The sequence below is a fragment of the Pipra filicauda genome, unplaced genomic scaffold (assembly GCF_003945595.2).
Source record: "Pipra filicauda isolate LSUMZ 115617 unplaced genomic scaffold, ASM394559v2 scaffold81_size6448238_pilon, whole genome shotgun sequence".
In the NCBI taxonomy this organism is placed as follows: domain Eukaryota; kingdom Metazoa; phylum Chordata; class Aves; order Passeriformes; family Pipridae; genus Pipra; species Pipra filicauda.
In genome coordinates this window covers 5145645-5217733 of record NW_024104998.1, presented here as the reverse complement: position 1 = coordinate 5217733, position 72089 = coordinate 5145645, and the positions used below count along the sequence as shown (strand labels likewise).

General features: G+C 39.1%; 2 protein-coding genes across 9 annotated transcripts; one reads left to right on the top strand and one right to left on the bottom strand.

Moving 5' to 3' along the window:
- The first annotated feature begins 13929 nt into the window (after window positions 1–13929).
- On the top strand, window positions 13930–36606 carry RGS20 (regulator of G protein signaling 20). Of its 5 annotated transcripts, none has more exons than XM_027728135.2 (5): window positions 13930–14035; window positions 27449–27597; window positions 31587–31673; window positions 32499–32733; window positions 33950–36606. In XM_027728135.2, exons 2-5 carry the CDS (start codon window positions 27452–27454, stop codon window positions 34136–34138), a joined length of 657 nt encoding a protein of 218 aa, XP_027583936.1. In that variant the 5' UTR covers window positions 13930–14035; window positions 27449–27451; the 3' UTR covers window positions 34139–36606. The 5 variants fall into 5 exon arrangements, with proteins under 5 accessions (XP_027583936.1, XP_027583935.1, XP_027583934.1 ...); XM_027728134.2 differs by lacking the exon at window positions 13930–14035 and adding an exon at window positions 14113–14520; XM_027728133.2 differs by lacking the exon at window positions 13930–14035 and adding an exon at window positions 14604–15409 and having other exon boundaries at window positions 33950–35325.
- Window positions 36607–40624: 4018 nt separating this feature from the next.
- TCEA1 (transcription elongation factor A1) lies at window positions 40625–69619 on the bottom strand. Of its 4 annotated transcripts, none has more exons than XM_039390442.1 (10): window positions 69593–69619; window positions 61962–62024; window positions 56941–57046; window positions 49024–49111; window positions 47836–47984; window positions 45967–46023; window positions 44985–45139; window positions 42988–43134; window positions 42000–42071; window positions 40625–40943 (listed from the first exon to the last, which is right to left on the bottom strand). In XM_039390442.1, the coding sequence occupies exons 1-10, from the start codon at window positions 69602–69604 to the stop codon at window positions 40935–40937; spliced, it is 858 nt and encodes a 285-aa protein (XP_039246376.1). In that variant the 5' UTR covers window positions 69605–69619; the 3' UTR covers window positions 40625–40934. The 4 variants fall into 4 exon arrangements, with proteins under 4 accessions (XP_039246376.1, XP_027583931.1, XP_027583933.1 ...); XM_027728130.2 differs by lacking the exon at window positions 69593–69619 and adding an exon at window positions 66922–67034; XM_027728129.2 differs by lacking the exons at window positions 40625–40943; window positions 69593–69619 and adding an exon at window positions 66922–67037 and having other exon boundaries at window positions 40975–42071.
- Window positions 69620–72089: the final 2470 nt, after the last annotated feature.

The following is a 72089-nucleotide window of genomic DNA, read 5'->3' as shown; positions in this document are numbered from 1 at the left end:
GTGAGTGGGCAAGTGCAGGTGGACAGCAGTGTCAGAGCTCTGAGGGCACTCATAAATGTTAATGGCCCTGACCAGCCTCAGCTGGGGCCTCCACCCTCACCGGTGGACCCAGCAGCTCTATTTAAGTTTAGCCCTGAGGGCCTGTTCCCTTGAGCTGTTCTGAAGTGATCGTCTCCAGTCAAGTGACAGCCATGTAGTGGAGCCACCTGGATGACCCCTTAACCCCCACCCTGGGCTGACTTTCTGGCTTGACCTTGGCTGTTTCCTGTCAGTGTGGGCTTGCCTGGTGGTTGATCTGAGGAGCTGACTTCCACCTTGCTATGATACTGTCTTATGGTCTGGATGTTTCTTGGATTTTCCCTGTGTCTGTGCAGTTTACCTTGCTCAAGTACTGTGGTGTGGGATGTGGGATCCCCTTGCTTCCAGCTCACCTACTCTGAGGGAGCAGCCCTGTTCTTGCTGGGGATTCAAGCAGAGTCCTTTCCAGCTCCTGTGGACATTTGCCTCATTTGTAAAGGCATGGAGAAGGGAGGTGAAGAAAAGCATAGTGGTAAGTGAGAAGGAGTGTGCCAAGGAGAGGTAGAGAGCAAGTATTAAGCCTCCTTAAACAATAACCTGTAGGCTGAGACATAGTGATATCCTGGTTATACCAGCATGGTCTTTCTTCTTGCCAAGTCCAATTCTGTGTGGGAGGCCAGGCAGAAATGGAAATGGCCACGAGCATGCTGTCTGAAGGAGCAGCCCAAGGGAAGTATGGCATCCTTTTTCCTTCACCTAGCTAATCTCAGGTCTGCAGGAAGAACCCTTTGGGTCTGGAGATGTCAAACATTATTCTGTGAACTGTTTGTAATGTGGAAGTCACTCATGACCATGCACAGCTTGGTCACATGATTTCTTTGATAAAAGAGGAATCCATTCACAAACAACTCCAGAAAGCTCAAAAATCATAAAAGATGTTATTTTCAAAGCCAGACATGCTAGTTGAATGATTGCACTGCCTTGCCAAGTATTCCAGTACCCTCAGGTAGCGAGTGCTGTCAGTCATTAATTGCTGTTACTCTTGACAGTCCCTCTGAAGTCAGATATTGTCTTTCTCTTTTACGGGAGTAGGGAACAATTCTGATATTAGTAATATATAATTATATTATTATAATATAGATATTATATAAATATACTCGCCCTCTTTAGGTAATATAATCCCTACTAGGTACATATTTATGTCAGGATTGAAGCTTATTTTTCATACTTAGTCACGATAACATTTGTATGTCTGAAAGCTTGTGATTGTGTCATAGGGTGTTATGAACAAACCAAGCAGTAACTTATACCAAGAGCACATTCCTTCTGTTCTTTTGAGCAGGTGTTGTGCATAAATAGCTGAAACATAGTTCGACAGTCACATTTTATCTAGTTCTTATGTTTGAGATGGGCAGGGGATGCAAACTGTATGGGTATGGATTGAATCACTTGGCAGCTAGCATTCTTTGTCTATGCCAAAAATAGTTATTCTTACATAGCAGATGTAAAATTTGACATGTTTGATGCTCTGTTTTATGCAAGAGCAATGCTTTAAAGGGAGACAGAATTCTGGGAAAGAAATTAGGAGTGTTACAGAGCATTTAGGACCACCAAATTATGAGCAACTATTGACAGCTTCTTTGGTGATACAGTATACTTTTTGGTAAAGAGTGGGGTTTTTGCTAAATAGGTATAGATTAAGATAAAATAAAATCATATGCACTTAGTTTTAAAGGTAAGCAAAATTTTTTCTAGGACAAGCTGGAGAACATTCTCTCTCTGTGCTCTTCTGTGGTGGTTAATTTTTATTTCTTGACATGTATCCTTTATAACAAGGATATGTCCTGTCCCTGAAATGTTTTCACTAGTTAAGAAAGGGCTACTCCTGCACATTTTTACAGACTGTATAAATCCTTTTGAGACCTGCAGTGTTATCTTGGTTTCAGATGGGATAAAGTTAATTTTCTTCCTAGTAGGTGGTGCAGAGCTGTGTTTTGGATTCACTATGAGACTAACATTATTAACATACTGAAGTTTTAGTTGTTGCTAAGCAGCACTTGCCCTGAGTCAAGGACTTTTGAGTTTTCCACACTGTCACTGAGCAGGTCCACAAGAAACTGGCAAGGAGCAGAGCCAGGACAGCTGACCTGAATGTGACAAAAAGATATTCCATATCATAGGGTGTCATGCTCAGTATGTAAACTGAGGACAGTTGGCCAGGAGAGGCTGATTCAGCTCTATGGTGATGCTGGGAACAGTGGAGGAGCACAATGTGCTGTGAATGGGACACCCTCCAGCAGGCTTAGCCTTGAAAGACATGCAGCTAAACCAGACACTGGTTTAGCTAATGTCAGTAGATAGGACTCATTTTCACCACTTGCTTGCTACCCCTGGGCAGCCTTGCAGAGACCTTTCATGTTGGGTTTGGAGTTTTCTTGTCATATTTCCTCTGAATATCCATAGTATACTAGTCTGCTCCGGGGAGCTCAAACCTTTAAATGTAACTCCTTTTAAAACTGTATGTTTTAATGTTTAGCATTATGCATGAAAGTAAGAACAGGTGAATGTGGCTTATGCAGGAATTATACTATCAGACAGAAAAAGTTGTGTGCTTTTTCGTGATGGGGTGGTGGAACAGTGGGACAGGTTGCCCAGAGAGGTTCCGAAGTCTCCATCTTCAGAGGTCTTCAAATATGAGGAACAGGAGGCAGGACCAAACAACATGAAGGAGCCCCAGCCGGTCTCAACTATTCCATGAAACAGAGAGCTCTTCAAAGTCTTTCTTTTTAAACTGTTCTGTAATTATATGTCATAATAATATTTTTAATTCATAAAAAATTTTGTTTTGCATCCAGAAAAACTGTTCAGAAAATAGCTGGCTGTACTGCTCAGCATTGTCTATGACCCAATAATAGCGTGTAGACAGCAATCAGAGAGCATTCTTTTGTAAAAGTTGTCAAAATAATAATGTACTACACATTAATGGGTGGATTACTTGCATATTAATGGTGTGCAAATTTTCTAGTCCTCAGAGATAATTTGTACTAATTTGCAATCATGTGGTTTTCCAATTTAGTGATTTACGTATTTTACTGTTGAATTAGCCCTAAGGCTTCCTTTTCAGGTGTGTACCTTTGAAACAGAAAAAATGCAGATTCCTGGGCTGATTAGGATGTTACTGTCAGAAAGAATTTAATGAATATGAAAATCAAAAGGCAAACTGTTTCTACACTAGTTCTGGAAATTTTTCAGTGAAACAATCCTATACTGACCTGAATTACAGAGATTGTTTTTTATAATATGCAATGACCTTCTTTAAGTGGAACAAAATGTCATACTAGTTAATAAATAGGCTATTCGGCCTAAGTCTAAATCAACTCATTTGAGATATTCATATTTACAAAGATATTAATTTTGGATACCCTTTCAGCAGCAAAAATTAACAGTTTAGATAAAGGACACTCCATCTTCTCTGGAAGATGATGGAGTCTTTCTTAAAAAGGCATCTAGTTTGGGTGTCTGGCAGTCAGAAGGAATTTACCTTTATTCCATAATATGTTTCTCCCAGCCAGAATGATGAAAGTAAATGATTTCCACTAAAATACAAAATTAAAATTATGTACCTTTTTGCATCACCAGCCCAACATAATACAGTTGGTATTGCTCTGACTTGTGGTTTTGCCTAGATGCCATGATATGTTAGAGACCACCTGAGCACGGAGTTCCCATTGCACTCTGCTTTATTTCCAATACACAGAATAAGTTGCAGGTGTCAGCAAGTCCACTCTAATTAGCAAATCCTTCCAATGACCAGGAAAATGATGTGGGGTGCACTATCATGATAATCAGAGGGCTGGAACAGCTCTCCTGTAAAGACAGGCTAAGAGAATGGAGGTTGTTCAGCCCTGAGAAGAGAAGGCTTCTGGGAGACCTTAGTCCAGAATTCCAGGGCCAACAAGAGAGCTGGAGAGGGACTTTTTGAAGGGCATGTAGTGATAGGACAAGGGGGAATGGCCTTAATCTGAAAGATGGTAGATTTAGATAAGATATGAGGGAGAAATTCTTTACTGTGTAGGTGGCGAGGCACTGGAACATGTTGCCCAGAGAAGCTGTGGATGCCCCATCCCTGGAAGTGTTTAAGGCCAGGCTGGATGGAGCTCTGAGCAACCTGGTCTAGTGTAAGGTGTCCCTGCCCATGGTAAAGTGGTTAGAAATAGATGATCTTCAAAGTCCCTTTGAACCTAAACAGTTCTGTGGACTATGATTATCAGAGGTGGTTCTGGGTGGGAGTTTGAAAGTATCATCTGACCTTTGCTGCTAGGATCAACTCAAATATCCTTACCTGCTGTTTAAATTCATTACTCCTTGCTGTATATGTAGTGAGCATGAAGATTAATTTTCTCCTTCTCCTTGCCAATTTGTGCACAATGCATGCTACCTGATATGCATTTTACATGAGTGGTGCAAAAACACAAGAATCATTAATTCCACATATGCTTTTTCACAGTAATTTATTTCCACAACCATTTCAAAGACTCTAAGGGAAAAGCAGTATTTCTTTCAAGCCTTTTAATGCTTACTCAGTCCTACATTTTGATGATCCCTTCTGTGCAATAACATTACTCTCATTTATTTGCATCATTTTCCTAAGTCAGTTTTATCCAATCGAAAGAAAGGTGCAAAAAAGGATCAGAATATCCTATCACAAATATCTTAATTTCAAAATCCACCTCCATGTTGCTAGGTGACAGCTAGGTGCATCCTTCTCAGAGCAGGTTGAACTCAAAGCCCTGCCAAGCCAGGAAATGCCAGGGAGAGACCCTCATGGCACAGAGGCCACGTGTGGGATGAAAACACCTTATTAATGTACAATATAAGTAACTGTATCTGTCTTCTTAAACTTTAAACTGAGGCAGGCAGAATGTTGTTTTTGCATTGCCACATCTAAAAGGTGGGCTGAAGGGTAAAACTTGGGAAATGGCAAGGATCTGTGAGCAGGTGAACTGATGAAGCCTGGCTCACAGCAGGTCTGTACCTGCTTATTGACTGTTCTGGGTGTCTGAGAAGGCTAGGCCTTTCCCACAGCCCCTCCCTATTCTAACACTGATTCCAATGGAACTTTCAGGAAATTAGATGTTGAGATCTTTAACTTAACAGATATTCATTCTACCACCAGATGTGGTTGGAAACAGGTCAGGAGGCTATTGCCCTCAATATTATACTTTTAGTGTCATTCTGAAAATAAATCCAAACTAAAATGCCATGTCAACTGTTAAAGGTATGAACAGGCTGCAATAAATCAGGAGCTGCCCAGTGGTGCCTGCCAAGCAACAGCTGATTGTCTTACAAAATGTCACATCATTTTTCCTGTTTCACTCTTGCAAGCACTTAAGTACTCTCTCAAGGAGGATGAAAATTATTTTCAGGAGTCTAGAGATATCAGTTCTATGTTGAGGAATTCATACAGAAAAAGGGGAAAGGCTCAACTTTGTTTTGTTATGCATCTGGTTCCAGTTGTGAACACAGCTTGATTTCAGGAAGTAGCAGTGATTTTTTTCTGTGACGTCTTGTGTGATTTATTTTAGGACTACATAAAGAAGGAAACAGTTCTTACTGTTCTGTCAACTTCACGGTTTCCTTTGAGGGTAATCAGGTTAAGAGCAAAAACAATGGGTCAGACTTAGACCAAAATAGGAAAAATTATTAGTTCTTGAACTGTATAACAATTGTCATTTATTATGAGAGGTAGGCAGATTATAATATTTTAAAGTGCTAATTTTCTTGCACTGCAGTGCTTGATTTTGTAAAATCTGTACTTTTCTCTTTTTATTACCAAACTAATTTGTTTAAACACAAGGATTCTTCCAAGACAGATGTCTTTGGGGAAGAGAATCTCCTTTTAGGGATTCCTTGCCCATCCTGGAGTTTAGTATCCCAAATAAGCTTTGGCACTCACACCCTTTGTGCTTTTTGGTGCTTGGAACTTGTGCACAGATTTGCACAGGTGCGCTGGAGGGGCAGCTGAGTTGCTCCTCTCTGACCCTTTGTCCTGTTTTTTTCATTTGCAAATTCTTGCTCCATTTACTGATTTACATTACCCCAAATTCTGTATGTCGATAGATGGGGCACCTATAACATTTATATTGAATATGGGTGTTTTTCAGTTTGCATCCAGGTCTTCTGGATGGTTTGGCACTGAATAGTTCTACAGTCAGAAGACTGACAAAGTGAGTCACAGCCCTTAAATGCCAAGGACACTTCTGAAAACTGGCTTTCTTAATGTTCACTGAAATGTTTGATTCTGAAAGGTAGTTGCTATTTTTATGACAGACTAGTCTTCCTCGCTGCACTGCATTTATTTATTTATGCAGATAAACGCACGTGCTTCATTTCAGTACAAGAATAGCATCTTCTTGAATGATTTACCTGGACAACAATGGCATGCTCAGACTATAAAATTGCTTCAGACTCATAAAATTGCCGTGATTTCTCAAGTATCACACTGGTTTCTAAATGGGCACACTCTAAACAAAAAAGGCTGGTTTCTTACCAGCCTTTCCAAATAATCAGAAGAAATAAGTTACAGGTGTTACAGGTCAGAGAAAAAGGTATAGGCTATTGAAGACAGGAGACTTGCAGTCTCACTTTGTCTTTTCTGTGTTTGGTGAGGTGGTATGTTTGAAATGAACTGCAGAAAGGATGTTGGAAGGGATGTTTTGTCTGTCCAGGAGGAGGACATGATCTTTCAAAGCAGTAGTGTAAGGGAGGGAAGCCACCACAAGTGTGGCCTGTCAGTGAGTTGTTTTGAACAGTGATGCATAAAAATGGGACATAAAAATAGGTATATTCAGAATTCTATGCATCCTGAGTGCTGTTCTCCCTCTCAGGACTATTCTAGAATCTGCAGCAAAGTGCAGTGCAGAGAAACATGATAGACAGCCTGGAGTGGCCAGAGGAAAAGCCCGGCCTGCAGAAAGGAGTGTCAATCTCTCTGTGCATCAAACAGGAGAAACACGATTTCACAGGAACACATCAAGTGCCTCCCCAAAAAGCTTAGTAAGTCTGAGCCTTTTTTTGTTTGTTTTTTTTTTGTCTACTTGAGATCCTCTCTGACTTTAAGTTGTAACTCAGTATTTGTGGTATCAAGGGAACTGATACCATTTGTAAATCTGCTCTTAAGCCTAAAGCAAACATGACATTCAGCCAGTAATTTGTGCTGTCTGCAATCACAGTCACTCTAATCCAGGCGGGTACTCCTACATGGGCAAGATCACACAGGGCATCTCTGAAAGAAATATTAGTGAGAAATTCTGCAACAAAGCCTCAGGCCTTTCCATTCACTTCCACAGGGATATCTACATGACAGGGATAAGAGTTCAGTACCGCTGATAAATCAGTACTCTGGCATAGATATCACCTGAAGTTTTCCCATTTCCAAAATATATTTACACCTTCTCCTCACTGTCATTCTTATTAAGTCAGTTCTTTTTCCTCTCATCATCATTCATATACCTTTTTAAGATGCTGGATAAATACTTCTGGTCACTAACTCAATCTAGTTTGCAATGAGACAAATACAGAGTTTGCTCTTCATGACAGCATCTATCAGCCTACAGTATTCTTGTTTCTGATACTGTCTTTTAACCTCATACTCTTTAGCAGTCTCTGATTGCCCGTTGTTTATTCTTTTGTTCTTCTTTTTCAGAGGAATTTTAGTACATTTCTCTTTTCATATTTTCCACCACGTCCTATAAGAGAGCTCTGTTTTCTCCCATCAGTCTTTTAACGTGGCTGCATAATTTTCTGAATGCGTCCATATTTTATAAGATCCAAAACCTGATGGAAGTTAATGGCAAAAATCACAGTGTCTTCCTCAGGAATCTTGTCAAGCTGGAATATTACTGTGCGGCCACAATGTGCAACCAGGCTTTCAGATTCACTTTGAACTACCCAGCTACTCTGAAATCTTGATCTGTTCAGGAGCACTGGTTCCAAATTGCCCTGTTAATCTTCTTTTCTGAACCAGCTCTAGAATGTAACTACTAACTCCTTTATAGACATAAAAAGTGCAGTCATGTCAGTTTTGATTTCTTCTTTAATTTAACTGTATTTATTACTTACCAAGCACGTGTGGTAAGGATCCTGCATAATAATCAGGTTATGCATGACCCACAGTATATCAGGAATATTTCGGCAGGTCAAGGTTAGATAGGTACCTCTTGAGTGACAGTGGTATTATGAAGATATTTTTCCTTTTCTAATTATGAAAAAAAAAAAAAAGAATATTTTTCTCTATTGTTCTTTTAATTTCCATTATGGATTGAGAAGAGAAGCCTTAATAGCAAAAGGAGGAATAGTGCTTTGGCAGTAATACTTAAATGTTGAGGTTTCCCATTCAAAATATAGGTGCACAGTGACACCTTCTGGAAGCTTGTAATGAGCGTTACCAAGCAGCTTCCTCCATCGTTTGAAAACTCACAGTTTTGTATGTAGAAGCTAATCTCGTTCTGGTCAACATTTTGCCCAGACATTTGGTACATGGTCTTTCATGTCGTCGGGACATACACTAATGGAAAGTTCTTGTGATGGAAGAGATGTTTCTTTTTTAATCAAGCCTAACCTATAAGTATTTTTAATGATTCCAAATAATTCGAAGGTTTCTGGGGGAAAAAAACCCCAAACACAAACCAAGAACAAAACAAAACAAAACCACACACACACACACACACACACACAAAACCACAGCCACACACCAAAACAAAACCAAAACAAACAAACAAACCCAAACCCAGACGATAGAATTAAAGATGTTAATCTCATGATTTTTAAAAAAATGTTGTTGGCATTATATTTTTATTTATTTATTGTAATTCATCAGGTAAGAGGGTCAGACAATATAGTAAAGCTTCAGTTTGCCAAACATGACAAATAAAATGAAAAACAGAGTTTCTTAATGCAGTCGCACTTCAGCAAATATTTCATTTTCTGTATGTGTCATATGGCGATTTCTAATTAGACCTTCTTTGCCCAAGCCACCGACTTCCTGGGTAGTCTGTCAATCTGCCAGAATCTCTGAGTCACCAAGATTTTAAGCACATGAGTTGCACCACAGAGCTCCATCCGAGGGCTCACAAACCCCACGGAGTCTGCACCCATCAGCTGGACTGGGGCCAGAAGGGGGAGTAGAACTGTCGCTGAGCTGACTCTGGCGCTCTGAAATCCAGCATTCAGTCCTATTACTAGAAATCATGTCCTTATTTCTTATATTTAATTCCATCTCAAATGTTACTTGTCTTTAAGTTTTCCTCTGCCTTAGAAGTAACAAATATGTGATATGTAGGAGTGGAAAAGAAACAGAATTGCGAGTGGACACGGTGCCCTGACTTTGGGCAGCTTTGGAGTAGAGACTGACTGATACAAATATTGAAGCTAAGAGTTTTGGCAGAACATACCTATGGGACTGGACAACTCTGAGAAAATACATTACCCTAGAAAATAACCTTATGGTGCTGAAATAACTATCAAAGCTCTAAGCAGAGCCACCAATTAAAAAACATTCTGCCTGCACAGAGATCTAAACCAAATCTAACTGCTGTGATAATTTTTGAGCATTAGTCCTAATGTAATGCAATCACAGGTTTTAGCATCTAGTCTTGAGGAAACTTAATCCTCCAGCAAAAAGCTAAGAGACACCCTGTGACATTATGAATGACATGGCATCGGGAAGAACTTCACAGTGGGACTTTCACACTTGGGCTTACACAAAATGAATTCTACTGGTGAACTAACACATTACCATTAATGTTGATGAAAAATTAAGTACTAAAAAGCATCCCTGCATGTAGGACAAGTTAGTTAATGGTCTGTGGGACCATGCTACTCTATAGTTGGTCTTACATGTTTGAAGACTTTGGTTTATTCTGCCTCCCATCAACACGTCTTCTATTTGAAAGCAATGACTAATAGATCCATGAAGGAAAGTTACTTACACCTGTAAGAAACTGATGTTGAAAAGATATAAATATTTAAAAGTTTAACAAAGTTGATTCCCCTAATATCACTGGTATTATGTTCACTTCAAAATATGGTTATTTAAATGTATCTTTTATTTTTCTTTTTACATTTTTAGCTTTTATTAAGGGATAAAAGAAAGAAAATATTAGAATACTGCTGATATATAAATAAAATTGAAGTTTAGCTAAAGTCCCTGGAAACTCATTCTCCTTCTGAAAATATCTCCTCTCCCACAAAAGCCTCTCAATCTTCAAAATAATTTGTAACAAGTGCACTTTCATGTCAAGAAAAAAGTCAAAAATGGCTTCTTACTCTCTGTTTGAATTGCTCCCTAATTCACTATGAATCAGCTCCATTCAACAGTCTAAAAACTCTCTATTTAACAATTTAAGTGAGCATGAAACACTGAAATAGCCTAGTACCCATAAGCTGCCATACAAATGTGTATGACCTCTCCTTGGGCAAGGAGCAGAAGTTCAGGTATGAGGCCCAGCAATCTGCCCTAACATGTTAGAGCCAAACAGGCCTGAAAAGAGCTAATATGTGCATTATGTCACCCATTGAAGAGTGACTGGAAGAATGTTGGAATACAATGTTATTAAAATATAGATACGTATTACCTTTCTTGTAACGTGTTCTTAACAATGAGAACAAATTTATTTTTTTTAAAAAAGGTGCCATACAAATTTTCAGTAAAAAATAAAATAAAATAAAATAAATAAAAACTATAACAGGTTTCTTCACTTCCACAGAGACAAAATTAGGAAGATATATTAACTGGACAAGTTGGCAGAAAGAGGGAGGCTGGAGTCTAAGAAGCATACAAAGGGACAATATAAAATATAAATAACAAGGACACCCTCAGATAAAAACATTCCTTTCTGACATAGAATTAAATAAAACTACTGCAGACCACTTCCTAAAAGTTTATCAATAGCTTATGTAGACTAATGTGAAATATTCAGAAAAGTCTAATAAGTGCTAGAGATGGGTTTTCTGATACCTGATATAATAGTAGATAATATCAATATTGAAATCGAATCCTGATTTATTATTTACCTAGTATGTTACACTCAAAGGTGCCAGTATATGGGATAATTTTATTAAATACACAGCTCATATGTAAACATCAATTTTCCATAATCTATTTTTTGGAACAGAAGAAAGAGCCAGGTCAAATACTCCCATGCCTAGCTAGATTGTCAAGGTGTTCACATTTTGCTTTCTTTCTGTCCTAGTGAAGTTGAATTAACCTGAACAAAGCAGAGCGGTCATGGAGACCAAGAGTAAGGTCACAGCCACGCACGTGCAAAGCAAGCTGCTCTCATGACTGAGGGAATTTTCTTTTGCACATGAGAAATGCATGTGCATTTCTAAATTCTTTTAGAGAGAGAGAGGGTTTCAATCTGTGTCTCTCAGCTCCCTCAACCTTAAACCCCATTTCATTGAAGTCCAAGCACTTGTTTATGCAGTTCTGTCTTATACAGCTGGACATCAGCATGCATCCATTATTCAGGGAGAAAGGAGAAGCTGACTATGTTACCAACCTTAGGACATTAAAGGACGATATCCCCGATAGGAATGATGTTTTGAGAAGGGCTGGACCTTGATTGAAGAAATGAAGCCCTGAACAAGAACAGGTAGAAAACACTTCGAGAAAGGACATTAGGCCTCCACACAACTTAGCTGTTTCAGGATTTAGGTGGCTGTGTAGATATGCAGTGATGCAGATGTACCTGCCTACAGAGCTAGACAGATTACCCTACAAACACCAATCACTGGAAGACAGTTAGCTTAGGTGGATTTGTTTATCTAACAAGATTTATACTAGGGAGCATAAGTACCACATTTTTATACAATACTATGCACCATCACTGTGTGTCATTAATTTTGGAGAAAAAAAAAAACAAAACCAAACTTCTTTAATTAGTTGTTATTTACAACCATAGAATGGTTGAGTTGGAAGAGACCTTAAAGATCATCTTATTCCAAACCCCCTACCATGGGCAGGGACAATAGGTCGTGACTTTCCTGAGAGAAATGCAAAGGACGATGGAGCAAGAACACACACAAAGAAGTTACACTATGCCAGTATTTTAAACATGAACTTGTTCAAGCATTCCTGCTAAGATTTAGAAAGCCACCTATGACCATAGACTAGAGAGGTCTTAGAGGAGGCACATTTACTCACCAGTCTGAATTAAATGACTGCCCTTCCTGGCAGAGAGACTAAGAGCTGAATTCAAAGACCAGTAGTGTTAACAGGTATTTTGAGCTTGGTCTTAGGCCACATGAACAACTGCCTTGGTACACGTACTGAGACTTTCCTCCCTTTTCTCTGACAGTGAGGCAGTATCATTTAATTCTAATTATCAAGCCTGTAATATCTCCATAGGTCCTCTCCGGGTCTTGGCAATTATGGTTCAGCACAGAAGTCTATTTAACATCCCAGTTGTGTGCTTTCTGCCATGACCAAAGGGGCAGAGATTTGCAGAACTCCTTGCCATTGGGATGGTGAAATACTGAAGTCGTGGGGCAGGAATAAACCTTTCTATCTTTCTATTCTCCTGGGAACATTATCCAGCTTCTACCCTAGTTCATCTCTCTAAACACATCTAGGGGAACTCTCTGCTGCTAAGCAACAGCAAACTCTCCTTCTGTGCAGGAATGGCAGCTTTCCCCGCTAGTCTCAGCTCTAACAAGCACCTTTCCCTGGCATCAAGGGCACCATAGCAGTGTTATCCCACTGAAGTAGCAGTGCCTTTGGCCTTCAAAGGCAGTGCCATCACTGTGGGAAGGACTTTTTTCACACTGTGCAGGCTTCAGTTCCTCCCTGTCTCTTTGATGTCTGGTTGTAGGCCAGAAATAGGGATGATGTTTTGGGAAGGGCTGGACCTTGATTGAAAAAATGAAGCCTTGAACAGGAGGAGGTAGAAATCACTGCTAGAAAAAAAGAGAGGCAGAGCCCACATGCTGGTGATTTCTGTCAGTTCCTACTCAGCTAGGGCTCGTGGTCTAGCAAGGCGGGTTCCGCTCCGCAGGACAGTGACACTCAGCAAAGAAGGGCAAGGTTACGCTGCCCTGCCGCCTGCAGAGCGGGGCGGGCTCGCTGAGCTGCCCGGCCACTGCGGGAGGTGGAGGGGAAGGGTCAGGACCCTGGACAGGGCCGGGCGGCCGTGGCTCTGCTCCGCTCCCATCCCCGCCACTTCGCCCGCCTGCCGCCGCCACAGCTCCGTCCGTCGTTTGCGGTTGGCTTTTTGGGTGGGGATTTTTTTTGGAGGTGCTCTTTTCGCGTAAATAGTAAGTGGCCGACATATTCCCCATGCTCCTCTGGCACTATGGCCAGCCCCCACCCCCAGATCACTGGCTGGGTAGGAGAGGTCTCCTCTAGCCCTCACCTAAAGGGCCGGCTCAGAAAAGTTAAAAACACAGAGCGTGCATGCAGGGCGTGCGGAGGTAGGCGGTGGAGGTTCAAGGCTGCTACCCCTCCACCCCTCGGATTAGCACCTCGGTGGACGGGCTCTGCTGGGCTGTGCAGGGTCCCTGCTTTTCCTTCCCCCCCCCCGGGTGATGCTCACTTTGTGTTTCTCTCTCTCTCTCTCTCTCTTCCCGCCCCGTCACCCCGCTCCCACACCTCCCCCGCACGCTGCAGACTCCGAGGCCTGCCAGGCCCCTCGTCCCGCTGTCAGCTCTGCTCTCCAGTCCCTTCCTGCGGCCGCAGCTCCCCGCCCGCCGGCCCTGCCCGCGCTTCGTCTCCGCGCCTCGTCGAGACGCGCCGGGGCCCCACTTCTGCCCCTCGTGCTTGGCGGCGCTGCTGGCCGGGCCCGGGGCCCGCTGCCCGCTCGCCGCGCTGCTGCGGGGCCGCTGGGCTGAGCCGCCGCCGGCCTCCGCCCCGGCCCCGCCGCCGCCGCCCAGCCGCCTCCCCTCGGAGAGCCGGAGATGCCCGGCGTGCCACGGAGCCGAGCCGCCGCAGCCCCGCGCTGCCCCCGAGCCTCCCGGCGCCGTGAGTACCGCTCCTGGGGCCGCATCTGCCCCTTCCTTCTCCTCCTCCTACTCCCCGCGCCAGGGAAGCCGCTGTCCGCCCACGTGTCCCAGCCGGCACTGGCGTGGGAGTCTCGGGGGCGCAGGGCGAGCTCCCGCGGCTCAGAGCCCCAGGCGCTACAGGCGAAGCTCGCTGCTCCCCATCTGCCATCCCCAGCGTTTCCCGGGTCCGCGGGCTCCAGCGAGGCGGCTCCCGTGGCCGCCGTGCACCGCACCCGGTGCGCGGGCGGGAAGCGACCAGCCCAGACGGCAACCGGGAGTCCCGCTCCGGGAACCGGGAACGCGCAGAGCGTTCACGCATCGAATCAGTCTGGGTTTCACGGGAAGACAGTGTCACTCTGCCCGTGGACGGCGGTGGCACTAGCCAGCCGCAGTCGTCCCGTTAACCCTTCTCCGGCAGACGGCATGTGGGACTGCCCGGGGAGTGGAGGCGGCGGATCGTTATCGGTGAGATAATCCCCAAAACGTGGCGGTGTTGGTAAGGGCGCCGCTGCCGAGAGGGCCGACCCGAAGGAGCGGGGTGAGCGCCGAGCCCAGCGGCCCCGGGCACTCCCCTTCCCCGGGGCCGCGCTGCGCGGCTGCCGCAGCCGGGTCACAGCTGCCCCGCTGGAACAGGAGAGCCAGCCCGGGAGAGCCCGGCGGCGGTGAGCTGTGAGCGGCTGGAAGGCAGGAGGCAGCAGGGGGATGGGAAGATATGTATCCCTGCAGTCACTTAAAATGCGACCGTGTTCCAACCCCGGGTTGATAAGCCCGGCTCTCCTGTAAGGCATCTGTATTGAAGCATCAGTACCAAGTCCCGAGGCGGCACCGCCGCCTCTCTAAACCCTTCCCACCCCTCCCCTCGGCGCGCACACACACACACACACACACACACGCACACACACACACAGACGCACACACACACAGACGCACACACACACACACACTCCATTCACACGCTCCCACGCCGGTCCCTCCGGCATTTCTCCAGGCGACGCCGGCCCCATGGCTCCCCCCGCGCCCTCCCCACTCCGCCGCCGCGGTGCGGGCGCTGCCGCGTTCAATCCCGTTGCAAACCGACCCTGAGCCGTAGCGGCCCCCGGTGTTCGTCTCGCCGGGGGCGGCCCGGCGCAGCCCACCCCGTCGGGCCGTGCCGGGGCGGGGAGCGCGGGTTGCCGGCCTCGCTCTCTCCGGCTGCGGTCGCGGCAGCGGAGCCCACCCCCGGCCGGCACCGGGAGAGTCCGCGGGGACCGGGCGCATGCGTGGGGCCGGCGAGCCGCCGATCCTGGCCGCCCATCCCGCCGGGACCGGAGGGGAAGCGGGCGAGGACGCCCGTAGGGGTCCCGTCGCCGACACAGTAAGTAGCGCTCGGTGCCGCCCGGCGGTGACCGGGCACTTTGGTCCCGCGGTCCGGGCAGCCGCGGGCTCATCGCCGGCAGCCACGACCCCCGCGCTGCAGCTGGGTCCGATCCGGGTGCAGCGGGACGGGACGGGACGGGACGGGACGGGCGGCGCTGCCGGCGGTGGCTCCAGCGGCCAGGGCGGGAGAGAGGCGGTGGCCGCACTCCTCGGGAGGAACCGGAGCGATCCGACGCAAAAGGCGCTTCTCCCATCTCTCAGAGGTCGGGAGCTGCAAGACAGGAGCGCCTGGCGCTCGGGCTCGCCCCGCCCCGTCCCGTCCCGTCCCGTCCCTCCCCACGGGCTCCCGGCGCGGCTCCCACCGCGTCCCCAGCGCAGAGCCCGGGTGGCACCCGGCTGACCGCGACTCCGGGAGCGGGGGCAGGACCCCTCCCCAGGGCAGGATCGCACCCCGTCACCTCCCTAGCCTCAGCGCAGGTAACACCTTGGCTCGGCCCCCGGCCATGCTTTCAGGGGCCCTTCTGCCTCTCCTCACGGGTGCGACCGAAGATAAGGCAGCATCCGTCCCCCTGCGCCCGCCGTGAAGGGAGTCCCGCAGTGCGTCCGATCTCGGGGCCCTGGGCTCCCCTGCGAAGTTGGAAAGATGAGCAGCAACAGGCGAGTGCTTCCATAGAGACTCTTCCAGTATTAGCCTGCCTCATAATGCATCCTCCTGGTAGAGAAAAAGCTCTTCCCGAGCTCTGTCATTAGGTAATATCAGTGGGCAAGAAAAAGCAGGTAATGAAAACTGGACACAAATGCAGAAAGCGAAAAATATTATCCTTGTATGTTCCAGTAAGAATTACAGTAATTTAATACTGATGAAATTTACTTGATGCAACTGTTCCATTATTTCATTTTTGCTGTTTTACATTTGCTGAAAAATGTAAAATCAAAACTTTTCATACTATACCATTGCTATGACGTAACAGTGAGGAGTCTCCTTGCACCTCTGTGCCCACTGAACAAACAGAACATCAGCACCAGATCCAGGGCTCTCCAGAGCTAAGTCCCAGTAATGCTAGTTACACCACTGCCGTACTATGGAACCGAGAACCAGTAACCACTGGTTCAACTAAATGGGCATCAGAATCAGTATCAACTTGGACCTCAGTCCTAGTTGTGGTCAGTTTAAAATTAGGAGCATCTTTCTAAACTCAAAGCATGTTCAGACAACTGAATGTAAAACTAGCACTATGTTTTATAAAACGCTTAAAGGTGAGAGAACAGTTAGTTTATTTCCCCTTTAATTTCTTATCTACCCTTCACATCAATTCTTACTTTGATATCTTTACTCTGGGTCCCAAACAGTTAATCATGGAAGCATCACCTCAGCTGTTACACACTTCTTTACCCCTTGGATAGAACAGTGGACATATCTCAGAGTGAGTAGTGATGTCTGATGGCTGAGCTTAAAGTACCAGAAAGGAGTTTTCAGAGTATAAGGTGCCTGTAGCTCTTGGAGTCACAAGTTGATGAACTTGAAACGTTTAAGCAACTACCAGTACTCAGTCACTTATGAAAGTTTATCTCATCTTTTTGTCACTCAGAAAAATGACAAAGGAGGCAGCAAGTCTTGGAAATACTCCAGAGATCTCCTGGCATAGAAGCAGCAGGGTTCTTAGCTAGATGTTCGTGACTCCCCACTTGCTGTTTGTAGGCATGTTTCAAAGCTTGTCAGAGCCAGGTGAAGCAAAGATGGCCATAAAGTGTCATGGCCAAAGTGAAGGTGTGCTAAGCCAAATTCTGATTTTACTTCAGCTTTAAATTGACTTTGGTAATACTCCTCCTGGTTGATACTGTGCTATTTGGCAGTACAGCTGAGCTCACAAGGCAGAGTGTCACTATGACTGTGCCTGCCCTGCCAGAGCAGCCAGATGCCAGCATAGTACAATCCGAAGTGAATCGCGACAATCGGAATCAATAGGAAACAGTATGTGAATCACCGTTTAATGCACTCCAGGGTGAGTCATCCCAATTCAAACCAGCTTTCAGACCAGTACAATGTCAGTCAGCTCCTCACACAGTTCAGTGTGAGTCAGATCTCAGCACCGAGTACAACACGAAATGAGTCACCAACTAATACAGCGCCATGTGCCTGCAGTACCCGGTGCGAGTTGTCAGAGCTTCTGTGTGATATGAGTCACTTCATAGTACAGTAAAATGGGCTTTTTGGAGACCATTCATAATTAAGCACAATGCAACCAAGCCCTCAGTAGGAGATGATGGGAGTGAGCAGAGTAATCTGCTACATGCAGCAATTTCACTGCGTAGTAGAAAGGTTTGTAAAATATTAGGATGAATGATTTTTTTTTTTTTTTAAAGCAAGATACATAAAAATAACCAGAAGCAGATACTTCCTCTGACATCAGAGCCAGCCAAATCAGGGTTGAAGCCATGCTAAAACTCCCAACACTGAAGAAGCCTGGGGGTTTTTTTGTTTGTTTTTGCTTCTGAGAGAGCTGATCAGGCAGTGTGACTGACATACATCCAATGAGGCTGACTCCAGCTGCCATAGAAGACAAGGAAAGGGATGCCAAGAGCCTGTGCTGTGCAGAGGAGGAGGACTTGACACTGATTTAACTTAACTGCAGTTTGCAATGACCTAGTTTGTGAAGGGACTCGGCCTGGGACAAAGTTATATCTATACTTATATTCATACTGCTCCACTGTCATAGCATCCGCATAATCAGCTGGACTGGAACAAGAGGTTGCTTTTTCTATGCAGCTGGTAAAGAATTCTCTCATGTCTTTCCCATATTACAGAAGAAATAATGACAGACAGTGACCCTGCTAACTACATGTTAGAATAATATTTTCAATGAAGTCTCTTGTGATAAAATCCAAAGGAAAGCAATTCTTTATCCAGAGGAGATACAGGGCATCCCTCTAAGGAAAAAAACCAAAACCAAAACCAAAACCAAAAAAAACCCTACCCCACAAAAATCTCACTGAAACCTCAAGTAACTAGGTTTCTTAACAAGAAAGTCAGATTTTACTCAGAGAACGACTTTAGTGCAGGAAGTTTTTTGCAGACAGTGGGCTGGTGTAGTGGCCAACTGGGCAGCACTGAATGCCAAAGAAAAAGGAGAAGAGGTCTCAGCTATTGGTAGAAAAGCGCCTCAGTTGGAGGTGACTAATCAAGGCACCATTACCTGTTACTATGTGGGTGTGATACACTTTCAGACATTCAGACATTCCCTTTGAAATGTAAAGTGATGTTTTAAGCTGGATAGATGAACTTGGCTCCTCTGAGCTGCTGCTTCTCTGGAAAAATAAATTAGGTGAAACAGGTAAAGGCACTCAATTTCTGGACATTTGACATAAAAGCATCCCAGAATTGTTAGTTAAACTCATAGAAGGATAACACTTTTGCAAGTTTATCCACTTAAGCGTTTGACAGACTGGGGCACAGCAATGACACAAAAAGCTAGTTTATTCCATGTGGTTGCCAGTCTCCTTTCTGCTAACCTCTGTCTTGTATTTACAAACTTTCAACCATCTCAGTCATCTCACCACAATGTGCCAAATCTCCAGTAATAGAAAATAACTTTCGAAGAGCTCTTGCTCTCAACTTACTAAGTGGGCAATTCGACAACTACGCCTAAAGCATGTGCACATGTGTGGGTGAGTTCATTAACATATATTAGAATTCTTCTCTATCTAAAATAGCACACTGCTTGATGCAGAAAGCCTGCTTGTCACATTTGTCAATGAAGAGGAAGCAGCATGAGCATCGAGTTTCCTGTTCATACTTCAGCTGACAATAAACTGCCACAGGCTTCAGTGGGAGTATGTTGCAGCCCCACATATATCTGAATTGTTAAAATATAGATTCAGAGATTTACTTGGAGCTTGGCCCCAGCTGCAAGTCTCTTATGACATTAGTAGATAAGGACAGAATCTCTTCTCTTCCAACTCACTGATTATCATTGCTGGGAGGATCCAAAGACAAAGCAGCAACTGTGAGAGTTACATAACCTTACCTAAAGCTCAGTGACACCAATAAGTGGTTTCCATTGCTTTAATGGAGTTTGGATCAGACCTGAAGTATTTACTGAAAAACAATTGCACTATATGATCCACATCTGTGCAGTCACTCCAAGTGGCTGTCAGCTAGCATTATAGCACAGGGCTTCTCAGGCTGTGGAGTTACTGTGAAAGCTTCATGTTGTGGCCATGCAAATCAGCCCTGAGGACAAGTTAAAAGCTTGCACACCTGCCTGATTGTAACATGTACAAGAAGGAAACATTATGTCTAAGTAATTATGTTTAAGTAATAGAATCTTTGCACTTTGAGCTGAGAAAATGTCATTGTGCTCTAGCAGAAAATGTGGATAAAAGTATAAAATTTTGACTACAATCTTCTGCTTATTCTTGTGTTTCTTGGTGGTTTTTTTTTGGTTTTTGGTTTTTTTTTTTTTTTAATTTATCTGAATTTTTTTTTTAAATTTGACATTTGTGGCTCAGATTTTAAATATTCCTTCTTTGGGAATGTTATGTTCTTGTAACCCACCTTTCTGCTGAGAGATTAGCAAATACTATAAATGTTACAACTAAGCCAGATATCATCTAAGGTCTTTTTAAACAGGGAAATAATTTTCACTCCTGACCTTTACACTCCTTTGTGTTTATAAGGTTACATACAGAAATGCTTCATAATCTGAATGTTAGATGGGCATGCTTTGGAATGGAAAAGGTATGACAGACATACTTATTTCACCACTTCAACACTACTCTTAAGGCATACAGTAGTTTTTCCACTATTGTCAAAAGTAGTGTTTCAGATGCTTTCTTAAATCCCTGGACTTTTTTGATTACTTATTAGCATTCAACAATATGAGCATCTACTTTTTTATATGATTAATAGATGCTACCTTGCTGGATAAGAAGCAAGAACATGTGCCATTAATTTTCCTCTATTTTTGTTTCATTGTTCTTTAGGGACAATTTTATAATGGACTAAATTTGTTATTATCATTGCATAGAGAAGGACATCTCTTTCCCTGGGAGATACAGAAACTCTGAACCTAGGCATCTGCATAGATGCTACATTAGATTGACTTGGAACAGTGAACCAACTGGAGGAAAGCTGATCAACGCAACTACTCCGTCCTCATTTAAGGGATTGACTTATTGGTGCTTTCCATGCAGAATGGGGACAGTTCTGTGGATTCCTCCAGGTAGGACCTGCTGTGCCTAGACAAGTTTCTTTATGTTTCAAGGTGCTGATTAACATCTAGGGTAGAGACTCCGAGGCTACAAAATCAGTCCAATTCTGCACAGATTGCAGGTAGTCAGAGGAGACTTGCAAGTAGCCAGTCACTTGTACGTAGTCAGAAGAAACGTCTTGCAGATGCAGAAATGACCATGTAGGACAGATCTGTGTACACAATTCAGGTAGGTAGAAGATGTTTTGTATGTAGCTCAGGATAATCGCTAGGGATGGACCATGTGTGTGCTGGAGCGGCCCCAAGGAGCATGAGACAGCTGGATGTAACTGCACAGTAACTCATGAGTCAGAGTCTCATCTGCTCCAGCCAACACCACCACTACGAGGACCTTTGCAACTGAAACTCCTCTTGCCAACTGGACACTGACTGACTGTCCTGTTCAAGGACTTGATTCCTCACAGTGATGCAATATTAGCAAAATCACACTCTATTGACCACCCAAGAATCATCAGATTTAGCCCTTCCCTATCTGTATGGACCAGAAAGTAATATTTTTTCTATTAAATTATGGCTACCCAAGCCCTCAGCAAGCAGACATGGTGTCTTTGAGAGTGCTGTCATTACTTTGGGCAGTCAAACTGATAATTGAACACAGAGATAACATTTCATGTTATACCCAGCTTTTGGCTAAAACTGTACCCAGGCTGGGTTCAAACAGAGCATGAGATGGTAGAGGTCGAAGTCCTTTGGTTAAAGGTATCTCACCTCATTCCATAAGGAGTCTAAAAGTACTTTTGGATTCCTTAGTAAACATGAATAAGATAGAGGTCTATCTCCAGTTTTCTAATCCTCTATGTTTTCTTCTCTAACCCATTTTCAAACAAGGCATGTAGCTGCTCCAGATGGTGGGGACAGAGAAGACAGATTCCAGGTCTCAAAGTGCAGGGAACATCCAGCACAGAGGGTTCTCATACAATTTGTTCATGCTCATAGCACCTTCTGAGAGGTCTGGAAATCTTAGAGGATAAAGGAGGTACAGGCTGTTTAGAGCAGTGAAATTTCCAGTTTGGTGTGAAGGAGATAACCTAGAGAGAGACAATATTTGATTGGCTTATTCTTTCTCAGTGAGGCAAATTTTAGGTTATGGACCTCTCTTGTAGCACAGCAACCTAGTAAGGGAGTTAAAGGTAATAGGCAATTAAACACAAACAAGAGACCAGGGGGCATCCAAGGTTTAGGAATGCCAAGTGTATTAGTGGACAAAATGTCACAAAATAGGTTGCTGAAACTGTCCATTCGGGCTCAGAGGTAAGTTCTGCTGCTAGACCTTCCTCACTTACCTTGAAGCAGCAATATAACCTTGCCTCAGTCCTAATGAGGGAAAGCACTAGAGCTCAGTGTGACTACTCAAGTGACTTAAAAAACCCCAGAAAACCAAAGAATCAAAACCCAAACAAAAGCAGAGCAGTGATTTGAGTTTGAACCTGAGGGGTGTTGATGTTCCTGAACTTGCAAGGATCTCAAGAACAGCATCTCATAGGTCTGTATGTCTAACTATTTAAATACATGTATTTAGGAATCTAAACATAATTAAACTACCTTAGAAGAAATAAAAATATCCACCCCTAAAATTTATTTTATAGTTGAAACAAGACTTCTCTTAAAGAATAAATGCAAAATTGTTCAAAGAGAGCAGAAACAAAGAACAATAGTTCATGCACGCTGATACACATCGACTCTCTGCATTCCCTTAGTAAGATAGAAAAAGTCACTTTCAGTGATTGTAACCAACTGTTTAAATGCATTCAGGAAGCAGAAGGAGGATTCTTTATTAAAAAAAAAAAATCTACAGATTTTGAAGAAAGGCATTTCAGATAATTCAGGACACCTCTGCTTACCACCATGTGGTGTTAAGTCCAACCCAAGATATGAAGTTGCTTTACCCTGCAGCATAAATACGAGTACCAGATCAGATCCTCAGCTGGTATCTGGTATAAATTCCCTTGTCTTCACTGACCATAGGGAAGTGATACGATTTTTCAGCAGCTGAAAAATGTCATTCTTCAGGCACATACATGAAATTAGCATTAATGCACACTATATGTAATTAGCATTAATACTTCAAAATCGAATAAATAAAAACTAGGATAGAATTTCCTCTCACCGCGACAAGATCTTGGCGTTCCAAAGAATACATCCTCTTTGTTGATGGACATACTTATATTTGATTGGCAAGAGAAAGGAAACAGAAAATACTTAATACTGGTCAATAAAAAAATCCATTTAAAACTAAATACCAATTGCATGGCAGGCAAACTGAAAACCTTAGAAAGAACATCACCTTGGTTTTTATCTCCAGAGTGTCAGCTGACCAAATAAGCAACTGTCCTGGGAGGCTGCTGTGACAACAAGTTATATTTACCAACTGCCACTTTCAAAGTGCACATCTGCTAATAAGGTGATAGAAGAATATTTGCACTCATGTTTACAAAAATGGACTCAGGTAATTATTTCTTTTCTAACTGCATTATAAAATTTCTCTAGAAGGAGAAATTTGTTCAATCACAGGTTGTTTCCCATTTCATTGCCATATTGACTAATAGTGTGGTCTTGTAGTGAAAGAAGTACAGCATTTTATGTATTCCTACAAATGATATTCACTGGAGTAACTGATAAATCTACTAGCCATTTGTTCTACAGCAAGCAATTGCTCTTGAACTCTAATTCAAGCAGTTTCCTGGCTAGGCTCATTACACAGCTATGGTGGTTTCACTGAGAAGTAGCAAAGTGTGATGGAAAACTTCCATGTCCCATAGGGACATTCTGGATATACTAGAAGTAGCAGAAAGACATGTATATACATTAAAAAAGGCTTTTCTGTTTGTGTCTCACTCATGGCTCTGTCATTAACTCACTGCATCTCAGACAACTTGCTTCATCTCTATGACCTTTTTCCATACACCTTCCAAGATCATTATACTTCCCTGTGTACAGTCATAATCTGATAGCCTTAATACTTTTTAAGGTACTTTCCTTTGAAAATGAATCCTTAAATGACTTACATAAACTCAGTGTCTGTGCCTTTGCCTCTATTCCAGGCAAGGAGCAGCTTATGTAAAAGCAAAAGCAGCAGACAGGGAGCTGTATCACCATGCACAGCTACAAAATTGCAGGGTTTGGGCTTCACTGGTTTACCTTTTCCTTTTTTTTCTTAAATTACATTTTTTTTCTTTTTTTTTCCTGAAAAGCAAAGAAATCTAGAAAGCCACTGTCATCATCATGGCTGGGCTTCGCGAACGAAGATTTGGGAAGGGCTCTACCCATGTTTGTTACAAGCGCGTTGGTGGCTAAAAAGGCCAATGCGAGATAGACATGTCTGGTTGCAAAAGGCACAGCAGAAAGACTCCTTAGGTGGTATATTCTGGAAGACACAATTCTTTCTGCATTGTCTTTTCTCCTCAAGGGTGATCTTGCGTGCTTTCTCAAAGGCATCAGCAGCGTTATAGATGGTGTGTCTCCAGGCCTCCCGATTTGAGGCCAGAGTAGACCAGTTATGGTGGTCAATATGGCCAAGGCTGAGATGTTGTTTCAGGCAGCCCTTGTATCTTCTCTTTGGGGCTCCTCTCTTGTGGCAGCCGGTGGCAAGTTCACCATAAAGCAGGATCTTAGGGAGGCGGTGATCTTTCATCCTTGAGACGTGTCCTGCCCATTGCAGCTGTGTTCTCATCAACATGGCCTCAATACTTGTGATTGCTGCTTGTTCTAGAACAGATGTATTGGTCACATAATCTGGCCAGTGAATATCCATAAATATAGATAAGAAAATCTGACATAACTTAGGCAAAGACTACGTCTTACTGTGCATTCGGGCCTCATGTCTGGCATTACAAAAGTGTACAATACAATTATACATTTGTAACAAGTCACGCTGCAAACATGAGGGTCAACTTTATTTTGTGATTCTGGTTAGAGGATGAAAAACCCCCCCACACTTGATGCAACATATCCGCTTCTCCCGCAGATTAATCACTCTTATGCGGCCAACGGAGCTGGTCCATGTACAAAGGTGTATATAGAGCAACATGCTTGATGACAGAGCCAGAGCTGCATTTGAAAAATAAAAAAGATAACAGCAGGGAAGAATGAAGTTTAAAAAACTGAGATGGATCACTTACTCCTTGCTTGTTCTGTGAACCTGAACCAGCTTGACATGGTTTTGTCCTAAGGGTCTTAATACTATTTGAGCCAAAGGAGTTTCTACAACTCTGTAATAACCTGCACCACTGCTCAGCTCTCTTGCCATTGAGATTAGGTTGTGCCCAGGCTAACTTATTATTTATCTCTGAATGAAACAGAGGGCAATAGAACATCATAAGCTTCTACTGATCAGAAGTTCAATACATTTCCCAGTTCCCCTTTCTAAATTAAGAACACAAACTCCCACAATTCTTCTGCACCAGTCATAGTTAGATGCTCTATGATTCAGAAGTGAAACAAAGCCATGATGCTGCTGGGCAGTTTTTGCCATGCAGCTACTTACATATTCTTCCATGTCATTAAAGATGTCAAAGAAAATTCTGAAGAACCACCTAAAATGGTAAAAATGGATCCAGAAAGATCTCTTGAATTAAGCCATGATGGAACAAGGCAGGGAGGAGGAGTGTATTCTTCCTATTTTCCCCATCTATACATTTATCTTTGGGAAAAAGCAGACAACAGGAACAAAATTTTCTACTCAGATCACTATTAGTTCAATTGACATATGAATTAGAGATATGAATGAGTGACCTACCTACATAAAACATCTCAAAAGTAAGAGTGTATGGATTAGGCTATATAAACAGCACATCTGAATCCAAGTTACATTTTTCTAATCAATAATAATTGTTTACTGTTCAAAACAGCTTGAAATAGTGTTAGATATATTATTCTTCCAATAATGCTTTATTATACTAACACTTTCTAATTGAAATTGTGAAAAGGCTCTATTTAAAAAAGTATAGGTATCTGGAAGGAAATTAATACTAAAGAGTTTCATTCTATTCCTGTGAATCTGAAACTCTGAAAGAAAGAAATTTGAATCTACAAATTCATTCTACATTTCACATTTACTCTTCCACATTTTGAAACAAGAAATGTTGGGGGGGTGGGAAGCTATGTTCTTTTTGTGATTTTCTATTTCTGGTCATTTAGGTATTGCTTGTCAGTTAGGTCTACAGAGTTTCAAAATGGTTTATAATTTCTATCTGTATATGGGTTAAAATTTCTATCTGTATTGTTGTTCTTGTATTTTATTCCTCCTGAAAAACAGGTGCATCTTCTGCTCACCATGTCATGTTTTTTTCTCTTGGGAGAGTAGGTGGTTCTCACAAATATAAAAACTGCTAAGCTCTATAAGACAGAAAGAAATTCAGCATTAAAAAAATCCAGTAGCCAAAGTGCAGCAAAATGTAATGCTGCACTCTGCTAAAATAACCTCCTTTCTTCTCCTGACACTTCTATCGAGTACATGACAATGTCTGTACATTTCCCCTCAAGTTACAACAACAGTATTTCCTAAACCTGGCTGAACATCTTAGAAAGGAAGGCAACTTTTAACCCCCCAGTATTCATTTCATTAGATTCAAGTCTGATACTAAATTATCAATTTAAAAAAGAACTCAAAATTGGTAGCAGCTAATTTTAATTCCCCTACAACCATTATGGCCTAAAAAGAAGGTTTAGCAACCTGAAACAAACCTACACACAAAAGGATCTCGTGACATAGGAGGATGACTAGTTATATTATGTATTCAAAAGTCAAATACAAATAAAATGAAGAAAGACATACTCATTTTTGTACAAGCTGGCATTTCATCTATAAAAGACATCTGTCACTTACATATGGCACAACCCTTAGCATAACAGGGAGAGCATTACTAAGAGCTGTAGAGCAAATATGAAGCTCAAAGATAGGTCAGAAAGGGACAGGGACTTTAAGGGAACTTCATTTCATCAACACCAATTCTCTGCATAATCTGCAAAATGCAGGCTCCAAAAAGGTTTCCTAGAACAGTGCAAAAAACCAAACAGTGCATCCATCATTGTTTCACACTGTCTTCAGTTGGGGGTCAACCAAAATACTGTAATTATTATCATCTATTTGTGTTTTCTCTTCATATTCACAGAAGCACTCGATTCCTTCTTGAGAAAAAAATGTTTTAAAAACTGTGGCAGTCAGACCTACAATGGACAAGTTAGCACTAGCACTTCCCCCTTTGCTACAGCAGCAACCAGCAGGTTTGAGACATCCTCAATACTCAACAAAGACCAGATTTTCAGGAGAGCTCAGGTGTCTCACTCAAGTATCATTAAGTTTGTGCATTGGCTAATCGAGTGTAAGAAAAAGAGATAAAAAAGAAATAAAAAAAGAGGCCCTAACTCCCTCTATTCTTTACCATTTTCTTTAGGATTGGCCTCGAAGTCAAAACCTCAGGAAATACTTTTCAACTCTTTGGCTTATATACCACTGTGCCAAGAGATCTTCAAGACCCCTCACTTGTATGTTTTTTTCTCTGCATCACCACTCCCTTCTCATTGTATTTCCACCCATGTGCAGAAATCATTAGCCCTTTGCCTTCCATCACAGCACCTAAATGAGTGAATCTTCCAGTGGATTCAACACTTAAGGGCTTCCATGGGGGAAAATCAGGTGTTTAGCTTTTCAGTTCCTTTGGAGCTGTGGCCTTCAGCACTTCCTGGTAAGACTTCTAAAGCAAACAAAAGGAAAAAAAAAAAGAAGAGAGAGAGATTTCTTACTTCCCCACTCTTTTGCTGTCTTGCAGCCCATGGGATCAGAGAGGACGGAGATGCGCAAACGGCAGATGTCTACGACCCAGGACACCCCAAGTGCTGCACAGGCTCAGCTCAGCACAGGAAATCGAGGGTCCAATGCCTGCTGCTTTTGTTGGTGCTGTTGCTGCAGCTGCTCATGGTAACCCCTCTCCTTAAAACCTCTGGGGAACAGAATTTCAGGGAAGGAACACATACCTAGTGTATGGGACAACATAAGCCAAACAAAACACCTGTGTAACTCTGCAAATCTGGGACTGGGAGAGATGACTGTGCACAACCTTCTACTTCAGTCTACTCTCTCTTTGCCCTGCCATCGAAATAACAGATTTTTTAAAAAATATTTGCACAGTATCTCTGTTGTAGTTTTGTTGTCAATACTGTGCAATGGAAGGTCTGTTTTGTGCAGGACTGGTTCTCCTCAGCATTGAGGTTCACCAAGGCTTCCACTAAAAACTGAAAGCAATACCAGAATGTATCGCAGCTTTAGCTTTAGATTTGGGACTCAACAAGCAGCACTGAGGGTGTTAAATGGAGTTAGTAGAAGGTGGAAGAATTTGTAGGTCAGAAAATGAATAACCAGGTGCCCAGCACTGTTCTTTTTCCCCTGAAGGCAACTGGATCTGTTGTCATTAATTAGTTCTGCCAACTCACGGCACCTGCAACTCATTTGAAGATAATCCTTGGGATCAGAGACTTAAACATTGTGGGTACTTGCTGAAGATCAGGAGTTAAGCAGAAATAATTCTGAAGAACTCCCATTACAGGGTGTTAAGGAAAAAAATCTATCAGGTAATCAAAGCAAAAAAGAAGATGGAATCACTTGATTCCTTAAATTAATGATGTGTTCACTTTCACTTTCTCACCAGCTCCTCTAGATCCAAGTGATTTCATTCAAAACTGCAGTAAATCTTCCCATACTCTATCTGTATCTGTTTAGTGGATGAGACCAGAACTTGCATTTAAATAAAGAAAAAGTCTTAAACAGCCATAGGAGTTCAACCAAAACACTGACAGCAAGCAGAGTGTGTCTTATAAACTCACTATCCACCACTCGACCACTTCAGAACAAGCAAACCTGGCACTGGGAAAAAGGGAAGAAGTCATAAACAGACTTAGAGCCCACACTAGGAATCTATTCCACCAATTTTTCAACAGCACCTTGTGGCAAATGCTTTGGAGAACACCATTAGAAGGCAAGGGAAGAGCAGGCTGATTGTTTCTTTGGTATTGGTACTCAGCTCAGTAGAAGCCAAGACACCCAAAATTCTGCCCTCCCTAATTCAAACAGAGAATATTTTGCAAGGATAAAAGGTTGCTTGGAGAGGTTTTTTGCAAAATGCCCAGTACTCTGGTTTTGATCCTAAAAAGCTTTTCAGCAGGTGCTTAGAGGTTAACTAAGGCAGAATTTAAAGAGCTATTAAGTACTGTGCCTGTGCTGGATCAGAGTTTGCTACCTTGCAGAATGACATCTATGTTAAAGCATCCCATACAAATTCCAGTGCCATCTCAACAGCTGTCCAGTGCAATTGCAAGTGGCTCAGTCCAGAGCTTCATTACACAAACATGTTTTTCCATAAAAGGAAAAAATAAGACACGTTTATCTAAGAGTACAAAAAATTTGCATTTTACCTTTCAAATTGTTGATAAAGTGCTTTTTTTTGACATTTTACCTGATATTTTCCAGAATGCTCATTTTCTGTGCATGTCACTATTCAAACAATTCAAAGAAAGCAATTTACTCAATAGGGTGTGTGAAAGTACCCAAATTTCATGATGCTTAAAACTCCTATTTGTGTTTCAGAATCATCTGGGAAACCAATAGGGCTCCGAAACAGAGCAGCTTGTTTTAGCTTTAAAATAATTCCTGATTTTTTTTTTGAGAACAATTGTTTTCTAGTAGCAAGAAATGCAAAACAAACCGTAATTAAGCTATTTATATTCCCTATTCATAGACCCTTTCCTCAAAATAGCCCATGCACTTGGAACAGAAAAATTATGAATAAGAATAAAAATAACAGTCTACATGAGTCATGCAGCTGAGCTGCTGAACATCCAATATTCAGCATACTCTTAATAGTAGATTTAGAATGAAGTTAAATGAGTTTCTCAGCTGGATGCTCAGAGCCTATGTTCATTCCTACAGCCAAAACTCAAGCCTCCAGGCTGTTACTCTTCCAGATCCTGAGAGGATGTAGTGTTGCACTAGTTTCTTTATTGTTTACATTTCTAGGGAAAAAAACCTGCCTGTAAGTAATTTTCTGAGACATGGTGTGTTCTCTTAGGGAAGCTTTTGTTATTTCTTTTGTCTTTTTCCCCTTTTGTGCATTATCCTATGAAGACTGTAATCTTTTCTATTGGATCTTGGTTCCCCTAAATCCAAAAATAGCTATGACAAGAATATCACTTCTTGTCTTTGTTTGAGGAGGAATACATAATACATCAGTTTATATATTCAAAAAAGGCCAATAAAAAGGGTAGTAAATGCTTCAGACCTATATAACCAAAAGAATAGAGAACTAGGTTTACTACTTACTTTTTTCTTTTTTTCTGGAAAGGTAAATTGAAATAGTTCATTGGTTTGAATGTATGGTTCAGATGTTGCTGAAAAAAACTGTTTGCAATATCTGCTCTCCAATAGGAAACCTTTCCTACCTCTTCAATGCATGGACTGCCCTGGCAAAGAAAAAGCAGGTCTCTGCAAATTATGGACTAAGAGTAGGCAAAGCAGGAGAAGGAGATACCTAGTAAACAGTAAGGCTACAAAGAAGATTTAGCCAAGAGTTTAGAAGGCAAAAAGGGCAGAAAAATCAACCGGTTTAACACAAAATCTTATTAGAGATAAATGAGACTCTTAAGGATTAAGGTAACAAAACTTAGAACATCAGCATGGATGAAAGGTAAGATACAAATGAAGAAATTAAGTTTGATATTTATCACATTATAACAACTGTGCTGCTTTATTTCAGCTGGAGAACCCATTTCATATAAATTACAGGGACCTTTTCTTCTTGACATATTTTAAGCAGCTTTACAGATTATATGAATGTGTGTATGCACATGCATTTCTCACTAAGTTATGAAGACCTAGATATACTGGAATGTAGTCTCCATTCCCTAAAACCAAAATGTATTTTCTCAAATCCAGTTTCAAATGAAAAAGAATCATTTACAACTACAAAAGAAATTTTTACAAACTCGAGCCATCTAAGCCAACATTTGATGAAAGCAGCACGATTTGACAGCTATCCTTCCGTGGGACAGCGCTAGTGATTGCAGCAAACTTTATTTTTTTTGGTAATGCTACAAACAAATGCTTCCAGTCAGACATATTCAAAACAATATTCAGCAATGATAGATCCACTCTGTGCTCCAGGCCTCATTCACATTTTGAAGCATATACTAGAACTTTCTTAAAGCTGCAATCAATTACCACACAATCTGGCTATATCTACATCTTAACTCTGAAAGATGCTTACCTTTCCAACATCACATATGGAAGTCTCTAGCTTACTTAAAACTTATATCCAGCTTCTGAATTCTGGCTTTCTTGTAACATGGTATTTCCACTCCAAACCAGAGTCTTGGCCCTCATTGTGCCCTATGGATATAAAAAAAATAGCCAAGGAGGAAAAAAACCCCTAACTAAACAAATTCAAAACCACCTACCTTGGAATCTAACTCACATAAAACCAGTGCATCAAGTCTAACCTAAGTAAAAACAGTGCACTGAGCATATAGAGTATAATAAGCATCAACGGAGAATAGATTTGATATATAATAAAGGGTAGGCATGTATACATATATATCCCATATACATATATACTCGTGTATACACATATATAGGGAACTGGACCTGATGATTCTTATGGGCCCCCTACAATTTGAAATATTCTATGGATCTATGATCCCTCTGTAGAAAGTCTATGTGATACAATATCAAACAGCATTCAGCTACATTCAAGTTTGCCAGGTTTATACAACTATAAAATTAAGGTCAGAGTTTAACTATGGCTAATGTGGCTGTCATTAGCTTCTGTCCTTTTAGCTTTTTTATTTATTTTTTTTTAATATCTATGTTTAGCCTTTTTCTCTACAAAGTTGTCTAAAATTTTGTTTGCTACATTGCAGCCTTACTGTTAGAAATCAAGATGAAGAGAGAGCAAGGACAACATCTCACGAACTACAAGCAGAGGGTATTCCAAACTGTGAGGAAAGGTATGGTCTTTATTAAGTGTTCTGTCAAGCTAAAATGAAACAAACCCAACAAACCACACTAAGTCATTTCAGTGAATTACCTGAAACATGAAAATAACTATTATCTACTAGTCATCTGCTTTTTACCTCCAAAGGTCTGATCTATAATATTTTACCTTGTTTATACGCAGCATGTAACCACACGTAACTACTCTCATAACATGACAGATCAAAGCCAACACTGTAAACAGTCTCCCTTTTTTCTGAAATAATTTGAAAATACATCCTGTTCCCACCCAGCAACTATGTAATGAGGTTAACTAGCAGTGCTCAGCCTTACAAAAATAATAAATATAAAAAGGAGCTCAAGAGCTCCCAAGAGTTAAGCAACAATCTTCAGAATTGCTCGAACAGGTAAAACAACTGCAAAATGGTAATATACAGGTGGGTACCTTTTATAGTGTTTGAATCATTGCTTCTTTATATGGATTTTCATTCAATTTTAAACAATTTTTAACAACAACAAGGATTATTAGGTACAGAAAAAAATGCTTAGCTGTTGCAGGGGTACTTCTTTGTTGCAATTACTTCGAGCAGTAAACTGCAATTTCTGCATCAAAGCACTGGCAATCATCTGCATCAGAGCTTCTGATAAGCACACTTTCCAAAAATATCTTATAAATGTATTTACTAGAGTTTGCACTCGGAGAGTTCCAGTGAGGAATCAGAGCCCCAAGAACCTTATGATTTTGTTCCATTGTGATGGCACATACCTCCTCCCAACTACAAAAAGCTTGAGTAACAATCACTTATTTCTCTCTTCTTGTGCTCTTCTTCCTCCTCAAGCCCTGCTCCTACTCTTGAAGAAGTAAATGCCTGGGCTCAGTCATTTGACAAGTTGATGCTTACACCAGCTGGCAGAAATGCTTTTCGTGAATTTCTACGAACAGAATTCAGTGAGGAAAACATGCTTTTCTGGATGGCCTGTGAGGAACTAAAGCAAGAATCCAACAAAAGTGTCATTGAAGAAAAAGCAAGACTAATTTATGAAGATTATATTTCTATCCTTTCTCCAAAAGAGGTATATTACTTTTCCTAATACGTTCTTTGATGTTGCTTTGCACAGAAGTTCTAACTTGTTTAAGGCTACAGCAGTACTCAGGGAGAACTTTTTTCACACCCCCCAAGTCCACTTCCATCAAGCAGAGATTTAGGGGAAGGAGGCACCCATCACTGAGGTGAAATGGTCAAAACTACTTTCACTGGTTGTAAGAAAGTGTGTCCTATGCTACCATGGCATGCTGACATGGAATTTTTAGTTTGAGGCACAAATACACAGATGATCGTGTTATCCTTGCTAAACTTAAATTTCATCTGTTGGACAAAGTTTCTTTTCTTGTTGCACTAGGAAGGTGGTGCACACATCTCTCCAAAAGCACATTAACCACAAAGTGTTATTCGCAAATCGCTCGAAGAGCAGCTGACAAAACATGCCATAGAACAAACACAACAACTTCCTGAAAATTTTTAAAACTACTTGTCACTTCGCTGTTAGCAAATATGTCAAGCCTAAAAGACACCTCTGTTCAGTTTGAACTGCCAAGCAGGCTGGAATTTTAAACCTTTCAGTATCCTCGCAAAACTGTAATTTAATTGTTGTGGTGCAAGCTATACTTACGTACTTATAAAAATACTGTTTAAACCTAATCAGTCTATTCTCGTAATACTAAAGTCTTTCTACAGACACTACAGCCTTGTAGAAAGAAAAAATTACATTACTTGCATGTTGTATGGAATTATTATATAACCATACCTGTGGTTCACATCAATTCACCCTGCTTTTTAACAGGAATTTGATTAAGCAACAGCTTCCCAGGTTACATTTTCCGACTGCGTCATACTGCTTACTCCAAATTCAGTCTCTTTACAACAGCACTAACTCTCCAGGAAATGAACCATCACAAAAAATTACAAATCCTCTCTACCACAGAGCAGGAAGTTGGTCTGGAAATAACCAACCGATCTCTAAGACTTCAGTAATAATGGGATTGCAGGCAGCCTTGTTCAAGTAAGGTACCTCAGTGAAGATATTTCTGTATCCATAGTCAAGATATTACTACTTCCAAATTTTAACACATTCAATTTTGCCTAAGTATATTTATCAGTTTTTACACTCTTGGAAGACATCAGCTGAAATAGTTAAAAAAGATCGCTTTTTCAACCTATAAAAGAAACCTAAAACCCCATCTGTACTATTCGCCACTATTATTTACGTGACTTTCTATTTTAATACACAGGTCAGCCTGGACTCCAGAGTAAGAGAAGTGATTAACCGAAATATGCTGGAACCCTCACAACACACCTTTGATGACGCACAGCTTCAAATCTATACCTTAATGCACAGAGACTCTTACCCACGGTTTATGAACTCTGCTATTTATAAGGACTTGCTTCGGTCCTTATCTGAAAAACCCGCTGAAGCATAGAATTTATTCTGAAATGTATTTGTTTTAAAACAAATGGAACTCTGGGCTACACAAATCCACAGGGAATTTAGAATTAATCAGATATCCACCTGAAAATAACTCAGGCAAGTTTTACTACAGACTGAATTATTTAAATCCGCACTGACAGGCTCTGTCACAATCAGCTAAATATGGTTTCTGATCAAATTCAGTGTTATTTTCCAAAAGGGAATGAACACAATGAAGAGAAAATGTTGTTCAAAAATGCAGTATTTTTTCAAACACAGCACACAACTTGGAAGCAAAATTGTTACAATGTGTGTCTGAGGTACAAACGCCAACTGAGCATGAAAACTAAAATTAATTTTTAGTGCAGTGTTAGAATTGTCTTGAAAACCAAACCAGTTGCCCCATCCACACTGTGACCCAAGTTAAAAATATTACTGTCGATACTGTGGTACTTACTCCAGGCAATGCCATCATACCTGGCATAGGTACACTCCACTTGTTTTGGTATAAATAATATGTACATGGTGTGCTAATGGAAATCAGCACAGCAATCTCAAGTTTACGAAAGTTGCTGGTTGAAATAATGCTGCCTATATAAAAAAAAAAAAATCTTTTGCTGAAGAGTTATTATTTTACTACTAAAATCTGCTGAAAGCATTAAGTTCTTATTGTTGATGTTTATAAAGTTAAATTATTTACTTCAGAGGAAGACGTGTCTGGGCATTCCAATTCCAAAATAAAGCACAAGAATTGTCACATATTCTTCTTTTCCCTCAGTAGGTATATGTAAAATCCTTCACTACTCACTCCCAAGAGGATGGCAGTATCAGCCATCTTGGTTTTGTACATATTAAACTCCCCCATCACCTGTCAGATCTTGTAAGGTTTCTATTACAGACACACACACAATTTAATTAATAAAAGCAGGAAGCTTGAACTATTGTGTTCTGACACAGCACTATTTCAGACTATCTGACAGCACCAGCTCTATCCAGTAATAAACCATGTTCATTTACTAGTATCCCCAAAGCATTACACTTGATTTCTCATCATATCTCTAAACCATTAATCACAGGAAATACCAGGAAGAGAGTAAGTTGAATCCACGTAATCTATGTGTACGTCTGTAATTCTAATATCTTCTTTCTTTTAAACTACAAGATTCACTACAATTCCACTATATTAAACTCTGGAGTTTATAGTGGATTTCCATTGAATTGTATTTTTTCCTGCCTATTTATTTAAATGAACCAAATGGCACATATAGTTAAAAAATTATACATGGGAAACAGAATGAAAAAAAAAATACCCCTAGAAAAGGAGAACCAGACAGGCATATTTCAATGATGTGTACTGTAGCCTTTCCAAAACCTATTCTTTGCCTAATTCCAGAACTACAGGAAGTACAAAATGGGGACTTTCTCTAAAAAAAGGAAATGGGAATAACACAATAGAACTTGAGAGATCAATTTAATTGTTTCCTCAATACCCCTGGCAGGAGACATATTCTCCTCTTACTGCATCTGCATTATTAAACAAATTAATGATATTTCATTACATAGCAGCACAGGAGAAGACCCAATACATGGTAAGTTAACAATACTATGGACCGGTTCAAGGCTAGGTTGGATGAGGCACTGAGCAACCTGGTCTAGTGGGAGGTATCCCTGCCCATGGCAGGGGGTTGGTACTGGGTTAAGTTCCATTACCACCCAAATCAGTCTATTAATCCATGACCAGTTTTCATCATCTCCTTCCAACAATATAACACTATTTAATATGTCAGCACAAAAAAGTAAACAAAAAAAACCCTAGAGAGAGCAAATCAAAGTGTTTTTTCCCTCTGTAGCACACTGCTGGATGACTAAGCTAAGAGGAAATCCTTCCATATATAGCAACTCAAGACACAATTCAGTTAATGTTTGCCACTGCTTAACCTATCAACACTGGTTATCTCAGCTGAATTTCTATTAAACACACCCAAAGTACTATCAATAAAATTTCATTTTACATGAAGTATTACATGATAAGTAGTAACTTCAATAAAACAAACTAGATCTCTTCATAAGGCAGCATTCATGGGGAGCTTACAGTTGAACTGACAATGCTGTACTTCTTTTAATCAGGGTGGGTAAGAGTGTTCTAAAACTCTTAAGCTGACAAATTAAAGTTTAACTAGGTCAAATTAAGCTTGTTGGAAAGATCATATGTCTAGATGACAAAAACTTCAAAGCATGTCATCTCATGAAATGGAGGATTTAATGTCTTTTAAGTTATTTCTCTTCCCTGCAAAGATACTTCATTAAAAGCTGAAAGACAGACCAAACACTCACTTCATATCAAACAGTAAATTCTATTATTCTGCAAGAAAAAGAAATAAAAAAAATGCAATGAAATCAGAGGAGAGAGAAACCTAAAATGGTTTGGGCAGTTCTATGGTTAAAATTAAATTATTAAAATAAGAAAGTAGTAATTTCTAAGCTTACTTTTCATGTGCCACAACTTCTAAGCAATTAAAATTCTCCAGACAATTTTCATTTTACTTCTGCATTACAATATGTTGACATTTGCAATGTGTTTTCCCTGAAATATCTTAACAAATTTTAATGCTGTGTTTTAGGCTTAAGCTTGCACCTGACACCAATGGCAGAATGCAGATTCCTAGATATCCTGAGAGTATTTCCTAAAAACCCAAACAACCCACTCCCCCCTAAATATCTTGCTATTTTGAAGCTGGTTAATGCTGGATTTAATTGAAGTAAGTCATGGAGGTGGGAGAAGGAGGGGGAAGAGAAAAACAAAAAACCCATCCACAGAAGACAGGTTTTTAACTACATTTCATGCCTATATACTTGCTCATGATGCACGAAGTTCTCAGGGCAAAAGCGAGGTGCACTGAAAAGGAGAAGTTACCATAGACAAGCTGTTACATGAATAGCAGGAGAAAATAATCATATTGACATATTATTTATAATTAATCAAGAAATTATCACAAAATCAATTTATCCTATCTTGAAAATGAGCATGCTTGGTTTGCCTTGGCACTTATCTAACTGCAGGATGTCATTAAGCTCTAACAACTTTCCAGTCCACTGGCATTCTTCCTTCAATGTCTGCACATCATAAAGCAGTAACTCCCACAGAACATGCATACTGTTAAAGATTGCTCTTTTTCTCTAGCCTGCTAAGCACTATTAAAATTGCATGGGCTTCTTCAGCCAACATATTGTGCTTTACAGTGACCTTTAAATTCCAAAGTCATTAGCACAATATAAACGAAGGAAAAAAACCCATATATGTAGGTACTCTGAAGGGCTTTACTATATAAAAGTTAAGATTAAAATTTATCACACAAGCATCATGTACTTATGCAGTTTCTTATTACAAAGCATATCTGAAAAAAAAGAAAGTGATGAGAAAGACTCTCACAATGTGAAGTAAATTTTTAACAACTTTGCTCTAAGCAGTACTTAGGAGCATGTGTGTTCTGCCATAAAAGGTATGAGTATTGTTTCAATGACACTAATGGAAGATTTGCTATACTAATGTTGTAACTAAATTAATCCCAAACCTTTTAAAACAGTAAAACAATTCAAGATTAGTGATGATCTATCGAAACAGAAGTTAATATACAGCTGTAAGAAATTGTACTTAAAGGGGTGAAACTCCTCAGGTTGTTTATACGACTGACTATTATTTCAAGATCTATTTCCAAAGGCACGTGCTTGAAAGGTAATATAACCACATTTTGCAGAACAAAGACTTCATGTTTATGATTTTCAGTTTTGCCCAGGCTAGTATGGGTTGCAAGTTTCGATTTAAAATTCACGTATGTGACCACAAAGTGGAATCCTGCACTCTGGATAAAAACTAGGTACTTCCTTTGCAATGCCTGGAAAGTGCAATAGGGCTGCAGCATGGGATTCACAAAAGCCAAGACCACTGGGCAGATATTCACCTTCTACTTAGTGGTAGTCAAAAAGAACTATTCAGTACAAGGTATTTTAAAACCCATACTTTCTCCTGAACGAGATAACACAATATATAAGGAAATGTCATATATACGAGGAAGTGTCTTGTAATGAGGGATACAGAAGTTGTGTTTTCTGAGCAGAATCCTCTAGCCTTGCTTACAGAAGAAAGATTGGAACCACACACACACACACACTTTAAAAGCAATGTGGACCCCTCTTTCTCTCTACTAGATTAGTGTAAAAACCAGCTTAAATTATAGGTTAACTGTTTCATCTGAGAGAAATCAAGTGTCGATAAAGATAATAACAAACCTGCTATTCTCAGGTGGGAGAGATTCATCACCAGTTCTGCCAGTATGTTTTCACTGCATAAAATACCTGAATGTACTGGGTCACTCATGGCACAACTGCAGCTCAGCAGACAAGCCAGCCAGCTGGATAAAAGAGACAGCCCTAATCCCATCTCTGCATCCTTCTCCTATACATCCTTCAGACTTTGCACCCTCTCTGATAGAGGAGGGCAACTTCAGACAGCTGGGAAAACTGCTGAACAGAGCTCATTTTTAGAGAGTTTTAATTTTGGATTTAGGTAATCAAAATAAAGCATGAATAGAATACATGTATTGTTGGATTTAGTTCTTAGAATTCGTCTTCTGCTGGGCAAAAGAAACTGTTCTTTTTACCTTGGGGACAGAAGAGGGAAGGGTGAAGGCTGCTGCTCAGCCATAAACTAAAATGTGGTTTCATGTAATGTTATTTCAACTCCTACTTGGACACACCTACATCACAGAAAGCGCTACCACAGTTCTAGTTGTTTTAATAAAGTCCAGATATGACTTGGTGAGTACAGAAAGACAATTATTGTATTTTCTCAAAAGATAATTTTCGTAAGTGTCACAATCAGGCATAAAGATTAAAGGACACGTAGTGTGAGGAAGGTTATGCAAACCAACTTGTGCCTGCCCTGTGGATTTCTGTTGTGAATGGCTGTGAAAATTCAGGTCTACTTGGCATCCAATTTACAATCATTTTTAACACAATTTTTTGGACTTGTTCCTTTAGAAAGGTCCCCAAACAAAGCACTCTAACTGATAGTAAATGTCTGTCATTAGTTTGTAGTCTTTAACAACTTTAAAAAAAAAAAAAGGGCAATTGTGAATCTTTAAGTAACTCTTAGGAAGTATCCTGCTGAAGGACCTACACATAGGCTTAAAAACAAACTCATGGTCTTAGTAGAAAAATATGTTTTCTGATGGGTATTAATATAAGTTGAGCTAAAATGTTTATATATAAAAAGCTATGCAAGAAACTTTAAATGCTGAGCAATGTTCTGGCTGGAAAAAGGTTTATAACAAAACTTTTTCTATTTTAATCGTTTTTCCCCTCAGCAGAAAAGTCGCTTCCTTCCTTGCACAAGTTGACTGGAAAAGCTTGCTCTATAAAGTATTTGCCAAACAGTTCTTGTCTGACAAAGCTCAAGTGTCACCATACTATTTCCAACTCATTCCTTACAACTGCCACCGTCACACAAAAAACATTCAACATAGAGAATCTTGTTTTTCCTTTACAGTCATGGAATTTATTCTCCAGCAACCGCAAATACTCTTCCCAACCCCCCATGAATACTTAATACGTTGCCAGAATAGATCTCCTCAAGCCCCAGGCTTCTATAAATTAAGTAATATAAAATTAGTACTTAAAGTCATGTTGTCATGTTTTTCCTTGAAAACACATTTGAAAATACTTCTAAGCATGTGCACTGTTGAAAACCAAACTCTAAAAAGCAGTATTTATACCATTCCACATATGGAAAAGACCGTAACTTCAATAATTTATTTCCACCTGCAGGTCTATGATTGACATCAGATACCCTATAATTCAAAATTCAGTTCAAGAACAAAATCAATATCATTTATATGAAGGGAATATAGTATTACCTCCCCAGCCAGTTTATGATGTAATGAATTGGTTAGCTGGTGTTATTAGGGCAGCCCACAACACAACGCCTCTGTTCATTTACAAAGTCTAAACCCAATTTGGTTGTCGAGCACATTAAGCAAGACTGAATACTCAAACCAGATTTAACTATTTTAAGGCATTCCTGGAAATAAAACCTACTGAAAGAATGTAAAATACATGCTTTGGGCAATAAAATATATTGCACCGATCAAAGCTGGTTATATAAACAAGCTTAACCAACCACTGCAAAAGAGGTCATCATATCCACTAATAAATTTTCAAACCCTATGACCCAAATTTAGTCCTAGTCCAGAAACAGTACACACAAGCTAGAGAGTTAACTGAATTGTGATTTAGCTAACAACGGAGTTTATGTAATGAGGAACTGATATATCTTTTCTCTTCGCAAAGCTCGTGAACACAGCAGCAAGAAAGAAATTCCATTCTTACAACTGAACAAATGTGGAAAGGTAAAATACACATGGGAGGAGTGTGTATATTTCAGAACACAAAAAATACAGTACATTATTCACATAGTTAGAAAAAAACCCAAGACAATTACCAAAATATTTAATTGGTAAAAGTTTAATGTCAACTTACTTATAAAAATGAAAAAATATTTTAAAATTCACCATACAATTGAGCAACCTGGCCCTACTGACTATCAGCTATAGGAAGGCATTTAAGGAAATGATGGTTGTGTCAAAACAAAGGCTAACTTCAGGCATGTATGCTGCTTTAAAGAAAAAAAAAAAAGAGAAAGGAAACCAAAAACCCCTCTTATTTGCAGGAAGCTAAAAGCTTAGCCTAGTTTTTAAAGCTAATTACAAAATCCTCTTTTCATACTGGTCCAGATGTCTTGACAATTTCTTCTTCTAACAGAACTGTCAAAAGAAAAGAATTTTTTATGAGATCTTTATACAGCTTAGTTCTACATCTTTGCAAGAAGAAACAGACATACGACACCATACTTAGGATATGGAAATTACTAGTTACAGCATTTGCTTAGATCGTAACCGTTCCTTCACTCGGGCATCTGTATACGGACACTTCTCTAACTGCCACATTATAGAAGGTTTTAAGGACAAATGAACTTTTCCAGGTACTGCATTAAACAATTTCTAAGCTTTATATATTATTTGGATATCTTGGAATACAGATTTGAACAATATTCGGTAATATGATATATAAAACAAGATGCATAAAGTGTTTTTTTATGTGGCAATCTTAAAAGTATGCTGTGCCATGGCTCTGCACAGCTGCAGCATTCTTAACACAGAAAAATAACAGAATGAGGGTATCATGCTTCCCATTGCATGCTATCACATCTTAAATTGTAAATATTACAGGCCTTCATTTCAACGTTTCTCCACTTTACTGGACTACCAGTGTTCCTCAGAAGCTTTTTAAATTCCCATTTCCTGAACTTAAAAAAAATTAAATCAAGTTATCACTGCCCTACACTTATGATGACACCGGAATATAGTAGCAGTCAGTTCTCTTTATTATCCTCCCTCTTCTTGTCAGAGTAGCAAAAAATGGAGACAACAATAACAACAAAAAGTCTAAAAAGGTCTATTCCACTCATCAATGCGGAGATTAAAACCAGTTAGATCATCTTTGGGCGAAGAAAGAGAAAACTAACACAGTGACTGACTAACTTGTCACTACTTTGTATGGCAAATGTTGCAAGGACTAGGTCGACATCCTGACTTCTCTCCCCCTTTGCAACTGCCTTACTTGTGTGATCTCACAACTTCAGTCAAAAATACATTTTTAATTCAAAGGAATTTCGCAATATTAACATGGAATATCATTAATGGGCTAAGAAATAACTAAAAGTCAACAGAAAGTCATTTGTCTCATTTACTGTAAACCAAAATTAACCACAGAGCCTGGCTGCCTGCTATCAAATATGCAGAGCAATCTAACAGTCTTACCTTCCATCTGTTTCCACATTCATTACAGACAACAAATGTTGTCATGGGTTCATCAGCACTGCGGGTTTGAACCTTTGGCAAAGGCAAGAGACAGAGTGGAAAAAGAAAATTAGTATCTTCAATTTTTGTTAGTGTGTGTTCATGTAAGTGTTTAAATCAAAGTTTAATATTAAGGAAGCAAATTTCGATCAAAATACAAGTGAACTTTACTCAACAATTGAAACTGGTTTTTTTTCTAACTATAAAGCCACCATAAACTTAGATTTTGACAGATTTAGTAGCACTAAAATACCAATTGTGGCGTTGAAACCGTGCACTTATTTCTAGGAAAAGATTCTGCACTACAGAAGGCTACATGTTCAGTACAGCTTTACATATATTTACCAGTGTAAAGGCTTAAAAGTCTCATGATTGAAAAATAGCTTTCTACTTAAAGCATCTGATACACAAAATTAAATTATAAATGCAGTTAATCCTAAGATGAAAATTACATTCCCTGAAGCATCGTTTAACAAATTAAAGCCCTTCTTCTTGCAGTTGTAGGAAAGACTGTAAATCAGGGCCTAGGGTTAGTTGAATGGTACAACAAAGATACATGTGTATATACATATATATAATTTTCTTCTGTTTAGTCCTTCAGTACAAAAAAGTTTACGCACATTAAAACCAGTATATTATCTCTCCTCCACACAAAAACATATTAATAAGATGTGATAAAAAGAGTTAGCAAAAACTCAGCATTGCAAAGAAACTGAAGCTCCAGCCTATACACATACTCAGCTTGGGTTTACACAAAATCTTTGGCAAATAAATACAACACACACTCTTTATGTAAGCACACCTAAGTGCATACCTACCTTCACATTTTGTAATTTGTCAGCATTTTGTTAAAAGTTCATTTTGTAATTCCAATTTTTTTTCTCTGACAATCTTTATATAGGACTTAAGCTTTGAAAAAGGAAAACGAAGAGTCTGAACAACCACGCACCTGGGTGTATGTACAGTTCTTCTTTTTGCACTTGCCACATGTAAACAGGTCAGTTTGGGTACCTCCTGTTTTAGCCATCTGGTGCTCTCTGATAGCTTCTTTGGTCAGATTTTTGCGCATTTCTTTCAGTTCATCACTTGCCATTTCCTGTTCAGGACAAAAAGCAGACAGAGTTTGCTAGAGAGTTTTTGCTTTAAAACAAGTTACAACTGTGCGAGCCAATACCATTTTTTATTTAGAATCCATGAGCAACAGCTCTACTGAAAGGCACTGAATTTCTACACATTTTTAAATTTACAAGACTTCAGTTGGGATATCTCACAGCACAGAAGCTACAAAAGTTAAAAATGTTCTTTTTTTTAAGCGCAGATGGGGAAAAAAAAATCTGTAAAAGTTACGACGTCAAACATCTAGAAACATTTCTATGCAAATGCATTTAATATAAGATAGACAAGGGAGAGGACTTTAAAGTTCTCCAGAGGGGCAAAAAAGATCCTCTCCCTAGGTTAGATCCTTGGATAATTATCTCATTGACCTACATAGGACTATTACAGGAAAAAATTTACACTATTTTGATTATTTGCATATTTGTACTGAAAAATACAGTACAGCCATAATTTACCATATGCAACCAGAAATCATACACGCTTCGCTTCAAAACACTAACCAAGGAGCTCCGAATCACCAGTTTTCTATTTCCTTTCAAACAGTTCTAGTGTGCAGGATCTCCACAATATCTAGTAATCTAGAAAACTATTTGTTTCATTTTTCTTCAATACAGTTTTACTCCACATCCCACACAGATGTGGAATGCAAATTTTTTATTAATGTTGTTTCACTTCAGAAGTAATCTTAACACTAAAGGGTTTTTTAGCCTTTAACATTTTAATCCAAGACATTAATTTAACAAAGAATAGGCACTGGACAACACAAAATATATGTTTGTGCATCCATACAAAAACATGTGGGGGAAAAAAACCCCTCCAGAACACATACTGAAGGTACAATTTCCTTTTTTTAATACATTCTGTTACCAATCTGTTTGCCCTAACCTTTATGTAAAGCTACAGCAAAATAATCCCAACCAACCAAAAAAAAAACCATCATAAAAAAATTTTCTTTTGGAATAATCATGATTTTCATTAGTTGATCATAAATTTAATATCTTTCAATCTCCTTTGTACCTGATTTGGGGGGGTAGAATCTAACATATAGAAGCAGAACTACAAAACTGAAACAAGATGTTAACTGTGCTTCCATTTTTCTCTCCAATAAAATCAAATTTTTCATTTGACTTTCCAGATTTATTTTGATTTGCAAAGACAGTGATGATGTGAATGGGAAATTTTATTCAAGTGTCCAAAATGTTCTTTCAATAATTTAAATTTAATTTGATTTAAAGGGCAATTTTCCTAGCCTCTCCCCTGTCATTTATGTTTTTTTTTATTTATTAGCAAGAGTTTCCTTCAAGGTCACTTGGAGTATTCAAGATACATATAAGTTTTAAATAAATACTACAAATGACAACAGAAGAGGGGACAGATCTTTAAATCCACAAAGCAATACCTTGCATAGGAGTGTACCTGCAGAGGTCAGCATTTGAAAAACAAATGGCAAGACAGACTAATAAATATCCAGAAACATGAATGGATAAGCAGCTTGGAGTCACTAGCCAGTCATATTTACATCTCCCTAAACTTAAAACACTATTACCAGTATATCACGTAACCTTTTAAAAACATGCCACGTTTCGAGATAGCAACAGCTTACCTGCCTTCTGACTTACAGCCAAAGTCAGACATTTAGGATCCAATAACACACACCACTTTCATGTCCTCTGCCTCAACAAAGCCCTGTAATTTAGGCTGTGCAAGCCACAAACAAGCCACAGTCTTTCAGAAGTGTGGGCAGCTTACATAAATTACTTTTATGGCTAGTAAATACAAGCCAGGATGTTAGTCCAATAGGGAAATAGTTCAAGACTATGTTTTACTTACCTCTGCTGTCATTTTGGCAAACTTGTCAGGAGGAATGTTTCCACATAATACATTTTTCCTTAGATTAGGGTTCTTTGCATCCTTGAGATTTGCTATTCTACTTCGTACTCTATTTTTGTATTTCATATCAGTGTTTTTTAATTCTTGAAAAATAGGTGCTTTGTATTTAAGGAGCAAAACATTAACAAGTAAAACAGAGCACTATAAAAGATTCATTTTGGGGGGCAACTTTTCTAAAGCAATGTACTTCTTCGCTTTTGATCAAGTCCCCAACCAACAGTCACTTTCCTGATCAACACAGCAGACTCCATGTCCTTCTGAAGACTAATCACAGTTAAACACATGAACCATGAATTTTTGGGTAGTAGGCTCTCAACTGGAATTGTGAAAAGTCACCCATAAGCTTATGGTCAGGTTCTTGGACCTCATACTAAGAATTAATTAATTTCCAAACCAAATATTCAAACATTGACAGATCAGTGACATTTTTTTTAAAGAAAAAAAGAAGGCCAGACCTCTGATCTAGAACTATTCAAACATTGCTATCAGAACCTCCCTTTCAAAAACTCAAAATTCATTTAGAAATAATCTTGTAGAAAATTAAATAAAGACATTAGAAAAAGATAAAGACTGTTAACAAGAAAAGGTTTTTAAATAACATAGAAGAGCCCAGCATTTTATGTAAGAAAGCTTCAGAAAGACATAAGATTGCTGCTGCAAAGAAAACATACTGAGCTGAAACCCCCCCACACACACTCACCTACACGCATTGCTACATGTTTTAAGGCAAATCATTTCAGTTGGACTCTTTTTTTAAACACTAAATTTATGTACTGATGTGTTGAACACAGTTTGCTATTTTTGTTTTTACATGACATTTACAAATACTCAATATGTAGATCAAGTTAATTAATTTTAAAATTATCAGCGCTTTTAAAAAATATTCCTGTTCTAGGGCACACAGATATACAACAAAGGATATCTTCTTCAATCTGAGAACCCAGCTCTTCTTCATCAGCACCAATAGCAATATAATCATCTGAGGAAAACAAATACTAAAATATTAGCAAACTGAAATTCTCAGTGTTCTCTGTCCCTGAGAGCCTATTCAGCACTCTGAAGCTCAGCAAATCATGAGACACCTGCAGTAAGTCTTCCTTTTGTGTAGGTAAGTTTTATTTACTGCATACTTATCCTTTCAAAACTTACTAATTGGAAGAACAAGTGAAATGAAGCACAACAGAAGTAATTCTGACATCCAGTAACAAACACAAGTAGAAACAAAAAAAAACTGCTATACAGAAAAATTTAAAACATTCTATTAGGCTTGGCAAATACCCATCTCCACAGCATATCTGTGCATAGAATAAACTATTATAAAAAGGAAACATTTTATATTGTGTTTAGTCAATTGTTTCAATCCACACAATACAAGAATAAGCAAATAAATGTTTTCCATGCAAGCAAGAGGAAGATTTTATTAGAAACATAGTAATTAAGTAACAGAAACAGTATTATTAGATTTTTTTTAAAGTTCAAAACAGAAATGTGTCATAAAACATGTAAATTAGAAGAGATGGACGACAGCAGTCTTGAAGACAATGCAACACTTGAACTACAATTTCTGAAGATAATTGTTTACTGTTTCTGACCAAAACTCTTTACTCACAAAGACAGCTGCCTTTCCATGATAGCTGAAGGGCAAATTAGATACAGTGTTTTACCCTCATTTCAACATGGGTGTACTTCAATGAGCAATTCAAACACCATTTCTCCTTAGATCTCATGCCGAAGGCCATAAAACCAGAAAATAACCTTATTTTTTGACCATGGATCATCAGTTTATATGTGCTGTACAAAGCAACACATCAAAAAGGGTTCTTGGAAAACTAGCTAAAATTAAGAATACACAGAATTATAAATACTAAGATGCTACATGCAACTTTCTGGTCATAAATTGCTTTAGAAGTCTATGACCCACATATCCAGAGGACCACAAATTCATGGTATTTAATCAGCTTTCATTGTTGTCTGTATCTGAATTCATACAAATTAAAAGAAAGAATAAAAGAGTGAAAGGGGTAAACATGGATGATTCAGAAGCCTATTTACACTGGGTCAAGTTACACCCAAAGAAGAGAGAAACAGGAGCTGAGTCATAAGTTTGGTAGAAGAGCATGACCCACTAGAAAAAAATTAGGTAATTCTGAGAAGTCCAGCTTTCAGTTTGTTCCTTATCTAGTATATCGTTCAATTTGTCAGTGTAAAGACACTCAAGTGTACATGAGAGGTGAAAAAAAAACTCAAACCAAAACAGTCAAGGAATTTACAGATGCCCAAAAGGCATGAAGAGCAATACAAGACTCTCTTATTCCAAGTATCTCAATGAAACATCAAGAATAAATTAATACAGAAAGGCAGCGTTCAAAAACCAAAATCTGAAGGTCCCTAGGACGTCTAGTTTAAGAAAGGCAGTCATGTATACAGTGGCACTCTCTCAGTCAAAAAGACTGAGTTACAAAAAAAATAGTGGCTTCTGCAAAAATATTTAAATAAGGCATTAAAGGAGGCAAAAACCTTCCTGAAAAGAAGTTGCCCTGTCGGAAAGTTATCAGATGAACTGAGCCACAAAATGTCCCATGTTACCAGCAACAAAAATGTATTTTGATACATTTCCATGCTGCCAAGGTTACTCACTACTTGCAACTGGTAGAACTGGCCTACAGATATACACAAACGAACAGATACAAAAAGGGTTTATTCTACCCTACGGGGGAGGAGAAAATTAGAGTGGGAAAGACAGAAATAGAAGAAAACAGATAAACCTGAAAACATATTCTACAAAGCTCACCTCCTGTTCTGAGAGCTGCAGAGAGCATTTCTCTACATTTCACTCGTACAGAGTCTGAAGTGCTTGGAGCTCGGGGAAAAGAAGGGATGAAAGAATTTGAAGGAGCACTACCCTCCTCCTTCCTGCTGCTGGAATTGCTACTTGAACTGCTAAAAAAAGGCAAAAAGAAAACTATTTTAATGTTTTTTCCCTTCCTCAAATGACTTTGTTTCTGGGCAAAACACAGGTCTTTTGTTATATCCATTTGATGGTATTCCAAAATAAGAACACAGGCCACCTTTTAAAAGCTATTTATGGCTCTGGAGTCAATATAATCTATAAAGTGTCTTTAGACTATTCACCAGGGTATTCCACACAATAGTCACAGCAGGTATTTCATTCCATTATGTGGCAAACAAGCTTTAATTCTCAGTTCTTTACATTAACATGAAATCTTTTTTTTTCCTCCCACGGAACTTTAAAAAACAGTGAAGATACATCGCACCAACATCCACTCCGCAGCAAATGCATTGCGCTCAATCTGTTTACTGTATTGAAGGGGTACCATGGTCACAACCCCTTTCCTCCCCAACTGATGTAGTTTTGCAAACTGTAAACTAAGTTTTCAGCTTCCATCTGGACATATAGTTAGAAGCTAAATTTCAATCTGAAAATGGCTGCTGAAAACAGATTCACTAAAACCTGAAGTGTATAGAAGACACGAGCTTGCAAATACTCTTTTGTAAATGTTCTTTAGCTCTCCTGCAGTGACATTAATATGGTCTCCTTTTTATGATAACATATTTTGTGTTTACCAAAAGAAGTGCAGATTGTTTATTAAACATAAAAGCTAACAGACAAAGTAAGTATTCTAAACGTCCAGCACATGCAACCACCACAAAGCTGAGACTGAAAGTTGTTTTACAGATCTCAAAGCTCAGTGCTAGTACTGAGAGGACGGAGCATTTGACAGATGGAATAAACAGTAAACTCATTTGGCCATATCTTGACTTACAGTTTTCTTTTTTTTTTTCATGTCAACAGCAGCACAATTTATTCCTCTACCAACACACCCTTTTTTGTAGAAAACTTAATGTCTTTCAGAAAAGAACATGGTAGCTGTCTCTAATACGACAAATTTGGACCAAATACTTTAACACTAATTTATACTTAGTGAGATTATTTGAACAATCACAAAGAATTAAGCACCTTTCTTCTCTGGCTTCAGGGCTGTTTTGAGAGGAAGATGCAGGCTCCTTTTTCTTTTCTTCAGATTCTTTATCAGTTGAAGGTCCATCTGGAAATACAAAACACAAGAAACTCTCTTCTACCCAGAAACAGTAACCAATTTTAAGCAGTGGTAAAATACCTTTCACAATTTCTCCTGAACCAGCTGGAAATGCTATGAGCTCCCACTCTCTGCTTCGACCCTCTCTCACAGTACAGCCTTCCACTCTCCAACACCCTCCCAACCCCGCAAACTGAAAATATGACAACACTTCAGATTCTTCGAGTCAAGTCCGGCATCTGCTTAAACTGGCAGTGAAGACATGATGAAAACTTAGTCTTCTATGATTTATTTTTGCCAACACTGCTGCAGTAGGTAGACAGTAACTTCTTAGTTATTGCATCAAGTCTCTGGAGTAAATACTTGCCATTCTTTTTAACTATATTGCGAAAGCTAGCAGGGTTGCCAAATATAAAGATCATTTTCCTATTTTTGAAGGAGTTTTCCAGACACACAGACAGTATTTTCTGTGATAGTTCTTAAATTATTTGCCTCAGTATTTAAATATATTTGAATTTGGCTTTCCCATACAGGCTGTGTTTCACCATGATTTTATAAAGAATAAAGACATAAGTCTTTGTGAAGGGTAATCACAACATTTAAGTCTAGCATAGCAAGAACACAAACACCCTTTTATTGTAAAGAAGATTTCAGAGTGGCTAAATTGAGCTCCTGCTTTGATTTGCTCTCTATAAAGGCTGGTTCTCCACTGCCTACAGAGAAAGCCTAGTGAGATTGGCAGCACTCACTGACAGATTTTGTGAAGTCTTCTTTCCAAGCCCTTATAGAGCCAGAATTACACTTCTAAATTCATAGACTGTGTTATTGCAATAAGCATATATTACAAACTTTAAAAAGAATTAAAAACAGATCAAGAAAAGGAAGGAAATCTGTTAAGGCTCAGTCTTGCCCATAAAGATGTCCTGAACTAGGCATGCAAATTCTCGTTTAAGCATCTAAAAGTATCCTTATTTCCAGAAGAACCCCATTCCCACATTTCTCAGAAGAACTTGGTGATAACACAACACACAAATTCAAGTCTCTCATTCAAACAACTGAGCTTTTTTTTTCATTTTCCTAGCGTAGAACATTTCTGTACTGGTTTTTAAATAGGAACACTAAACTGAACATGATTTCGATACTTTCCTTAACTTTTTGAGTTAGGGAATTTACCCAATCAAATATCACTTTGCTAAAGAATCATCATCATAAAAGGAGATCAGAGATGAGGCACCCATTTACTATCCCATCTCCAGCTGCACCTAAAAAGAGATGGTTTTTACAACATAGTATGGGAACCAGCAAAACACACAAAGCTCCTTCTTCAGAATATTTCCCCAGCCTTCAAGAGCTCACCCACTGTTTGTAACACTGAATTCAATCCTTGATAAATTTCTCCATTTAAGGAAAAAAGGAAAATTAAACACAGTAGATGACGCACTTGGATTGATTGTCTTTAACAAGCTAAAGATGTTATTAAAAAAATTCCTAATAAAGGTATCAATTTATTAACTAATACTTATAAAAAAATAATTTCACTAAGAAAGCAAATGAAGCCATAAACATGGATCACACCAGGACTTCGCTATGACAGTTGAAGTGCACAATACTAGAAGAAAACAAGTCCCATCTTTAACATGCATACTCACATGACTGCTCTCTATTGCAACAAATGCTTACGTGATATATGATTTTTAAAATCTTCTAAATACACATACAATCTCATTTACCTTCACAACCTTTAAAGCACATGATCATCTTTGTCAGAGGTTTTAAGACAAACGAATAGATCAAATAGGTACCTCTGCTTCAGCCCGTTCACCTCCATATTTTTTTCTGGCTCACAAGTAGTCAAATTCAGAGCTGACCTATGTATGTCCTGCTTCTTTTGCATCATACGCACCACTGTGGTATAGCTGGCGTCCCGTTTTCATCTATCAAACACTTCCATTTAACCCAGCACCATTTCATCAAACAAGGTAGGCCCCTGAGAACACCTGCCAATACCAACACCTGCCCCAACGGAGGGCAGGGTGTGTATGAGGCACCAAGATAATGCAAGAGGTAAAAGCACAGCTCCTCCTACACCTGCAGATCAGGCTGTGCAAGCATGTCTTAAACCAAGGCCAAGCTTCTTCAGCAGCTGAGACAACTGGACCATCTTCAGTAAGTATGTCTCCAAAACTGTAATTCATTTAATCACTTAGAGTTAACAGATATTTTTGTTAAATCCAGTTTAAGAAATCTGAAAATAAAGTTAACAATATTATCCTAACTGTTTAGGATAATATTGTTATCCTAATGAATCATATGAATCATAAATTGGAAAGCACCAAGGACAGGAGATGCTCTGTCATGCTGGATTTATTCTTAAACTCACACATTAATAAGAATATCTTATTTTATTGAGATACTGTATCGACAAAAGAACAGAATGCAATTAAGAGCCTACTAGACAGCATTTCAGCTATCCTCTGGGGAAAGGAAAGAAATGCCCTTAACAAATTAAAAGTCCCTACTAATTAACTTATTTTACATTCAGTGGCCAGACTCTAATGGAAAGGAAGAATGACAGCTAACGGGAATTACAAAACACAGAAATTCTAACAAAGTAACATGGAAAAAAATGGCCCTTCTGTGAAACATCCTTAAAAATTCCAATACATGATTCACCTCAGGAAGTCCATAGAATATCCTAAATATTTATAAATATTTATAAATTACAAGCTGCTTTAAAGAGGCACAGTTCCTTTTCTCAACTCTATACCTATTCAAACTTTGAAATAATTTTTTTCAGACAAAAAACTGAAATTGTCACCGATTTTAGGATTGAAAACTGTAACTTCACAGTTTTAGCAAGCCATAAAAAAATCTTAAAGCTTTGTTTTTTGTAAGAGAAGCTAATTTATATTAACAATTCTTTAAAATACAAAGAGCACAGTAATAATATGAATTTCCTATTAGCTATCAGAATAAGACTATCAAAGTCTGATGACTGCAATGCAGTTTCTATCTTGTACCTGTAACTACTTTGAAAGATACTCCTAGTTTCTCTGGTGAAATAATCTCTCCAGGGTCAAACATGACATGATAGTGGATTTTGTTACCAAAACAGAAATTTTAATATAATATTATACAGCCAGGTAACATAATTAAACTGAATGTTAGAAGTGGTTAACAGCTTCATCCTAGATTTTTCTAGCTATTTTACAAGCCAACACTAGACACTTGCTAGTAACAAGAAAAAAATTAGAAAATATAAAGATGTAATGTTATTTATTCCTAAATCTAACTTTAAATTAAGAAAAATTTTAAAGTAACAATTTTTCCAGAAATTTTTCCTTAATGAAAGGTGGCTATTTATTCTCTGAAAGCACGTGAGAATTTAATCTAGTGAGATACTGTATGTTACTGATTCAGGAATCACCACCAGAACTCAGAAAGTTTTCTGAATAATCAAATTAAGTAGGTTAAAGGAAAGAGACATGAGAACATGTATCAGATGACATAATTAATTTAACAATGACCCTCATATTTAATAATTATTTAGGCTCCATTTTCCAGACTCTGACCAAAATAATCTTGAGATGCACAAGCAGCTATACTGGTCAGCAATTCCTCTACAAGATATAGTAAGACATAAAGGTAAGATCAGTAAACTTTCTTCCTAGTTGTAGTTTTGTGGGGAAGAATAACTAAGAACTATGAATAAAGAACAAAATCATTACTTGTTTGCTATTTTTAAAGATTTTTTTTTATTATCAGTTACAGAGGAGGATGACATATGGACTTCTGCACTATATAAGTTTTTCACTTATATAGCACAATGTAATTTGCATCATGTGTTATTATCTCACCACTGATAATCCTAAAAAATAACAGATCTACTAACAGTACATGGAACAGTTCCAAATATATATTTGACAGGAGTTGATTTCCACATCTCACACTTGATATGAAAATGAAACTACTGAAATTATTTTTGCACTTGATTCAACTTGATGTCTTATAAAAACATGTACTCCTCTTATCAATAGTAAACAATAGTCTTAAACACTATTAGACTCTAATTTAAAATCTTGTTTTGTCAGTAACTTTTTTTTATCAAAGCCAGTAGGTTTCTAGATGTCCTTGAACAACTTCACCTAAAGACAGCATTAACCTGTAAGATAGTCCTAGACTGCACCTGCTTGCTCGAGTAGAATCAAACCCAGGTGCAAAATAACAAAGGATATTATGAACAAAGTAATCTGAGTAAAACACTTCTGTGAAGCCTGGCTGGTGTTATTAACACTTAAACATTCTTTTAAAATAAAATTAGTCAGGCATGTCCTTCTTTGAAATAGGCATTTCAAAATGTTTGTGGCCTCACCTTTAGTTTTCAATACTGATAACAGATGATCACTTAATGTTAAGATTATTGTCCAATGATTCTACATTTTTATTCGGTACACAAAGTTCCTGCAGGTGAGTTTACTTACAGGTCTGGGCATTCTTTTTCACTGTATACTCTTACAGTTCACCAAGTGATGGAGGTTAAATTCCTTAAGGAATTTTTGTTGCTTTTTTAATATAAAGAAACACTTCTCACAACCTAAATGAGCATGCATGGATTCATTTTCTGCGTGGCATACTCTGTAAACTCAGCTACTTGGCATAACAATCAGTATTTGCAAATCCCGTGTTCTAACTGAACAGTATCTTATTCTGAGAGTCGAATTTGGTTCCTTATGCAAATTGTGACCACCCTGGCCGCGTGGTTTAACGTTCTTAGGACAATATCTGAGAGCACCCTTGCACTGTGGCTCAGCCAGTGAGTCACTTCAGACAATGCTCGCCAACCCTGTGCTGCGCAGCTCCCAACCCCCCTGAACAACCACTGCTAACCTGTCAAGGCTCTAGTCAAGTCATAAAGATCTGGTGATTCACAACTCACTTTGATTTCCTCTCATGTTTCCCATGCACTCTTAAAAACTGAATTCTGATAGCACTGAACTGAAACAGTACATGCAGCCAGAACAGTAAACAATTCTTGCCTAAATTCAAAATGTCATTTATAAAAATAACTCACAAAGACTTCAGACCTCTGAGTACAATGCTCGGTACGATTAACAGCTGTCCGCTTCTGTTGCCATCTTTGATCCACACCATTTTACATGCACTATAAACAGCATAATCGAAACTGATTTCTCAAGCAGCTCAACATACGGTATTTCGTATTCTTCCGAGAAAGTCAAAACTAATGATAAAACAGAATAAGAGTACTTCGTAAGATTCCCACCCATACTTATAGCCCACCTTTCACAGTTATGAGAGTTTAAGTTCTAATGAATAACTGAGCAGTGATACAACAGTGAAACATTTGTCCTACTATGCTTTATTACAGGTCTATGTTACAACCAAGGAGAATTTAGCTATTTAAGTTTTGAATGCTGTATTTTCAGGAATAATTTGGTTTTATGTAATAAGCACACTACCATGACTAAACTAGACCTGGCATGATAACGTACACACAACAATATCTGTCCTGTAGCAAAAATTAGTGCATGAACAAAGGTCAGACCCACTGCCTCAAGACCTATTCAGTTCTGATTAATGCCAAATATTTGTTATTTGCTTTCCAGTTCCTCACACGTCTGACTTCAGCTCTTGCATAGAGTCTCCCAGCTGTGTTAAAACAACCTGAATCTAGCCAGTTATAAAAGGGAAAAGTCCCCCTTGCCCCAGTTACTGATGCAATTCCTGTGCAGGAAACAGTAACTGCAAACAGGCTGGACCAAAAAAAAAAAAAAAAAGGTAGTTGAAATTTAAGCCTGAAATATTAAACAAACCAATTAGTTTCCAACTGGTCAGTTACCAGCCGTGGTCTCCTGGACAGGCACTTGAGCACTAGTTGTAGCACAGGAGGCACCTGTGCAGAAAGGAAGCCAGACCACCCCTTTCAGCAGCAGCCTGAACCCAGATTGACCTGTCGTGACCATCAGACACCACATTCTTGCTCCGGAGTATGAACACCCTCTGGTCCTCAGGCAGGAGTAACACTCCCCATGTTTCAGAGCATTTGAACACTTTAAACATCAGTCAGCTTTAACTAACAATATATTAAGACAAATTTGACTGACTGAAGATACTCAAGTGTTAAAAAAATGAGACTACTATTTTTACTGTCTCAACAAATAAGCAGCAAATTCTTTGGTCGAAGGACAGCAATAACCAGGTAAAGTCCCCTACTCCCCAAAAAGAGCAGCATCCGAGCACACTCTCAAAAGCTGAGTATTCTGTTGGAAAAGAGAATATCTCCTCTACTTTGTTCCCTAAACTAAGCTGCAGTATCAAAACTTTGAACTCCAGAGGAAAAAAAAAAAGTAAAAACTACAAAACATTGATAGGGATTTGGGTTGTTTTTAAACTTCGATTAATAACTTGAGAGCTAGATCACTCAATCTAGCTGCTACTTTTAGAAGTTTTTAGAGTAACTCAAGTTAATATGCAAGTCCATTTCTCCACTTATATATCTTATCACTTTTATGCACTGATATAATAAAGTTGGACTTCAAGTTTTAAATGGAAATTTAAAAATAAAAAGTATATTATTTTCACTATTTACCAGTTAAATCTGATCAGATCCTATAAAGCATGCATTTTATAATAAAAGTCATTATGATTTTAAAGATATTTTATCTGTATGTCTAGTATTACCTAAATTTAAATACTAAAACTAACGTAATTAGTATTATCTAACTTTTTTTAAGGTAGGCTGAAAAAAGTTTGCTGTAGAGGCTGTTGCTCCTTACTAGAATATAAAAGTTGAAAGTTGTGACAAATTGTCCATTTTTACAGGCAGAGTATTTTCTACATAATTTACAATATGGGTCATTCAGGAATGGGTCATTCATTCAGGAATGACCCATATCATCAGGAATAAAGTACCTGATAAAACACTTCATAATTGATAAAAACGAGGCTGAGTTCAAATGGCAGGGGACACTAACAAGTCCTGGTATTTGGCATATTCTTCAAGACAGAATGGTAAATATTTAAATCGTAACATAAGTTATTTTCTATTTAAAAATTTTAAGTTTCCTAAATCTTGTTTTACCTAGACTTAGATACAAAGAAACAAAATAGAGTGCAGCACAGTATATGAACAAAAATATCTGGATAGAGTTTGAGATTTGCATGTTTTCAAATACATTAAGTACTACCAAGTAGTACCCTTGAATAAAATCTAACAGAAGGGTTTCGTTAACTGCATTAATTGTTTTAAGGGAAATTAAACAAAAAGTATTAACTCTCTAATTAGTAAGCTGTTTAAAATTATGGTTTTTAAAAAATGCAGACCTATTTCTCACTACCTGTAAGTTCTAACACATTTTTAACATCATTTTTATGTTGTTCTTTTTCTCATCACAAATCACTTCATAACCAAACTTCAAAGCCTCCACACTCTCCTATGAGATTTTGCACTAGTTCTTCAGAGTACTCGTTATATTTGACACAGGAAATAGTAAAGAACAGGTTTGTTAGCGCCTAGTGCAGCAGCACAGTCACTCCAGCTCAACTGCAGGCAACAAGACTTCAGATATGAATCACATCAGAGAAGCTGATTTCCTACTGCTTGCCAGCCTCAATAAAATATATTAACTGCTTCTCTGAATACACTCTCACCGTAATGCACTGGTGACAGTCAAACAGTAAAAACCAGTTACATCAGCACAGAAAGTTTCAGCACTTAGACAGGAGCACAAATATATCTCTAGCAAGGCAGTGTCAAAGATGTGCATCAAGACTACATACAGTCAAAACATGCAGGAGCAGGGAAGTTTGTTTCACCATACCTAACAGTTTCTTCCAAGACTTGATAAGAGATTTTGCTAAAGATGTAACCTCTTCATCTGTGCTTTGCTTGCGTATTGCATTCACTGACATTCCAATTCTGGTAGACTGCAAAATAAATAGAAATATACACCACAGAAAGTGACATGAAGATCATTTAACAAGTAAACATATATAAAGCTGTACTTGAGCACGTTTTTTTAAAAGTATCTTTTCTTCTTTGCTTTTGTGATTTTTTTATTTTAAGATTAACAGGATGAAATGCTACAAGCCTTTATATAACTTATTTTAACAGACTTATTTGCAACAGACATTGCAAAAAGAAACACAACAGTATTACCATTTGTCTCCATCACAGGAGTCGAGGGAGGGGGTTGGCAGGAGGGTAAAGGACTGTATTTTTATTTTGTTATGATCAGAAGCTTGCTAACTGCTTCACTAGCATCATAGTCTTAGAATTCCCATTTAGTAGTGGCTGTGGAAGAAGTTGTAATACCAGCTGGAAGTGAGCACAGTTTAGTTTCCTAAAAATTTTGGCAATACTGAGATTCTTTAAAACCTTTAGCACAAAAAGTTCTGCCTTTAGATAGTAACAGAACTCTCTGTTAAAGAATGACCCAGCCTCTCTCTCTCTGAAAAGGCCAAGACAGCTTTAAGCCTTTGCCACTACTGCCACCTATAGAGAGAACAGAGGAGTAATTTACAATCCACGCCTTTTAAGACATAAATTAAGCTCAACAGCAACATTTTAGAAGAGTTATGACTGACATGTTCATGTAACAAGTAGAAAATTTCCACACTTTTAGCTTCAGAAGAGGAGAAAAGTATTTAACAATACAAACGAGGATTTTATTACCATTTCATATTTTGACCAATGACTAAATTAATCGTTCTTAAGATGATCAGTTTTGTTGCATTACCATTGACAGAACTCACTAAATATAAATTATTCTACTTACTTTTGCAATAGTTCATCATGAATTTCCTTCTCCTTTAAAGGAAAATTTAAATCTTTGTGGCTCGCTAAAAATGGAAATGATTTGTTCCTGTAAATTACTTCTTACAACCCACACAACACTTTTTGAGGCACCATGAATGTGCTAAATGATTGGAAACATACTGAAATAGTCAGTAGCTATTTCAGCCAAGAAAACACATCAAATAACCTCAGGTTTGAGCATCAGCTCTAAACATGCAGTTTGGATTAAAGAAAACAGATGGTTACTCACCTGTAACCAAAGTGTTTCAAGATGGACTGACTCTGCTCACTCAGACTAACAGTACTGGTCAATTCTCTTGAAATTTTGAAACTGAATCTCAACATTATGTTCAGACAATAAAGAATAACATGTCCTTGAAAATCCATAAAGTATCATATTTGAATGAGAAAAATGCATCCACAAAAAAACCCCAACCCTCCATTGATAGATATCTGGGCATAACCACAGCCTACGCTCATCAGCAAAGAGAAAACACTTACTTACAGTAAGTCTGTAAGTCTTACAGACTTACTTAGGTAAGTAAAACCCAAAAACTCAAGTAAAACTCAAAACTAACTGGATAAATTAATTTATTATTTTGATCACACAAGAGAGATAGATTATGGTAACCATTTAAACTGCCAGCTTTCTTAAGGCAGCACATAAAAACAGCTCATTTGTTTGCTTTTCTGCAGCACTTGATCTGGCCTGCCTGAAGAGAGGGGAAGGAATGATCTGCTAATTTATTTGCACGCTAACACAGGTAATTGCAAAAGATCAGTTTTATATTCTCAAAATGGCTGTGTTTTAATGACAAACCAGCAGACAGCATTTGAAATTTCCTCAGCCTTTTTGTCTATGGAGTTGTTCTTGTGAGGGCCATTTTTAAAGTGAAAAACTTTAAAAATGAAGTGATTTTGAAGTGATTTTAAAGTGAAAAACTCCAGTATTTTCATTCTGCCCCACTGCAAATTCTAGAGTACTTTTCATCTGCTTTCAGATTAAAGACAGGCAAATATGGCATAAGATGGGCAAAGATGTTTTCACCCCTGAAGCATTCGAGCTGTAGGCCAAGCAGCCTTCAGTGGATATGAGCAACAGTGAGCAGAAGTAACCTACAACTGAAGCCAAACCAAAGCATATGATGGCAGCAAGTCTTTTCTAAACCAGAACAAATGAGGAACATAGCAGGGGAAGAAAAGCAACCACTGAAGCAAGCAGAGGTGTTACCAACTTTAAACCGTGAGAGTATGAGGATAGAGAATTGGTGAGGACAGAGAATTGGTGAGCTCTCAGACAAAGCAGAGCCAAATCAAATGCTGAAGAACAGCCACCTCCAGGTTCCCAGGTCTCCCAGCTTGCCAGTGAACTGGCACGAAGCCGTTGACAAGGACTGTACATCACAGTCTAGTTCTGCATACGTGTGTGTAATTTCCAGTTAAACCTGTTTGTTAAAATAAAGCCTGTCTGTCTCACTCGCTGTTTAGCTGCACACTGGCCACAATTAGCACGAGAGACACGATGCCTTTAATACTGTGTGGCTGCTAAACAGCTTTGCAATTCAGACTGCTGGATAAATCACGTGTGAGGAAAGGCTACTGGCTCCCTGCCTAGCTGAGCAAGGATCAGCTTGCTTACATAAAACTTGTTAGATATCACACAGTTGTATTATTGTCTATAATCACTTCAGCTTTCTGTGAAAAGAAATCTAGCAAGAAAGACACAAGACATGAGCACAAGTCCAGACTACTGATATGCATCTTCCACATACTTGTATACTGTTCAGAGGACTCACCAATTCAGACTGAAGCAGCAGTCATGTTACATGAAAAATCATTGCTTCTCTTATTACAAAGGAATAACAAAACTATCACATCTGCTAGCAGTGCTTTTCTCAATGTAGCCAGCTTTCAAAACTGCTTAAAACTGGGTGTGGAAGTATGCTTTTCACTTGTGTCCTGCATTTCATCAATTCACACACATCAATAGATACTTCAATCTACACAGAGTGCAGTAAGTGCTCCCACTTTCTCATGATCATCACCCTTCCTGACACGAGCACACTAATGATCCACTACCAGAGCAATGGGTATTACTTTGCATTACTTTGTATTTCAACTCTTGCTCCATGTCCTCCACTGCTTAAGCAAATTTGGGAGGCCAATGTAGAAAGTTTACATCAGACATTACATATTTATAGAACTCTCAAGAAAGATAACGTCAATTTGAGTCTAAACATGTTGCTAAATGCAATCTTATGCAGTGGAACTGTTTTGAATACAGCAGTAGATGTTTAAGAATAACTTCCTAGCTAAGTCCTAGCACAGTCAACACACTATGCTAAAATACTTTATCCCTTTAGACCTACTGTAACATGGAGATATCTTCTTTACAAACTTGTATGGTGCTGCTCTAACACAGATTAAAACCAGTCTTTTACTGCAGATATTATTTCACACTAAAAACAGGTACCTGTAATATGGAGGGGAATAAATAAGTTTCTTTCAAGTAGGATAGAAAATTGGACAATACTAATATGCAGCCCTATATAAATTAAGTCAGGGTCACACAAGTACTCTAAAAGGCAGACAGTTTAGTTTGTCTTGCAAGATTAAGAGTCCTCCTCTGTTGATAATTTTACTAATGTTTTTATTATAACTAATAAAAGAATAAGTTATATATGTGTATATTCTTCAGATCCTCATGGTTCTCAGATAAAATTGTTCTGGTGTTCTATGTAAAGCTTCTCCTTCAATCTTCTTCACACTAAGAAGAACAGGTTTGCACAGAAGCATTGACAGAATTGTCAGAGCACTAGCACAGAGATTTTTCATTTCAAAGGCAAAAAGCCCCATTATTACACAAATACTTTGCATTAAGACCAGGACAAAGAAACTTCAAAGAACAAGGTTAACAGAAGATTTTTCTGGGTTTTGTTCTTGTTCTGTGCGGGGCATTTTTTCTGCGGAGTTCTGAGTTTGTTTTTTTTTTAAGGAAGGAGGTTGAACACAAGGAAGATGGTCTCAGTTCTATCAGCCATGCTCATTCATGCACTTTAAAATTCCTATTTTCTGTCACAAACAGAACTTTCAATAACCTACTAAGTTATTACTAAGGATGCATGAATCAAGAATGTCCTTGCTACTGATACTTTTAAGATTTAAACTTTATGGCTAATTCTGTACCTCTGACCATTAACTGTCACCTAGAAAAAAGTTATTTTTCAGTCTCCTCCAATTTAAAAGAGGCTACCACAGCAAATTAAGTCTTAGATTTACCTCTATCATTTGAAAATTGTCACAGATAGGGAATATCTTGTTACTTTGGAACAAAAGCTGTTAATTGATGAATTATGTGACAAACTCTGAAACTTGACAGGCAAATAAAGTTTAACCAGTGTATTTTTTGAAAGAATTTATAAGTAGTATATTAAATACTGTGCTAGAGATGCAGATATAAGCAACATTAGCGAGAACATGCATGCAACAGGGAGAGATTGTACCACACCATCACTTCAGCCCAGGAGAATAAAAGAGAAGGAGGAGTATAATTACCTTAAGAAATACAGTACTCAGAGTTGGGGGGTAGAGTGTCAAATACGACTTGCCTGAAGGTATGAACTATGTTTCTCCTCACTTACAATCCAAAACCAGAACTAACTACATAAGAAAAGATGGTATGAGCTATAATCAGGTGCATTCTCCTTCAGGAGGAAGGAAACACATCACATATGTGTTAGAGCAAGAACGTAAGATTCGGTGGAAGGTAAACTCATAAGCAGCTCTTCCCCTTTTCCATGACAAAATTCACTACTTTGAACTTATACAGAAGGATAAGTTTTAAGAGCTTCCTAGTGGAAGAAAACACTTAAGTGTCCTAAATTATGGTGAATTCAGACTACTTTACTATGTAACAAAACTGATACTTCCAAGGACTTTCTACCTAGAAATCTACTTTAATAGCGCAACCCTCTTTCAAATTTGCTGGCTCCACCTTCATCACTATGGAGTATTTGAAACATAACAGCAATAAGAAAATCATACCTGTAACAACTCAAGGGTCATGGGAATATTCTTAAGCTCCTTCAATAAATCAAGAGCTCCAGCCTGAAAAAAAGAAAGGAGATAAAAAGGTCAATCTAGTAGCAATCAGAAACGTCAAATATAATGCCAACAATATACTCTTATCTGTCTTCAGGGTTGCAGATTGGATTCAAACTCCCAGTTCTCTATTTATCCACAGAACAACTCCAGGACAAGGAAAGTTCTGCTTTACAAACTCTAAGCTTTAAGGGGCCTTAACTTGGAAATCCAAGTATTGACTCAAAGACAAGGGAAGTTTTATCTCAAGTCACTAAAATATCAGTCAAAGCATTCTGTCAATTACCAACCAACACACATCCTCAAGGGTACTTCACTTAACAGCATCAGAAACAATCCAGACGACAGGAGCAATTTTCAGTTCAGAACAACCACATCTGTTTTAGCACAAGAATGAGTTGAGAAGCTCTGCAGCGGTGTGGTAAAGCCATATATCACGAGATTTTCTTTTTCCCTTGCTAAGACTATAAGGAAAGGTCCTAACTAACTTCTGTGTAAGCAGCAACTTTCTAGACAGATGAGTCAATTCAGAAACTGTACATTAGGTATTAACAAAGTCTATACGCATCTACTCTAACAATTCATTCCTTAGCAATGTTGGCCTTACTTAAAAAAAAAAGGTTTCATAAATGTGAGATCCATAATTCTCTTTAACCTCTACAACCTTCCCTACCACCTAACCACCTCTGCTTCAGCAAAGCTCTGCACCATCCACTTCGTATCGTGCACATGGTTGTCAGACAATAGAAACCTCCTAAAGGCTGAGATGATTTGGTTGTTGAATTCAAGTGCATGTGCTGCTGAGCCTGTGAGTTACGAAGAGCAAGAAGATGCCTTTGCATCTAAGAGGCCATTCTACTTAGGCCCAGTTCATTGCCTTCCCACTTTTTTTTTTTTAATTCATGAGATTTGGAAATAAATCCCACTAAATTTCCACCTTGCAATTCTTTGGAATTTGATGCCTTTTTCTTTCCTTACCTCTGTCTCAACTAATCCTATTTTGCTTTGCATTTTGCTTGCCTTTATTTTCAAATTCTCCCTAATCAACTTCTAATATGTCACCTGGTGCAAGAAAACATGTAATGTTCTGCTGCAACTGCAAGTCTTCCAATTTAACCACTAAAGATAGCACAACAAATAACACAAATAACCACCAAGAGGTTGAGAAAGATGAAGGTAGAACATCTGTGTCACAGCAAAAGAAACACAGGTTTGGACACCTTCAACTGTCTGCTACAACCTCTGTTTTTAAACAGTTCTGACTCAAGCCTCCAAAATCAAACATTTCACTAAATACCACCTTATACAAATTCAATTCACTTATAAAATTAAAGTTTTACTATTTTGCTAAGCTAGCAAAAAGCCTTATTTAACTTTTATTCATGATATGCAAAATTTCTCCAGTTTTAACCACAGAATTTTAGCTGCAATGATGCAAGACTGAGAAATGTCATGCTGTTTCAGGTGCTAAACTGAGTTAGCATACTAAACCCTTTCTTTCTCTAAACAGCCATAAACTTGGTTTCTTTTCTGCAAACCTAGATTCAAGTAAAGCAAGTTAATTACCTTCACTGCTACAAAACAAAATTAAATTCAAGGAAATTTTCTTAGCTGAAACAAAACTAATGACAGAAGTCAATGTGCTGTTTTCAAAAATAATCTGATAACACCTCTCAACCAATTAAGTTACTAGCAAACTGTAAACAGTAACTTCAATAAACACGGGTTATTGTAGTCTGCAACTTCAGCATGAGTGACACTATAATGCAAAGCAGCACACTCTTCATCTCATCTTAGAAATACAATCTAGTCAAAATTTCTTTGCCTCTATTATACCCCTTTCCAATTGTACATGTCAAAACAATTTTATTACTCCCAGAGTAAACATTTTTCAAGACTAGGAACTTGATACATAGGAGGTTAATAAACAAACAAACAACACCAAAAACAAGTTAACAGATATTACCTATATTTTATATTAGTTTCTGTAGAAAATTACCAAAATTTCTAATGAACTAATACTTTCCAAGCCTTCACACTTCTCTAATCAATTATACTGTGCACCAAGAATTAGATACTTTAAAATTAAATTTAAATGGAATTTAAACTGACACCAACTAAACAGTTTTTGATAACCCCTTTTCATAGCATAGAAGTCAAACCCCCTCTTTTTCTCAGAACCAAAGTGGAAGTTGCACAGTACAACTTGCAAGTCCTTTTTTTTCTAATGTAGGACTTCTCTGTTTATAAAAAAAACCAACCATTAAGACCATTATTATAAATTTTTCTTTAAAGGCATTTCTATAAATTTATAGACAGTGAAAGGCAACACCCCATAGCACCAGGTTGGCTGGCTTCCTGTTTACCTTGTTACTTAAATTAACAGAAGTCAGCTTCATGCAGATTTAGCAGATTACTCCTCTCAGCTTCTCTCAGTTGATCAGATCATAACACCACAGAATGGTGGTCTATATTCGCATTTTAAAGCTGTGCTTCAGGTAACAGACAATGGAGTGCATTTTTGAAGACAGCAGAGCTATCCAGTTATAATTCTGTTCTACTTAAGGGAGTAAACAATAACATGGACAATTTTATATTCTCTTGTCAACCATTCTTGATTTTTTTTAATCCACGGGTGCAGCCTTATTTCTCACATCTATTCATTACAACAGCTTAATGAAAGAAAAGTATACTGATGTACAACAAAAGCTGTGAGGAAGACACTGCAGCTTTTAATCCAACTGCAGATATTCTGAAGGAGGACTAATATCTATTTCCATTTGAAGCAACAGCAGAAATATGTATCTCACAGTGCATTAAATATTCTATCACATTACTATTTACCCCTTCAAAACAAAACAACTGCATATATCACTTTACTAAAATAGTTATGAAATCTGCACAGCTACAATTAAATCCTTAGTCAATCCCCGAGAGTCTGACTCAGAAAGGGTGTCTGCATGACCTGCCTTTTCCACTCATCAAAAGGAATGCCAAGGAGTGCTCTGCCACAAGCCACAGAGTCACCTTTTGTATGAGACATGAAGCATCTCTTGCCACCTGAGTCTTGACAACTTCAGAGTGAAAAAGTATCAATGCTTTTTTTTTTTCTACTATTAATGGGTTTTGTCAAATCATTGTCATTCAGAGAAACAGCCCAAATACCTGTTCTTGATGAGTAAAATGGAGAAAGGAATACAAGAGGTTGTCAAGGGCATCATTATCCAGTGGGTACTTGTGTAAGAATGAGTTTCTCAATTCTTCTTCTTCTTTGTGAGACAATAAAGTACCTCTTCATGGAAATCACTTTAATAAGTTTGCTAAAGATAGTATTTTATCTGCAGTGCGGAACTAGGTAGGAAATCACATTGTGCAATTAAAGAATGTGTAATTAAAGAAGGTATCTTATAAATGACAAAGACTAGTAAGGAAAACACAGAGATATCTCCTGTGTTAAATACCGATGTACATCCTCTCCTTCCTAAGGGGTTGGCCAGGGATAAAAACTAAGGGGTTTTATCATTGTACACACATGTATTTTGGACAAACTGTCAGATCTCGACTCCTGGCCACATCAGCAGCTCAAGCCCTCGGCTTCAGAAGGTTTGAGACAGTGTCAAACTAACAACAGAGTTGTTACTTGTGTGCAGGAAGGAGCTGGAGCAAATGAGCTCTATTCCGACACAGTAAAAACGTACAGCGCTCTCTGGTACTACTCACACTCTTGCTCCTGGGACAGAGGTGAAAATCAAGGCCCAGCACTGGCTCCAGCCAGGCCCAGCTGTGCACGCTGTGTTCAGCCACATCAGACCTACACTGACCCCAGCGAAGTCACTGCACCCTCCACTGAGGATTGAAAGTTAATTAAGTTACACATACTAGAGCGTAGATACACGTCCCCAGCTGCTGCTAGGAATTTTATCCAAACTCCTAACCCTCCCAGGTCACAGAGAAATCACAGGAAGAATAATCACAAACACACAAATTTCCAGAGAATAACAACGTGCCCACCCAATATAGAAGTAGTAAACAGAGTTTACAATTTACTTACATGCTATTTTATGTAACCATAATCAGTTATTTGGCTGTTGTACACCCTGATTTTACTTACTTTGATGGATTTATAGAAATAGTATAAACATATGTTACCTAAGTAAGTTCTGTATGAAGGGCACACATAATAATTGAGTTAAGCTAACTGAATTCTGCCTAATGATATTCTACTTCTATTCTCGGGTACAAGTTATTCTCCTGATTAATAAACAGAATTAAAGTGTTTCAGGTTAGAGAAAAAAAGAAAGAAAGAGGCTCACACTCCCCATCTGCTTCTGAAGTTTACCCACACGACTCTGGCCGCCCTGCCGCAGCAGGGTTCGGGTTCTTCATTCACGTCTTAGTTGGCACATCCCACATAAAACTCCAGCTTTCGCGCCTGAAAGTGACAGCACCGACCCACAGGGGACCACCACTGCAGCATTCTCCTCGAGGGGACTGGGCTTCCCACAAACCCCCAAGCGAGGCCAACGCCGCGATTCTAGTGAATAGGGAGCGAAGGGAGCAGCCCTCCGCAGCCCTCCGCAGCCGCTCACGGCGGGGGCCCGGGCGGGAACCGCCTCCGCTGAAGGCGCCGGGGCTGGGGCGGCGGGGCCGCTCCGCCGGGAAGCGGGGCCGGCTGCCGGGCCGAGGGCCCCCCTCCTGCGCCGGCGGGGCGGGGGAGCCGCCGCAGCCCCGCGGGGCGGAAGGAGGCGCCGAGGCCGCCTGGCAGCGAGGGGAGAAGCGGCGGCGGGAGCGCGAAAGGCCCGGGCCCGCTGGGAGCAGGGAGCGCGGGGCTGACCGGGGTCACGCCGGGGCCCGCGGCGCCGCCGCCGATTCGCCTCCCGCCCCGTCCCGTCCCGGCGCTCACCGCGTTCTTCTTCTGCACCATTTTGTCCATCTTCTTGGCGATGCGGATGATCTCGTCCTCCGTGGCCATGGCGGCGGCGGCCCGGGCGGCGGCGGCGCCAGGCAGCGAGCGTCGAGCGCCGGCCGCGGCAGCCAGGCAGTGCTGCGGCACGCCGAGAGCAGGGGCGGGGCGGGGCGGCGCGGCTGCTACCGCGTCCCGCAAAGAGCCCCAAACGCACCAGGAGGACAATTAAATGCCTTGGTTGGGCACTGGAACAGGTGTCCCAGGGAAGAGGTCACAGCACCAAACCTGACAGAGTTCGAGAAGCGTTTGGACAACGCTCTTGGGCACGCGTTGTGACTCTTGGGGTGTCCTGTGCAGGGCAAAGTCAGAATACCTTGATTCTGTGAACCTCTCACTCTCTCCCGCCCACAGCAGCGCTGCTAACGCTGCTCCTCTTCGCACCCCGCGTAACACAGAGCAATCCATCCCGCCGGTCATTTGCTTCCCATGACCGAGCTTTCCTTCAGCTGTCAGGAAGCAGAGAAATACAGCAGACACTTGATTTTATCAGCGTCAAAAGGATGGGAAAATACCCTCTTCCCTTTAACAAGAAAGGGGTGGGGGTTTTTTAAAGTCTATCTAGAAGGAGCGACTTTCATATGAAACAGAGTGAGGGTTTCAAATTGCCGTCTTCGAACAAAAGTTCAGAGTCAGTGTTAAGGAAGCTTCCCTGTCTGACAATCCAAGAGCCAATCTGGCAGGGATACCCACACTGTGCTAGGACTGAGGCTTGTCAGTGAGACAAGATTTGGAGATAAACTTTTGCCATTGGCCAAGCACCACACAGTGAAGTGCTAGAGTGCTTCTAAGTCTCAGAGCTAGTCTAAATCTTGTGTGTGTTCTAGTGGGGCATATCATATCTATAGAGCTCCAATTATTTATTCTGCGTATCATCAATGAAGTTCTGCTCATCAATTGAGCTATATTGCCTTGTTACAATTTGTGGTCGAGAACAGCATCATTAAGCCATTTCTGCTGTAGAACAGGAGAGTTTACCTCACGAAAACAGGAAGCATATCTGAAGGTTACAGAAAGATTATCCCCTGCTAAGATGCAGAAGGGGGCTTATACAGCAGCTCAAATCTATTATTAGTAAGCAGCTGAATGCTGTGGATGCCCCAGTTGTAAACTGAGGACTGTAAAATATGTACATTTTGGAGAAGAGGTGAGGTAGGCCTTTTCCTTGAATGACACTCAAGGAAGCCATTATAGCAAGAACCATCAGTACACTTGTCTGTCATACCCTTGGTAGCAAGACTGTCTTGTGTTTTGAAGCTATACAGAGATGGGTGGTTTCCAGGCACTTCTACATCGTGCTCAGTGCACACAAGGGTTGCAGCATCTGCCACTTGAAAGCCCTGCACATAGACAGACATGTTAGAAGCAACTAAAATTATATGGGACCTACACAGGATCTTCCCACAGGTTAGATCTGGGCCATGAACTGGCCAAGCATACAGAAATTTTCTCTGCAGCTTTTTTGTTTGTTCTGCCCAGCGGAAACCAAAAACCCACGACAACAAAGGAATGATTCCTTAACGAAAATAATACCTTTTCTTTCAGGAACAAATTTGGGTGAGAAAAAAAATAAAATAGCACTGCTTGTCACAACATTTAAGGGTTCATGCCAGTTCAAGATTAAATCCATTTTGTCTAGATGTAATAAGCTAGTACCTGTAATAGTCAACACAGGTATTTAACCCGATGCTAACCTCAAATGAAGTTTATCATCACTTCTCCCACCATCACATCAACATAAAAGCAACACACAGTGTATTAGCAGCTGAGAGCTATTGCTACGCTACATGGTAAACAAGCCTGTACGTGTCCTACAGTAGGTACAAGTTAGGTCACAGATAACACAGTCAGAAAATCAGAAATCTCAAATCAGTCAGTACTGTTACTTTAAACATCTTTAAGTTCTGGAATTAAGTCTTCCAGACTTTTTCAACATTCCTTTTAAAAATACAATTCAACACCATGTTCATTGGACATGCATGGAATGCACGGAAAGAGTTAAAAGATGCATATGAAATCTATTACCATCCAAAATGTATCAGGTGAGGAACTGATCATTGTAAATTAAATGCTATGGCAGCACTAACAAAAGGCCTGCTGCAGGTCTGTAAGGGGAAAGCACATCATGCTTACTTAACATCTAAACTTATAAAAGTAGCATCACAGAAATATTTTAGTAGAGAAATGAAAGATTAACCAGACAGTAATGCATATCCTTTTCTTCGCAAATAGATGCATTAAAAGCAAATAAAATACAGCTCACATTATTCCTATTGTATGCTACAATATCAGAATTATGTCAATTAACTGAACCAGTATTAACCAGATTCTTTCTATTAGCTGCTCTACCACCCTCAGGACAGCAATTCTTTATTGAAAAGAAACACACAGCACTCTGCATGGTTGTTCTCTTTCAGCTGATTCTAAACCCAGTAGCTCTGTACAGCATCAAACCCTTCTGTCACTCAAAGTCCAAAGAACAGTAGGAAAGGGAAAAGAGACCAAGCAAAAGTTAAACTATGCAACCTTTTCCTTTCTGTTTAGCTTCTTTGTCCTAAGTAAACCCATTAGAAAGAAGAAATAACACAGTTTGTTGTTGCACTGCACTTACCTGTTGTGGCATATCCTCTCCATTCTTTTCACCAACATTTTCTAAAAGGCATTGTACTCAAAGCACATCGTTCTCATCCAAAGAGCCTGTGCTGAACTCGCTACAGCCTGTCATTTGCTGGACAACAGGACCTTCAACAACACTAAGACTTAACAGGCAGAGATGGCCCTCCTAAGAGAGTGCACAAACGAAACAATGTAAATTTTTACTGACTAGTCGTATTTGATGTGAAACAGCATCTTCAGCAATTTGGGGCAGGAAGGGCAAACAGGAGCACATACGAAATTTGTCGTGAAGGATCTCTGAACTGCTATCAAGGTACTTAAAATCCTCAATTTTCAAGACTAACATTCTGTATGGAGAAAGCTCCTCTAATCAGGCATTAACACAACTATGTAAAATATAACATTAACAGCATTGCAAAAGGTTTTATGTAACCATGTGTTATACCCTTTACCACTCTCATCTTCATTCGAATCCTCAGTGCAACAGGGACTTAGGTCTACCAAAACAGAATCTCAATTGGTCTGAATCAGCCAACTTGTCCCCAACCATTGCAGAGGAAGAGATGAGTCCAATCACAGACACATAAGGGGAGCTATAGCAAATGGAAGCTCCAATTCCTCACAACAACAAAACTTTGCTCAAAAATTTCTGAAACACTACTATGCATCCTACTAGTTGTTCTATGGTTATTCAACAGATAGGTTGGGGTTTTTTTAATTTACTTTTCAAAAATGTTATTTACATTTTCAAAATGTCTTTACTTTTTCAACTTAGAAGCAATAACTGAAGGCATTTAAATACTAAAAAAAATTAAGAAAAGGTTTTGGTTTTTTTCAAGCTCATATGGTTAGATTTCTCTATTCTATGGCTACTTTTACTTATTTTTTCTATACAGACGTAAAGTATTTAAGACTATTAAAGATCCCCTCCAATAATTTTAAATACTACAACCCAGCTAGCAAATTATTTCAAACAGAAGCCACTTTAAGACTTTGCTCGTATTCACAACCAAGGAACATTCAGACTCCAACTTTTAGACTCCATCTGCTTCATGTGTTAATGCAAAGAAATAGCCTTTTAAAAAAAGAATCCCTGAGAGAAGTAATCTTTTCCACACAGAGAAGCTAAATTTCCCACTTCAAGGCCTTAAGCAAGTTCACTACACCTCAGCTGGCTAGAAGTTTTAAGTTTTACAGATAAAAAAGGAGGCAATGGGTTGCTCTCTTCTAATAATTAGTACTAAGGGAAAAGCATGATCTACTGATTCACTTTGTGGATGTCCATTAAATTATACAAGTACTTGGTTTAAATCAGCTTTAATCAGCTACATCAAAGGCACCTGTCCAACTTAAAGAGAATTAATAAAACCTGTTATCCCAAAGGCAAATGGTGGCAAGATGAGAGTGGCAAGCAATGAGAAGGAAGAAAAAAAAAGGGAGGGAGACAGGGAGGGTGAATCTGTTCTACAGCTATTCATCTTCAAAGAATCACATTTCCAAGTTAACCAACAGACATTCTGAAAATTTCCTGAGTCAGCTTCTTCATTGACACCAGTGTTCTCATACCGCATTTGATAAAGTTTAATGCAGTACTACATTGTATTGTTTTGGTTTTTCTGGGGGGAGGGGTTGTTTGTTTTTTTTGTTTGTTTGTTGGTTGGTTTGGTTTTTTGGGGGTTTTTTGTTTGTTTCTTTGTTTGGTCGGTTTGGGGTTGGGGGGTTGTTTGTTTTTGTTGTTTGTTTAATTTTTGGTTTTTGCTTGTTTGTTTTTGTTTTTGTTTGGTTGGTTTTGTTTGTTTTTGTTTGTTTGTTGTTTGTTTGGGTTTTGTTTTGTTTGTTCGTTGCTTCTTTGGTTTTTTGTTTTGGTTGGTTGGTTGGTTTTTTTGGTTTTTTTTTGTTTGGTTGGTTTTTGTTTGGTTGGTTTTTTGTTTTGTTTGTTTTTGGTTGGTTTTTTGTTTTGTTTGGTTGGTTTTTCTTTGGGGGTTTTTGGGGTTTTTTTGTTTGTTTGGTTTGTTTGTTTTTTTGTTTGTTTGGTTGGGTTTTTGTTTTGTTGGTTTGGTTTTTTGTTTGTTTGGTTTTTTGTTTGGTTGGTTTTTTGGTTTTTTTTTTTGTTTTTTCTTTGGTTTTTTGTTTATTTGGTTTTTGTTTTGTTGGTTTGGTTTTTTGGGGTTTTTTGTTTGGTTGGGGTTTTGTTTGTTTTTTGTTTGGTTGGGTTTTTTGGTGTTTTTTTTGTTTGGTTGGTTTTTGGTTGTTTTTTTGTTTGTTTTTGTTTGGTTGGGTTTTTGTTTTGTTGGTTTTTTGTTTTGTTTGGGTTTTTGGTTTGTTTGGTTTTTTTGTTTCTTTGGGGTTTGTTTGTTTGTTTTTTTGTTTCTTTGTTTTTTTGGTTGGTTGGTTGATTTGGTTTTGGGGGTTTGTTGTTTTTGTTGTTTGTTTAGTTTTTGGTTTTTTGTTTGCTTTTTGTTTGGTTGGTTTTTTGTTTGTTTGTTTGGGGT

What these genes read in the sequence shown, in the direction of transcription:
- RGS20 (XM_027728133.2), top strand. Translation starts at nt 15,311, where the DNA reads ATGCGTGGGGCCGGCGAGCCGCCGATCCTGGCCGCCCATCCCGCCGGG. An exon ending in GGGGTCCCGTCGCCGACACA is followed by an intron (nt 15,410 to 27,448) that starts GTAAGTAGCGCT and finishes GCTGTCTTGCAG; the next exon opens with CCCATGGGATCAGAGAGGAC. An exon ending in CTATCCTTTCTCCAAAAGAG is followed by an intron (nt 32,734 to 33,949) that starts GTATATTACTTT and finishes TTTAATACACAG; the next exon opens with GTCAGCCTGGACTCCAGAGT.
- TCEA1 (XM_027728129.2), bottom strand. Translation starts at nt 66,990, where the DNA reads ATGGCCACGGAGGACGAGATCATCCGCATCGCCAAGAAGATGGACAAA. An exon ending in TGGTGCAGAAGAAGAACGCG is followed by an intron (nt 62,025 to 66,921) that starts GTGAGCGCCGGG and finishes TCTTTTTTTCAG; the next exon opens with GCTGGAGCTCTTGATTTATT. An exon ending in TGCAGCTCTCAGAACAGGAG is followed by an intron (nt 46,024 to 47,835) that starts GTGAGCTTTGTA and finishes TGTTTTCCTCAG; the next exon opens with ATGATTATATTGCTATTGGT.